The 71705-nt window shown below is 50.5% G+C and overlaps 2 protein-coding genes across 2 annotated transcripts; one reads left to right on the forward strand and one right to left on the reverse strand.

Moving 5' to 3' along the window:
• Positions 1 to 27282: 27282 nt before the first annotated feature.
• On the forward strand, positions 27283 to 28754 carry LOC123078753 (uncharacterized). Its single transcript, XM_044501358.1, has 3 exons — positions 27283 to 27640; positions 28119 to 28187; positions 28282 to 28754. The coding sequence occupies exons 1-3, from the start codon at positions 27463 to 27465 to the stop codon at positions 28590 to 28592; spliced, it is 558 nt and encodes a 185-aa protein (XP_044357293.1). The 5' UTR covers positions 27283 to 27462; the 3' UTR covers positions 28593 to 28754.
• Positions 28755 to 28809: 55 nt separating this feature from the next.
• Positions 28810 to 30754, reverse strand: LOC123078752 (cytochrome b561 domain-containing protein At4g18260). The gene is made up of 4 exons (XM_044501357.1): positions 30241 to 30754; positions 29883 to 30044; positions 29615 to 29763; positions 28810 to 29520 (listed from the first exon to the last, which is right to left on the reverse strand). Exons 1-4 carry the CDS (start codon positions 30382 to 30384, stop codon positions 29211 to 29213), a joined length of 765 nt encoding a protein of 254 aa, XP_044357292.1. The 5' UTR covers positions 30385 to 30754; the 3' UTR covers positions 28810 to 29210.
• Positions 30755 to 71705: the final 40951 nt, after the last annotated feature.

The raw sequence follows: 71705 nt of genomic DNA on the forward strand, positions 1-71705 counted from the left end.
AACCGTGTTTATCTTCACAAGCTTCTGAAGAAGACATCCTATGAACTCCTAACTGGTAAGAAGCCAAATGTCCGTTACTTCAGAGTATTTGGTGCTAGGTGCTGGATCAAGGATCCACATCACACTTCAAAATTTGCACCGAAAGCACATGAAGGTTTCATGCTTGGTTACAGAAAGGACTCGCACTCCTACAGAGTCTTCAAACTATTTCACTATAAAGTGGTTGAAACTGTAGATGTGCAGTTCAACGAAACTAACGGCTCACAAAGAGAGCACCTGCCAAATGTGATAGATGAAGTTCCACCTAGTGAATCCATCAAGCTTATGGGAACTGGAGAAATCATATCGTCTGAAGCTCAGGCTGAAGATCAACTTATCATTTCTGCACCTAATCAACCTGAAGACATTGCTCAGCTTGAAGACAATCCTCCTAATGATGACAATGATCAGCAAGAGAAAAATCTTCGTCCAGTTCATCCTCGTGTTGCAAATGAAGTACAGATTGAGAAGATAATTGATAGCACAATGCACCTGGTCCACTCACTCGTTCAAGAGCAACACAACTAGCAAATTTCTATGGGCACTTTGCATTTGTCTCAATATCAGAACCCAAGAAAGTTGCTGAAGCCTTCAGGGAACCTGAATGGATTCAAGCTATGCAAGAAGAGCTTCAACCGTTCAAGCTGAACAATGTGTGGGAACTTGTCAAGCGTCCTGATTCTCGTAAGCACAATACCATTGGCACCAAATGGATATATCGCAACAAGCAAGATGAGCATGGTCAAGTTGTCAGAAACAAGGCTCGTCTCGTTGCCCAAGGATACACTCAAGTTGAAGGGATTGACTTCGATGAAACATTTGCTCATGTGGCTAGGCTTGAAGCCATTCGCATACTGCTAGCCTACGCAAATCATCACAACATCCTTCTGTATCAAATGGATGTGAAGAGTGTGTTTCTCAATGGCAAGATTGAAGAAGAAGTGTATGTTGCACAACCACCTGGCTTTGAAGATCCAAAACATCCTGATATGGTATACAAGCTCAACAAGGCATTGTATGGACTCAAACAAGCCCCTCGCGCTTGGTATGACACACTCAAAGACTTCCTGAAGAGCAAAGGCTTCAAACCTGGTTCCCTGGATCCCACACTCTTCACGAAGACATATGATGGTGAACTGTTTGTGTGCCAAATATATGTGGATGACATTATCTTCGGCTGCACCAACCAGAAATACAGTGATGAGTTTGGACACATGATGCAAGAGCAATATAAGATGTCCATGATGGGTGAACTGAAGTTCTTCCTTGGTCTACAAATTCGTCAGCAAAGCAACGACATCTTCATATCTCAAGAGAAATACCTCAAAGATTGCCTGAAGAAGTTTGGAATGCAAGACTGCAAAGGTTACGCGACGCCAATGCCAACCAAAAGTCATCTGGGTCCTGACGCCAATGGTAAAGAGTTCGATCAAAAGGTATACCGCTCCATGATTGGTTCTTTACTTTATTTATGTGCATCTAGGTCAGATATAATGCTTAGTGTTTGCATGTGTGCCGGATTCCAAGCGGCACCGAAGGAATCACATCACTTAGCTGTGAAGCGAATTCTTCGATATTTGGCTTACACCCCAACACTAGGATTATGGTATCCCAAGGGCTCAGAGTTTGATCTAGTTGGGTTCTCGGATGCTGATTATGCTGGTGACAAGGTGGATCGCAAGTCTACATCAGGCACATGTCACTTTCTGGGACGGTCACTTGTTTGTTGGTCTTCAAAGAAGCAGAACTGTGTATCTCTCTCCACTTCTGAATCTGAATACATTGCTGCTGGATCTTGCTGCGCTCAGCTTCTATGGATGAAGCAAACACTCAAGGACTATGGCATCCATCTGAAACAAGTACCACTCTACTGCGACAACGAAAGCGCCATCAAGATTGCCAACAACCCAGTTCAGCACTCGAAGACAAAGCACATTGAGATTCGTCATCACTTTCTCAAAGATCATGTCATGAAGGAAGATATTGATATCATACACGTCAACACTGAAGAGCAATTGGCAGATATCTTCACAAAGCCCTTGGATGAGAAAAGGTTTTGCAAGTTGCGGTGTGAGCTAAATATCTTGGAATCCTCAAATGTCCTGTGATTAGGCACACATCCTAACACTTACGCATGTTGATGACTTAGATGTGCAACACACGAGGTAATGTATATCTTCAATCAATGAAGACTTACACTCTGAGTGTGAATACATTAATGCGAAATTTGACTTCGGAGCGCCACGATAATTATGCGCCGTGTCTGGGTCTAATACTTCCTATACGGTGGGTAATGCCACCACCAAATTCTTGTTTGAAGTGTTTTTCTCCTGGCGTTACATTTGCTAAGTCTTCGCATTTGATTTATCTTCAACAGTGATTTGTCTCCCTGATGATTTTCACCTTGTTGAGTTAGTTTTACTCAGATATATACATATACTTATGTTCTGTCCTCTACAGCATTCACTTATAGCTATGTCTTCTCATTTGAATCTTTTGGACTAAGTGAATGTGATCGGACCCTAACCTCTCTATGCTTCTTCCTCAAACTCTATCTATCCAAATCATATGCATTCTATTGAAACTGTCGAATGTCTTCTCTGTGTCCTTGTCAGCAGAAGATACAGAGACAAACATTAAATCTATTTTAAATGCTCAGTCCTTATTGCCTGAAACCCGGAGAAGCTGGAACGACCACCCGACAGTCCAGGCGTGCGTGGGAACATGGAACAACTTCCAATGTGTTGCATGTTCGCCACGTGTCCCCCAGATGTGATCCGCCAGGGGCACCTGCGTAATTGCGCTGTGTTGTCCCTCTCCCTATAAATGCACATCACAACGCGGTCAAAATCTTTCTTCCACCTCTCCACCTCAACAAATCCTAGCGCCACCGCTAGCTCTCGACGATGCCGGCGATGAAGCGCTTAGCTGCCGCAACCTCACCGATGCCGCCCTCACGCCGGCCGCGGACATCGTCTTCTCCGCCGCCGCCGTAGGTGTCCTCCGTCGCCAAGTTAGGGCACGGAAGATCGAACTGCTCGGCCTCCTCTCTACCTCGTCTAGAAGTTCTTCGTGTGGTAATTAAAACTCACTTTTACTGCCTTTTTGATCCGATTGATTCATCCTTTTTCACCAAAGTGGTTTCTCCGGCTACATCATTAGATCTATCATGTTCTGCATCTCATAATATGCCTAGTATATTCACTTATGCTTCACATATAGTTAGATTCCTCACTTGTACCTATTCTTGGATTCGTACAAATCTGGAACCAACTCCCAACATAAAGTGAATGTCTTCGCACTATGAGGTCAATGTCTTCTAAACGGATTTATCTTCAAAATCTTCTGAGAATGCATATGACCTCTTCCCTTTCCCTCACATCTCTAATGCTGTCACAGGTACATGTCCGTGGGAGAATCCCTTGGTTCTCATAGTCTGCATTCATTTGCAGAATTCTTACAGCATCACATCAATTCTCCCGAAGCTAGTTCCTGTCTGACCAGCAGACGGAAGCCTTTGCCAGTTTTGAAGCCTTTCAGTCCGAACTTCGTGGCAACAGAAAAATCCGCAAGAAAGGGCGGCAGGCATCGCCATGGGGGGACATCAAGGGATTTGCCACCAGATCTCTATGAGTTGTACAAGTCTGATCCAGAAGAGGATTACAATCAGCGCAAAACACGAATCCAATGGATTCGAAGATATTGGGCCGAGCAATGGTTCAAATACCGATTCGTGACCTAGGAGTATGCTGAGAAGAATGCCATCAAGAGTCCTTGGGGTGATATTCTCTTTCGAAATCTTCAACAAAAGAACAGAGCTGAAGCTATTGCTCAAGGTTTCTACCCCTATATGGTCCATGGACCACAGCCTGCCAATGCCGACCCATCATCAATGCTATGGTGTCGTGACGATAATCTTTTCAAGCGCAACTTTCAGCATGCAAAGGCATCGGCCAAAGAGAACAAGAAGAGTCTCGGATGCGATTTCAACCTAGGGCCTTCTGCTCTGTTGGCTGATGGCGCACGAGATGCCAATCCAAATGTCATCGGCCCCTTCGACAACTTTGATGGTCTCCTCTCCTACATCGCTGCTCAGAGGGCCACAGTGGATCAGTCTGGAGATGAAGCTGATTCTGATGAAGCTCCTGCTCCACCGAAGCCTCAAAAGCAGAAGAAATCCAAGGCTTCAAAGCCCTCCTCTGCACCAAGAGCTTCGCGTGCTAAGCCTCTGGCCACTACTCCTCCTGCACCAAGTGTGCATTCTGAAGATCTCTCTCGCATCTCCAAGTCTGAGAAGATGAAGAAGCCCATGCAGACTACTGGTCAAGCACTGACCCCAGCTGCCATTCTGAGGAATGAGAATGAAGCCATTGATCTGTCTAGTGACGATGATCTTGGCGATGATGCTCTTGAGCTGCTGATAAAGAGCAAGCAAGAGGCAGAAATCTTCAATGATCTTCCCCTTTTTGATGTGGACATCCTGAACAAGTTCATTGATGAGTGGTTTGATAGCCCAAACCTCAGTTTTGATGATCTTCAGCTTCCTGTTGGCCTAAGTGTCTCCTTCTGTCGGCGCTCTGGGAACGGGGGTCCCCAGACTTGCCTGCTTGCGGCCCACAGCGTGGCTAAGCCAGCAGGCCGTATGGCCCATCTTCATCAACAAGGCATCCAAGACCCTCGCGAGGGTCCAAGCCTCGCGAGGCGGACAACGCAAGACCTCCTCTGGAGTGGCCTAGCTAGGAAGGCTCACGAGGAGCGGAGATATCAAGGCGGGGCAAACCTCACGAGGCCCTCGTGACGTAAGCCATGACGAACGACACCAGGCAGGCGCCAGCGCGCGCAGCGTCCTTATTTACTCTTTGGTGCTAAGGAGGCCAGCGCAGGCGAAGAGTACCGAGGCATCAGGCAAAGGTTGCTATATTGGTGCAATGAGACCAAGACCAGGAGGACGGCAAGACGGAGGTCATCATGGAGCCCAAGACGGCGTCACCACCAGAGCTTTCCGCAGGCGAAGACCACTTTTGTCAGGATAGCTTGTACCAGCTGTCCCCCTTCAAATTTGCCCGCCGTTGTTGGCTCCCTTCCCGCTCAATATTTGGGAAGAGGACCAGGGCCTATATAAGTAGAGCTAGCCACCATAGTAGGGGCATCTCATCTTAGCTTGATCCAACCCGATCGAGAGCCTAGCCACAAGAACACCTCAACCTCAGGAGGCTGTTCTTCCCTTGTACTGTTCATCATCAGCCCAAGAGGCAATCCACCACCACCACACTGGAGTAGGGTATTACACCACAACGGTGGCCCGAACCAGTATAAACCTTGTGTCTTTCTGTGTTGCGAGTTCGTCGAGTTCGTCCGCGAGATCTTAGCGAGCTAGGGCGTAGATCGGTAGGAGGGAAAGACTTCGCGCGCACCCCAGTGTTCGAACCTTAAGGGTTTGCCGGAACCCCACATCCGACATTTGGCGCGCCAGGTAGGGGTGCGCCGGAGCTCCTCTCCACCAACCTGCGCCCCGTGCCGCCGCACTTTGCTCCCATGGCGGGTGCCCCGCCATCCACCTCTGCGACCTACGTCGACAGCGGGGCATCTGGGTACCGAGCCCTGGCCCCCGCCCTGCGCCGGGTGCGGTGGCCGACCAAGTTCAAGCCAGAGATGCCGCCACGTTACGACGGCGCGGCAGACCCGACGCCGTTCCTGCTGGCGTACGAGGAGGCTGTCCTCGAAGCCGGAGGCGACGACAAGATCATGGCCAACTGGTTCCCCATGGCCCTTGCCGGCGAGCCGCGCGCCTGGCTGCTCAACCTCCCGGGATCCACAGTGGCTTCCTGGGGGGAACTCCGTGACCTCTTCATCGATCCCTACGCGGTGCCAGCGCACCATGCGGTCGCGGCTCTGCTGGGCGGCTCTCAAGCACCGCCTTCAGATCGCCACGTCAAACCGTTCCTCCGTCAGATCGGGGCCGCCTCCAAGCGCCCGGGGGCTCCGCCAGGTTGGGCTGCCCCAGAGGCCGACCTCACCTTCGGCTCAGAAGACCACCCCGGCTCCACCGCCGGCTCCGGCATGCTCCCAATGCTCTGCACGCCCACCATCTGCAACATGGCCGTCACCAAGACCCTCATCGACGGCGGTGCCGGCCTCAACTTGCTCTCCGTAGAAGCCTTCAGCCTTCTCCACGTGCCGCTCGAGCGGCTCAACCTCAGCAAGCCCTTTTCGGGAGTGGGTGGTGGAGCTGCCCACTCTCTGGGGCAGATCCGCCTCCCTGTCACCTTCGGCATGCGTGACAACTACCGCACTGAGCTGGTGGACTTCGACATCGCCCGCATCGGTCTCCGATACAACGCCATCCTCGGGTACCCAGCTCTCGCTCAGTTCATGGCGGCAACCCATCCGGCCTACAACCTCATGAAGATGCCAGGAAGCAAGGGCGTCCTCACCATCAAGGGGGACACTAAGGAGGCCGTGACGGCGCTCAGGCTCGCCTTCAAGACCGCGGCGGCAGCACAGCCGGCCGGCGCCGGTACCCACGAGGCCAAGGAGGCCGCGCCTACAAAGAAGAAGCAGTTGTTCACCCAAGACAAGGCGGAAACCTAGCAGGTGCCGGTCAATGAGGACGGGTCTTTGGGGGCCACCTTCACCATAGGAGCCGGCCTTGACCCGGGACAAGAAGAAGCCTTGGTGAGGTTCTTGCACACGAACAAGGAGATATTCGCGTGGGAGCCAAATCAGCTGGTAGGGGTCCCGAGAGAGGTGATCCAGCATCATCTAAGGGTATGCCCCAACATACGCCCCGTGAAACAGCGAGCCAGATAGCAGTCCATTGAGAAGCAGGCCTTCATCGTCCAAGAGACACGCAAGCTGGAGGCGGCAGGCGCCATTCGGGAAGTTCGATATCCCGAATGGCTGGCAAAACCTTGTCGTAGTGCCAAAGAAAGGCGGGAAGGAGCGGATGTGCGTCGACTTCACCAACCTTAACAAAGCCTGCCCCCAAGATCCGTTCCCGCTCCCGTGCATCGACCAGATTGTCGACTCCACCGCCGAGTGCGACTTGCTGTGCTTCCTGGACGCGTTCTCAGGGTATCATCAGATCAAGATGGCGGTGGAAGATGTGGAGAAGACAGCTTTCCTAACACCATGTGGGGTGTACTGCTACACCTGCATGCCCTTCGGGCTGCGCAACGCAGGCGCCACCTTCCAGCGGTTGATGCACATCGCCCTGGGGCGACAGCTCGGGAGGAACACAGAGGCCTACGTCGACGACATAGTGGTAAAGTCTCGCGAGGCGAGGACATTGATTCAAGATTTGGAGGAAACCTTCGAGAGCCTGCGCCGGGTGAACTTGAGGCTTAACCCGGAGAAGTGCGTGTTCGGTGTCCCCTCCGGCAAGCTGCTGGGATTCCTCGTGTCCCACAGAGGGATAGATGCGAACCCTAAGAAGATCAAGGCCATCGAGGACATGAGCCCGCCACAGACCCTCAAAGAGATGCAAAAGCTAGCGGGGCGGGTGACCGCATTAGGGCGTTTCATCTCCAAGCTAGGAGAGCGCGCCTTACCCTTCTTCAAGCTCATGAAGAAGAAAGGCCCGTTCGAATGGACCCCGGAGGCCGATCAGGCCTTCCAAGACCTCAAGAAATACCTTACCAGCCCCCCGGTGATGGTGGCACCACGGCCTCTTGAGCCTCTGGTACTCTACCTTGCCGCCACCCCGTACTCCGCCAGCGCGGCGCTGGTGGCGGTCAGGGAGGAACGCCAAGCCAAGGGCGCGCCACGCCAAGCCGGAGCAGAAGTGGCGCAGGGTCAGGAGGATGCAGCAAAGGCATCAGCGGGGGAAGACAAAGCTCGGCAGGACAACGTCGCAGAAGCTCCTGAGGACAGCCAAGTCTCAGGAAACCCTCCACCTCAGGAGATGCACCAATCTTTGCAGGACCCCAGCCTCGATAGTGCGCCAGCCCTTGTCGAACACCCGGTGTACTTCATCAGCACCGTGCTGAGAGACGCAAGGGCACGCTACCCATGCCTCAGAAGCTCCTGATCGCACTTTTGGTGGCCTCGCGCAAGCTGCGACACTACTTCCAGGGGCACCCGATCAAGGTCGTCTCATCTTACCCATTGGAAAGGGTACTCAGGAGCCCAAATTCGGCTGGAAGGGTCGCTGAGTGGAATATCGAGCTGCAAGCATTCCAGTTAGAGTTCAGCACTACCTGGGTCATCAAGGGGGCTGCGCTCGCTGACTTTGTGGCAGAATGGACGGATGCCCCGACACTTGAGGAAGGGGAGGACCGGTCCACCCCCCCAGGGAGCAAGGCTCCGGACGGCTGGGTCATGTATTTCGATGGCGCTTTCGTGCACCAGGGCGCGGGAGCCGGAGCGGTGCTCATCTCGCCCACCCAGGACAAGCTCTACTACGCCGTGCAACTCTGCTTCCAGCACGGCGAGAAGGTCTCCAACAATATCGCAGAATACGAAGGCCTCATAGCTGGCCTGAAGGCTGCGGCAGCTCTGGGGTGAAGCGCCTTACCGTCAGAGGCGACTCGCAACTCCTCGTCAACTTCTCCAACAAGGTGTACGAGCCGAAGGACGAGCACATGGAGGCCTACCTCGCGGAGGTACGCAAGATGGAAAAGCAGTTCTCAGGTCTCGAGCTGCAACACGTGCCCCGGGGCACCAACAAAGAAGCCGACGACATCGCCAGGAGAGCATCCAAGCGGCAACCACAAGAGCCTGGTGCTTTGAGGAGCGGCTCTTCAAGCCGTCAGCTACGCCACCTCTTTCAAGCACTACTCAGCCTCGTGAGGAGCTCCCACAGCCTCCGGTCATGGGAGCCCCGGCCTGTGGCCCGACCTCAGGAGCTCGGCTGCTCTTGGCGCTCGAGCCCCAGGAGGAATGCTGGACCAAGGAATTCAAGGAGTACCTGACACACGGGGCGCTGCCGGAGAAGGAAGAGGATGCGGAGCGCGTGGTCCGGCAAGCCACGACATACTGCATCCAAGATGGCGAGTTATACAGGAAGTGGCCGAACGATGTCACGCTGCGCTGCATCTCCAGCGATCAAGGAAGGGAGCTGCTGATTGACATACACGGCGGGGACTACGGGCATCACTCATCGTCAAGGACCCTCGTCGGCAAGGTGTTTCGCAGTGGATTCTATTGGCCTACAGCACTCAACGACGCAGCCGAGCTGGTGAAGTCCTGCGAAGCTTGCCAATTCCACGCCAAGCAAATCCATCAGCCTGCTCAGGGCCTCCAAACCATCCCTCTCACATGGCCGTTCGCAGTCTGGGGGCTGGACATCTTAGGCCCGTTCCCTCGGGCGCCAGGGGGCTACCGCTATCTCTACGTCGCCATCGACAAGTTCACCAAGTGGGCGGAAGTGGAAGCCGTCCGTACCATCCCGTCCGGCTCTGCCGTCAAGTTCATCAAGGGCCTCGTGAGCCACTTCGGGGTCCCCAACCGCATCATCACAGATAACGGCTCGCAGTTTACTAGTAACCTCTTCAAAACCTACTGTGCTAACCTTGGAACGCAGATCTGCTACGCTTCGGTGGCCCACCCCAGGAGCAATGGTCAGGCTGAGCGCGCCAACGCAGAGGTCCTGAGGGGCCTCAAGACCAGGACCTTCAAGAAGAAGCTGGAGGCCTGCGGCAGGGGCTGGCACGGCGAGCTCCAGTCCGTGTTGTGGTCCATCCGCACCACCGCTACCAAGCCAACGGGCGAGACTCCATTCTTCCTCGTCTACGGAGCCGAAGCAGACCTCCCTCATGAGGTCAAGCATCGCTCCGCGCGGGTCCTGGCGTTCGACGAAATGTAGCAGGACGCCACGCGGGGGATGGATCTTGTGCTGGGGGAGGAACATCGTCGCGAAGCTGCATTAAGGGCGGCAAGGTACCAGCAAGCGCTGCGGCGTTACCACTGCCGCAACATTCGCTCCAGGACGCTCGAGACGGGTGACCTGGTCCTGAGGTGGGTCCTCTCCAGGGAAGAGTTGCACAAACTTTCACCCATGTGGGAGGGCCCGTTCAGGATCGTCCACATCTCCAGGCCTGGCGCCGTGCGCCTGTAGACGCAAGAAGGGACACCTATCCAAAACGCCTGGAACATCCAGTACCTCCGGAAGTTCTACCCATGAAGCAAGGCCCAGAGCCTGTGAAGAAAGGCCCAGAGCCTATGAAGAAGGCCCGGTGCCTGTGAAGAATCGCCGCCCGTGACACTCTCACGTAATAATGAGTTGGGGCTGTACACACCCCGGAGTCTCAGGAGCGCCGGCCTCAGGCCCTGGGGCTCCCGCCCACGCCTAGTGGCAGCACTTAGCTCCGCGCTGGTGAGAAGACTTGAAGATTAGATTAGGTGCCGGACGCGGCTTTTCATTTGCTTTCCGCAGTTGGCTCACTTTTCCTTAATCGAAGTCGCTCTTGGTGTTCATTGCTGATTTGATTCCCTAGCCTTTTACCGCATTTTTTGGCTCTGGTTTGCTCGTGTTCTATCTCTCGCATACCTTGCGAGGGGGCTACGCAGGTGCCCTTGCGAGCATTTTTCTTCTCTCTGCCTTCTCGCGAGCCACCCTCGTTCGAGCCTGAAAGCTGGCGCATCTCTCCTAATCCGTGCCCCTCGGGTACCGCGATACAAAGCACCAAGTCGAGGCTTGGGTGGACGGCAAATCCTCTAGCGCACCCCTAACGAATTTTTTGCAGTTTCTGAGCGAACGCAGACACCTCGTGAGGGAAAGGGCGTCCCAAACGCACCAGGTTAAGTCATCTTTGCGCAAAATAACAACACGGCATGGGAATAACACGCACAGTGCAATAACCAAAGGACCACAGTTCGATACACGCCCCTCTGGGCCCATACTGGTTTCGTTTTCTGATGCAGGAAAAAAGAGCTAAACAAAGCGGCGTTGCAGCAATCCGCGGAGGCAGGCCCTTAGCGACGCCCCGAGCCTAGCCAGACCACTCCTCGCGCTTCACGGAGGCGCGGCGACGAGATGACCCGCTGCCTCCTTCGAAGCGGGTGCGGTGGCGCGGCGGCTGGTCGTAGCCACCGCTGTTGGAGCTGTTGCCGGAGGAAGAGCCGCCGTAGTTGGAAGAGACGCGGTCACCGCCGAGGGCAGGCTCGCCCTCATCCTCGTCGCGACCGTCACCAAGGCCAAGCACCTCCTCACCGTCGTTCGTCTCGGGGCAGCACCCGGCACGGCGACCATCTTCCCCAAACACCCTCACATAGAGGGTCGATCCACCGTCATACGTGAAGTGGAGCGTGCACCGCCTGCTCAGGCCGCGCGCGCGGGTGAACGTCTGCCGACCGCGAGCCAGGGCTATGTTGCCCGCGGCGGAAGTCTCGACCGCGACCCAAGAGGCCTTGCTGCAGCAACCATCCGCCTGCAACCAGAGCCCGCCTGGACCAGGGGCCGGCAGTTCATCGACAAAGAAGCGCGGAAGCTTGAGCCAGTTACCGGCCGGGTTCTCCGACCAGACGACGAACTCCGGCGACACCTCCGCTGAATGGAAGCGCGGGCGGGGAGGCCGCGCCACCTTTGCGCCTCCCCTCGTTAGCTGGACCGCCATGGTTGGGACGATCCCCTCCGCGTGGCGCAGCGCCGCCTCGACGGTGGGCCACGGCGGGGGTCGTGGCGTGCTTGCGCGGACGGCCGCGACCGTGCTTGGGCGCCGGAGAACCGGGGCCCTCGCGAGGGGCCTTCCCCTTCTCGGCGGCAGAGAACTTCCTTCGTGGCGCCATCGGTGGCATTGCAAGCAATGGAACAAAGAAGAAGCAAGCAAGCGAGGAAGAGATGGGCGACGGGGGCTCCGCCCCCTCCCCATTTATAGCGGAAGAAGGCCAACCGCCGTCTCCCACGATCGCAGGTAATGATGGTTTTCCTTGCATGTCGCAGGGATTTGTCAAGTCGTGTAGTTGCCGAGGCAGCGTGGGGAAGCAGAGACGCCCACGTCCAATCAACCGACACGCATCAACCGAGGCCACACGCTTTTGGGGCCCGCGGTGCTCCGGACTTGACCCTTGGCTGCGCCGCGAACCCAAGCCCGAGCGCACCTTGGGCCCGGGGGCTACTGTCAGCGTTCTGGGAATGGGGGTCCCCAGACTTGCCTGCCTGCGGCCCACGGCATGGCTAAGCCAGCAGGCCCTACGGCCCATCTTCATCAACAAGGCATCCAAGACCCTCGCGAGGGTCCAAGCCTCGCGAGGCGGACAACGCAAGACCTCCTCTGGAGTGGCCTAGCCAGGCAGGCTCACGAGGAGCAGAGATATCAAGGCGGGGCAAACCTCATGAGGCCCTCGAGACGTAATCCGTGACGAATGACACCAGGCGGGCGCCAGCGCGTGCAGCGTCCTTATTTCCTCTTTGGTGCTAAGGAGGCCAGCGCAGGCGAAGAGTACCGAGGCATCAGGCAAAGGTTGCTATATTGGTGCAACGAGACCAAGACCAGGAGGACGGCAAGACGGAGGTCATCGTGGAGCCCAAGACGGCGTCACCACCAGAGCTTTCCGCAGGCGAAGACCACTTTTGTCAGGATAGCTTGTACCAGCTGTCCCCCTTCAAATTCGCCCGCTGTTGTTGGCTCCCTTCCCGCTCGATATTTGGGAAGAGGACCAGGGCCTATATAAGTAGAGCTAGCCACCATAGTAGAGGCAATCTCATCTTAGCTTGATCCAACCTGATCGACAGCCTGCCCACAAGAACACCTCAACCTCAGGAGGCAGTTCTTCCCTTGTACTATTCATCATCAGCCCAAGAGGCAATCCACCACCACCACACTGGAGTAGGGTATTACACCACAACGGTGGCCCAAACCAGTATAAACCTCGTGTCTTTCTGTGTTGTGAGTTCGACAAGTTCGTCCACGAGATCTTAGCGAGCTAGGGCGTAGATCGGTAGGAGGGAAAGACTTCGCGCGCACCCCAGTGTTCGAACCTTAAGGGTTTGCCGGAACCCCACATCCTACACCTTCCATGGGGCCATTGCTCCTAAGCTGGCTCTAGCTCAGAGGATTGTTGAGCTAAAGAACAAAATTGACTATGAAAAAGCTTAGTTCAAGAAGCATATGGCCAAGCTCAGTGTGACTGATGTCCAAAACTTCAAGCAAATGATGCATGAGCTCAAGGAGGCCTTTCACAAGAAACGTGACGAAGCTAAAGGTTCACGCGAGCGCATGAAACTCCTTGCTGCCAAATGTGTTCAAGCTTACAATGAAGCTGAGAAGCGCAAGGCACTTGGGCGTCCCGGCATCGACCCCAAGATGGCTGCCAAGAAGAAGAAGAAGCCTGTAGTGGACCAAGCTGAAGCATCCAGGAGGGAAGAACCTCACATTGTCTTCCCCGCTAGTATGACAGGCGTGAAGCCAAAGGTCCCCACAGTGGCTTCAGAACTCAAGAAAACAAGGATAGCCGAAGCCAAAGCCAGAAAGCGCAAGTCCAAGAACACCACTGATGAAGCTCCACCAACCAAGAAGAGAAAAACCAAGAAGAAAGATCGGGCTGCTCCCACAGAGCCCCTTGTCGTCGAGCCAATCTCAGTTGCTCGTCCTGCGTCTGCACACCAAGAGCGTCGTTTGATTGTTCACGAGCCTGCTACCACAGAGGCTCCTGAAGCTCAAGAAGAACCAGCTGTTGACCACACCGCAGCTGAAGACATTGGTCCCCAAGACAATGTAAAAGATGATGAAGTCCTTCCTCAGATCGAGCACAACATGGTATCATCGCCTGTTCTCACGAACAGCGAAATCATTAGCATTGGTCGTCCTTTGACGCCAATTGCTCAGGATGATTCATGGGCTGATCACCCTCAAGACTCCCCCGGTCAAGAAGAATCACCTCGTACTCCCCCAACTCAAGTCACCACTCCGGTGCTTGATGATGAAGACTTTGTGGCCCAGACAACTCCATCTCCACAAGCGTCGCCAGTGTTTCGCAGGCTTTGTAAAGGACCAAGGCCACAAGTCACTCTTTCGAGTGTTCCAGAAGGAGAAGAGCACCACTCAGTATCTCGCCAAGTATTTCCTGAAGCCTCTCCAACTGCGAACATCTCCGAGTCTGAAGCCAAAGCTGCTGAAGACATTCCGGCTGCATTAGCCGATGAACAAGAAGAACTCCGTCTAGAAGAAGAACGTGTTGCTACACCCCCGTCCAACCAAGAAGTTGTTCTCGAGGAGAACGTGTCCGCCCCTCCAGCTACTCAAGTGGAGGTTGATAACATTGAGGCGGGCACAAACGTCAATACTGAAGCCAATGACGTTGTCATGGCTGAAGCAAATGTGGCACCTGAAGTTAATGTGGTGCTAGAAGTAAATGCACCTGAAGCCCACCTGAAGCCAATGCTGCACCTGAAGCCAATGCTGCACCTGAAGCAAATCAGCAGCCTGAAGTTAATGCCAATGCCACTGCTCCTGTACCACCTCCAAGGCCACACACCATTGAGCAAGCATTTGATCGTGGTCAGCTGGTTACTGTCAGATGGCCCATACTGGTTCCTCCACCTGCTGCCGGTCCACAATTTGACTATCATGTAGAGCACATGCCTTAGGTCCAGAAGCCTAAGCCAAGGTTGCCAAGGTTTCCAGGTACTGCAACCTCCTCAGGATCTTTCAATACAAATGGCTTCATTGCACACAACACTTTCTTTGATAGTGCCAAGAACCCCTACTCCAAGCCAAGAATTTCATCTGATCGATTCTGGAGCTATCAGCAGCGCAGTTACTATTCATGTGTACTTTATGATCAAGGGAGCATCTTTCCACATATGCGTCTAGACTGTGAAGCTATTGCTGGACTGCCCTGCTTAGAAGAAGCCCTTGACTGTTTCCGGGATGCTGGTCTGCTAAAATTTGTGACTGACAAAGAGCACTGGAACGAAGAGCTACTGCTACAATTCTATGCCACCCTCCACATTCGCGGCTACAACAGGGATCCAAAGACATGGATCCTTGAGTGGATGACAGGAAATGTACATCACGAAGCCAAAGCTCTTGACATTATTGAGCTCACTGGTCTGCCCACTCCAGGTGAACTATATGAACCTGGTTGTCAGCTTCACCGCAATGCTTTGGAGAGCATCTTCCAGAAGCCTGAGCCCAACATGAGCCAAATGCTGAGCATGATGAAGCCACTGCCACGCGATGCTGAATATCCACGGGAATTCTTTGTTGAAGACCTAGAGTATCTGCCCCGCACTATTTATCATATCATCAGGCGAACTCTATGGCCTGTCAAGGGACATTCCTCTACAGCGAAGCTTGAAGGAGCAATGAAGACATTGGTCTTCTATATCTTCAATGGCATCAGCTTCAATGCTCAAGACTTCTTTATCAGGCAATTGGCTGCATCTGGCTCTGATCTTTTTGGATTGAAATTCTATGCTCCATGGGTTATGCGCCTTATCAAGCTTCACTCTGCGGTCAACTATCAGCCGTCTGCGCGCAACCATCTAATATTCTTGCCAGAGGTTGATATGTCTGTCGAAGCCATATACCCAGAGCCTGCCAAGGAGCCCATTTATCTTCACAATGCTGATCATCAAAGCTTCACTCAACCCATTGAAGGAGTTCTGGCTGCCACTCGTGTTTATCCTTTGGCTGGCAATACACGTGCACCTCATCGTGCCCATACTGAAGCCACTGAAAGCACAATAGCTCAAAGGCCTCGCAAGCATTCTCGTGTTCTTAATGACCGAGAGCTTCTCGTTGCCTTGCATCAAAAGCAAGATAAGCATCACTACTGGCTGAAGCATCAGATGCAAAGCCTCTTGGTGGACGTCAATCGCATTCGCAACCTTGCCACCAAGAATGCATTTGTCACTCACGAAACCTGTCGGAGGTCATGGAAGAGTCTGACATTGCTCAGTGCTGAAGCTGATCTTCAAGACGATGGCTTCACAGAGAGATTCAAGTTTGATTCCACTCCTCCCAGGAACGTTGTCTTGCTTCGGACTCCCTCTCTTGAAGACTCTGACTATTCATCCTCAGCTGCAACTGTTAATGCCAGAGTCATTGATGACGAAGATGATGCTACTTCACCACCTCCAACTTCGGCGCATATCGACACTGCACCAAGTTCTTCTGCACCACCGAACCTCAACGACGACCCTGCTGCTTCACCTACTCCTCATGGGAACGAGTAGAGGCTCTATGTTTTCAAACCTTTTGGTCCGTACTGACAAAAGGGGAGAAGCATATGAGTTGATAGCCTTCAAGCGGGTCCATATGGGTGGTTGCTTTATATTTTGCCAAGTGCTTACAACTCTCGCTTTTGATACATTTGGTTCTTTGAGTTGTAACACTTAAACTTGATGGTCGTCTGCTACTTTCTCTGCTATTCTATGATGCGATGATAAATTCCGCATGTGCGATGATAAATCCCGCACGAAGTCATATTGCAGACGTCCATTTTTCATTATGCATGTCATTATCTTCGTTATATCTAATCATGCATGATGAATTGCCTTCATAAGTTGAAGAGGATCTCCACAAGTACAACCTGCCATGTGCATTTGCATTCCAAAAGCAGAATACTTATATGCACATCTTCAGGGGGGAGCCTTTTGCCACTTATGAAGACAATATCTTAATCCTTTACAATTTCACATACTTTTATCCCCGTTGAAAACTTCAACCAGTTTGTCATCAATCACCAAAAAGGGGGAGATTGTAAGTGCATCTAGTGCCACCCCTAGTTGGTTTTGGAGTATTGACGACAAACCTGGTTGAGGGACTAACATGTTTGTGAGAATTGCAGGATAACACAGGTAGTAGTCCCTCATAGATTTGGTTTACCTACCGGAGATGACCCCTAAAAATGTGTGAAGACATTGAAGACAATGGTGGTCTGTGAAGATATTCACATTGAAGACTATGACATGAGAAGACATCGCATGAAGACTATGGAGCGCGAAGACTTATTTGTTTCACTGTTTCCTTTTCTTCTTTGTTGAGTCATAGGAACCACCGTACTGTTAAGTGGGGTCCAAGTGAACAAAGTCAGAGTGACTGAAGTGATGCTCAACCAAATCCTATGTCTTCAAGCGAAGACAATGAGAGCAAATCTTATCCAGAGTTGGATGAGTCAGCTTAACTTGTAGCCCAAGTCAAGCTGCCGCGTGTGTTTGAAATCTGACCGTTGGAACACGTGTCAGTTCCTTAGTGACCCAGGGTCATTTCGGACAAATCAGGTCGGTTGCCTAGTGGCTATAAATAGCCCACCCCCTACACCATAAATTGGTGGCTGCTCAGAGTTAGTGCACGGCTTTTGTCGTTTGAGACCAGCCCACCTCCGAAGCTTTTGAGAGAGAGAGATCCTTGCGAGGACAAAGCCCAAACACCTAGAGCCAAAGAGTGTTAGGCATCAGTGAAGTCTTTCTGTCCGCGTGACCTGAAGACTTGTTACACTTGAGGACTGTGAATCCTCCAGCCGGTTAGGCATCGCGTTCTGAGCATCCAAGAGTCATTGTGGATCGCCGGTGAACGAAGTTTGTGAAGGTTTGGAAGTCTACCTTGAAGACTTACCAGAGTGATTGGGTGAGGACTGTGTGTCCTTAGCTCAAGGGGAATAAGGTGAAGACGTGGTCTTCTGAGTTGAATCTCAGCCTCCCTAACTAGACGTACAGTTGTCACAGCAACTGGAACTGGTCCAACAAATCCTTGTCCTCTCCAAGAGACCGGTTCTATCTTCTCCCTCTCTTTACTTATAGTTTGTCTTCGTGAAGTCATTGCCTGTTTGCACTATCTATTTGACTTCACTGTGTACCTACTTGTTCTGATTGGCTTCATACTATCTTCCATCCTGATCATTACTACCTAGCTGCTATTAGTCTTCGTGCTTTCACTTCATTGAATACTTTACTATGGCTTGCCTAGTGTAGTCTACCTTCCGCTGCATGTCAATAGGTTCATTTCTATTGTTTGTCTTCGAAACTCCCATGTTTTGAAGACTTTCATAAAAATCGCCTATTCACCCCCCCTCTAGTCGATAACTAGCACTTTCATCTCCCCCTGAGGGGGAAGGAAGAAGAGGGCAGCCTCCACTAGTCTGGAGGCAGGAGCGTCCAAGAGGGGGAAGGGTTCCCTCGCTTATAACCCCGCGTGGGATGTTGACAGCAACCCAGAGCCGCGCCCTCGAAACAAGCCCCTGGCCGCATCATAAGTGCTAAAAACACTGATGCGCCCATATGTCCGGCCTCTCTACTTCACAGTTTTAATATGTTGAATTATGCAATTGCAGTCCGGCTCGCGACAACTCCCTGCGATCCTCATCGGGGGATTCGCTGGATTCGAAGGCGATGGCCAGCGAGTCACCACCGACGGCTCACTCTCCCCAGGCCAAGGGCGACGCCGAGGTGCTGTCCCGAAGGACCTTCCCCGGTCAGGGAGAGGTTCAGGAGGTCGTCAAGGTGGCGCCAGAGGATGACTCCTCGGCCGCCGGACACACGGGGGAGAAAGCCCCCATGGAGATTGGCGATGGGGGCCATATCCAATTCGGCCCCCATCCGAATACATTTCCGGAGTCCTATACGGCTCCGGAATTCGGCGAGCGGCCTCCTTCGGGAGGAGGAGGTGTGCCTATTCCGCCGGTGACCTCTGTCCAACCAGAGGCACCGGATAATCTGTTGGAAGCACTACGAGGCGCTTCCATTGTGGAGGAACACCGTGTCCTTATGGGTACGGTGGTTGAGAGGGTTCAGTCCGTCAAGAGCGGACTGATCGAAGCCTGCACCAGTCTGTTGATAGGCTTTGAGGTAAGCGTCACAAAAGAAAAAGTCATGGTATAGACAGTAGCCCCTGAGACACTTTCCGGTGTTCGGAAAGAAAAGACGGACAGAGGATCAAATAATTTTCGCAGGGAACTAACTAAATATGTCTTGTGTGAATGTGCAGGCATCGTTGCTGGCTGCAACCTCTCATGTTGCTGAGGTCTCCAGACTAAAGCAGAGTCTGGAGCAGGCTGAAGAAGAGCTCGGCCTTGTGAAAAGGCAGCTGGAGGACAAACAAGGTATGTGGTGACTTGCTGTATATTCGGAAAGAATAAATGATGTGTGCTGACCATAGTGCTATGATATTTGTAGGAGCAGCTACTGAGGTTGAAACCCTCAAGAAAGCGCTGGCCGAGGGTGAGGAGAGGGCGGTGAAGGAACAAGCCGCCCGCAAAAAGCATGAGGCCAGGGTTGGGGAGGTCCAACAGGAGCTCCAGGACGCCTTGAAGAAATACGAGTCCTTGGAGCGCCAGCATGCGGACCAAGAGTCCGAACTCGCGAAGGCCCGCCAAAGCGCACAAGAGGCCCGGGCCGAAGCCCAAGGTGCCCTCCAGGAAATCCAAGAGGCCAAGAAGATCGCGGCGGGTAAGGCTTTTATTATGCAAAGAAAGTATGTGGAGAAGAGGTATCTCTTACTGACCCGGATTTGGAGTTCTCCAGGGGCGTTTGCGGATCTGCCGCGCAGCGTTTCTGACGTTGCCAAATTCTTTCGAGACGAAGAGGGGAGCTCAATGGAGAAGCTGTTTTGGTTGCAATACCTTGCGCCAGAACATCCGGTGCCCTTTAGCGATCAGCTAAAACAGCTGGTCGAGCTGCATAGGGTGGCCGAACTGGCCATGAAGGACTTAATAATCCGGCTGTGGCCTGCCGAAGCCATACCCAGCAGCTACTTTGGTCTCGTGAAGTGGCTAGTCAATGCCTGCCCTCGGCTTGACGGCATCAAGCGGTCGGTCTGTATTGAAGGTGCGCGGATGGCCTTCGCCCGTGTCAAGATGCAGTGGGCGAAGATGAACGCCGTCACGGTCGCAACCGAGGGACTGCCCGCGGGCAAGGAGCACCGCACGCTGGAGCGATATTTTAACGATGTCCTGGAGGGATCCTGCATTGTGGCGGAGCAATGTGCGAAGGATGTAATCTTTGAATGAATATATTCATATTGTCTCGCCCTGTATTATGAAACAAGTTCGGCTATGTAATATAATGCCTGTTTAATATTTTACCTCCTGTGCGGCCATGTTTATGAAATTTTGAGAGTTGGCCAGTCGTCGGCTCCAGCCCCCATGTAGGTAGTACGGGGGTGTTCGGGATGTAATCTAAACACTCTTGATCCAATTGTTTGGTCCTTGAAGGAGGTGTTTAGCGCAATGAACCAGGCAATCGGACTATGTGGCTTTAACACCCTCACTTAGCCATAGGAGTTTGACAATGAAAATTTAGGCGCAGCCCCTAGTATCCGAACTAGGGTACTGTAAACACCTGATCGGGTAAAAGCTGATTCATCGCATAATGCGGAAAAAATCGCTAAAGATTTGAAACCTCTAAAGAGCTGACCGGCTCTCGCCGTATCATGACAGTCAGTTTTCGGCTTTCTCTACTGAGGTGCTCATCCGGATAAACCAGGACACAATCGCAGTAGTTCTCCCTTTACTACCCTAGCCGATATAGCGGAATGTAAGGTAGTAAGCACAGGAGCCGGGCAACCCAACTATTGACCAAAGACATGATCCGGAGCCAATGCATATAATGCTAAATTCGGGGTGCCGAACTGTACTGTAAAGAGTGTTCGGACTTTGTTGCCGTATTATGGGTCGCAATGAAGCCCCTGGCAGATTTAAGCGTACCAAAGTGTACGGGTGCAACTTGAGAAGATTATCAAGAAAGGAAAAAGGAGGTAGTAAGCTAATGCCGCAGAAGTTGGGCCGCCAACTGTTTCCATTATAGTTTGATTAATACATCAAAGCGTATTTGTACAAGTGGTGCGATAAGCAACCGGGCTATATAACATGCCACGACCAAGGGAGAGCTGCGTGCGGGTCCTAAAGACATGTAGGGTGATTGTTAAAGAGACCACCTAGAGGTTCCCTTGTATGCCAGTGCTTCTTGCCATCTTGATGTGTCCATCCTATTGAGAGGACCGATGATCAGGTCGTCCGAAGAAGCCTGCAGAAAAGAAACCTGAAAAGGATAAAAAAAAGAAAAAATTGAAAGTATGTGTGTCCAGGAGCGGTCGAGCCGTATTATGGATCACAAGCTAGTTATTCCTCCGTCTATGCCCATGGTATTTTGAGTGCGTAGTTATGTACGCGCGGTACGAATGCCGCCACTTGTCTGGGATTGGGACGGAGCCAAATTGCTATTCGAGCTCCTGACGAGCTGGGCTGTCCTGCAGCAGAGTAGTCCGGACTCGTTTGACAGTGTCCGGGAGTTCGGCCGACGAATTAAGGTTCTGCTTGAGAAGGCCGCTCGGTACTTCTGCTGCTAACGCAACGGTGTGCTCCTTTGTACGGAGGGAGCGTTGTATGTTTCCATTGACTGTTATGACGCCGCGTGGTCTGGGCATCTTGAGCTTGAGATAAGCGTAGTGTGGCACCGTGTTGAATCGAGCAAACGCGGTTCGTCCCAGCAGTGCGTGATAGCCACTGCGAAAGGGGACGATATCGAGATTAACTCTTCGCTTCGGAAGTTTTTCGGAGATCCGAAGACAACCTGTAGGGTGATTGAGCCCGTACAGCGGGCCTCTACACCTGGTATTACTCCTTTAAAGGTAGTCTTTGTGGGCTTAATTCTTGAGGGATTAATGCCCATTTTGCACGCTGTATCCTGATAGAGCAGGTTCAGGCTGCTACCACCGTCCATGAGGACTCGCGTGAGGTGGAATCCATCAATGATTGGGTCGAGGACTAGTGCGGCTGAACCACCATGACGGATACTGGTCGGATGGTCCCTGCGATCAAAAGTGATCGGACAGGAAGACCATGGGTTGAACTTTGGGGCGACTGGCTCCATCGCATAGACATCCCTGAGCGCGTGCTTGCGTTCCCTCTTGGGGATATGGGTAGCGTATATCATGTTCACCGTTTTAACTTGGGGAGGGAACTTCTTCTGTCCTCCTGTGTTCGATGGCCGGGGCTCCTCGTCATCGTCCTCGCTTTGCGATCCGTTCTCCTTGTTTTCGGCATTTAACTTGCCGGCCTGTTTGAAAACCCAACAGTCTCTGTTGGTATGATTGGCTGGTTTATCAGGAGTGTCGTGGATTTGGCATGGACGATTGAGTATGCAGTCCAGGCTGGATGGGCCCGAGTTGTTCCTATTGTATGGCTTCTTCCGCTGACCGGACTTGGAGCCACTGAATCCGGCGTTGACCACCGTGTCATCGGTATTGTTCCCATTGTTTCGACGCTTATGTCTGTTGCGTCGGGGCTTGCCATTGCTGTCCTTAGCTTCGGAGGTGCCAGGTTCGCTTGCATTATTATTGCCACAGGCTAGCCAACTATCTTCACCCGCACAGAAGCGGGTCATAAGTGCCATAAGGGCTGCCATGGACTTCGGCTTTTCCTGCCCGAGATGTCGGGCGAGCCATTCGTCGCGGATGCTATGCTTAAAGGCTGCTAGGGCTTCGGCATCCGGACAGTCGACGATCTAGTTCTTTTTAGTTAAGAACCTAGTCCAGAATTTCCTGGCTGGATCTCCGGGCTGTTGGACTATATGACTTAAGTCATCTGCATCCGGAGGTCGGACATATGTTCCTTGGATGTTGTCGAGGAAGGCTTCTTCCAAGTCTTCCCAGCTGCCAATGGAGTTTTCGGGCAGACTGTTCAACCAGTACCGAGCTGGTCCTTTGAATTTTAGTGGGAGGTATTTGATGGCGTGGAGATCATCGCCGTGGGCCATATGAATATGGAGAAGAAAATCCTCGATCCATACCGCGGGGTCTGTTGTCCCATCATATGATTCGATGTTTACGGGTTTGAACCCTTCTGGGAATTCGTGATCCATCACCTCGTCAGTGAAGCAAAGGGGGTGTGCGGCGCCTCTGTATCGGGCCACGTCGCGACGTAGCTCGGATGGAGTCCGTCTGCGGTTCTCGGCCCGGGCGTGAGTATGATTGTTGCGTCCGGCTAGATAGCCGTTGTCGCGTGTCGGGGCGCGTCCCCGTGATCCATAGATCGATCTGTTCTGACCTGCTCTACTGTCCAAGCCCTGCCGCAGGTCGTAGGTATGTCCCCGAGCTGTTTTATCTCTGCCTTTACGGTGAGGTGGGGCGGGCTGGTGTTCGGCTTGAGTTGCCGCTTTGTCCCGACCACGTGGTGGTCGGTCAGCCGCATTGCGCGATGATGGTACGGGCTCCAGCGCCTCATCATCGAACTGAGGTAGCAATTTACGCTTCGGGTAACTTTTGGCTGGGCGCTTGAGGCCGTATTCCTCGGCTGCCAGGACATCAGTCCATCTATCGTTGAGCAGATCTTGATCAGCTTGAAGCTGCTGCTGCTTCTTTTTCAGGCTCCTTGCAGTGGCTATTAGACGGCGCTTAAAGCACTCCTGCTCGAGAGGTTCCTCAGGCACGATAAAATCTTCGTTGCCGAGGCTCACCTCCTCCTCGGAGAGCGGAAGATAGTTACTGTCCTCTGAGTCTTCGTGTATGGCCTGTTCATCAGGGCTAACTTGCTCGTTTTCCCGTTCGTCTTGTTCGGAAGTTGCCTCAACGGGGTCTTCATTGTCTTCGGCACCGTCTGGAGTGTTATCTTCTCCTGTGCCGGTGTTGCTGTCTTTGTTGCGGCGTGATTTAGAGCGGCGCCACTGACGCCGGCGCTTTGGTTGTATCTCAGGAGGTTTATCCTCAACTGGATCTTCCTTGTCATCGCCGCTATTCTCTTTTGGTGCATCCACCATGTATACGTCATACGAGGAAGTGGCCGTCCAACGTCCGGTAAACGGTGGATTTTGGGCCTCTTCTTCTCCGACATCGTCGTCCATACCGTCGATGTCTTCGGAGCCGTAATCGAGCGTGTCGGTTAAGTCCTCGACAGTGGCTATGAAGTGGGCGGTGGGTGGGAAACGAAATTCTCCGTCATCAGCCTCCAGTTTGAACCGGATATAATTCGGCTGTGAGTCCCCTACTAAGGAGAGTGTTTTTAATGAGTTTAGCACGTGGCCTAAAGGTGAGTGCCGGAAGACGTCCGCGGAGCTGAATTCGACGATCGACGCCCGATCAAGCTCGTCATGCGCGGACGCACATGCTTCAGAACCTGTAACCGGAAACGTGCCCGAGATTCCGGTTACATAGATCCCACTTGAGGTTGGGTTTGTGTGCGGCTCCAGCGCCGCTAAGTCTGCGGCCTCCGTGGCGGGGTTGATCCTACCGTCCTTGGATGGCGTGATCTGCTCCGGATCTAGGGCCAAAGCAGTTGCAGGCGCTATCTCCTGTATATGGTCCGATGACAGATTTAAGTCGTGTTCATCATGGTGACAGGGAGCGGCTACCGTGGTCTCGAATCCGTCGAAGATCAAGTCTCCGCGGATATCCGCGACGTAGTTCAAGCTTCCAAATCCGACCTGATGGCCAGGGGCGTAGTTTTCGATCTGCTCCAGATGGCCAAGCGAGTTGGCCCGCAGTGCGAAGCCGCCGAATACAAAGATCTGTCCGGGGAGAAAGATTTCCCCTTGGTCAGCATCGTTGTAGATGATCGAAGGGGCCATCAAGCCTTTTGACGACGGCACAGTGGAACTCTCAATGAAAGCACCAATGTCGGTGTCAAAACCGGCGGATCTCGGGTAGGGGGTCCCGAACTGTGCGTCTAAGGTCGATGGTAACAGGAGACAGGGGACACGATGTTTACCCAGGTTCAGGCCCTCTCTATGGAGGTAATACCCTACTTCCTACTTGATTGATCTTGATGAATATGAGTATTACAAGAGTTGATCTACCACGAGATCGTAATGGCTAAAACCCTAGAAGTCTAGCCTGTATGACTATGATTATGATGATCCTTCTACGGACTAAGCCCTCCGGTTTATTTAGACACCGGAGGGGACTAGGGTTGTACAAAGTCGGTTACAGAGAAAGGAATCTTCATATTTGGACGTCAAGCTTGCCTTCCACGCCAAGGAGAGTCCCGTCCGGATACGGGAGAGAGTCTTTGGTCTTCATATCTTCACAGCCCATCAGTCCGGCCCACGTCTAGCAGGTCGGACGCCCGAGGACCCCTTAGTCCAGGACTCCCTCACCCATCCGTTAGATTAGCATTAATGATCGTTTAGTTTTATTGCTATTGCTTTCTTCATGACTTATACATGTTCCTCTGACTATGAGATTATGCAACTCCCGAATACCGGAGGAACACCTTGTGTGCTATCAAACATCACAACGTAACTGGGTGATTATAAAGATGCTCTACAGGTGTCTCCGATGGTGTTTGTTGAGTTGGCATAAATCGATATTAGGATTTGTCACTCCGTGTATCGGACATGTATCTCTGGGCCCTCTCGGTAATGCACATCATTATAAGCCTTGCAAGCAATGTGACTAATGAGTTAGTTGCGGGATGATGCATTACGGAACGAGTAAAGAGACTTGCCGATAACGAGATTGAACTAGGTATGATGATACCGACAATCGAATCTCGGGCAAGTAACATACCGATGACAAAGGGAACAACATATGTTGTTATGCGTTTTGACCGATAAAGATCTTTGTAGAATATGTAGGAGCCAATATGAGCATCCAGGTTCCGCTATTGGTTATTGACCCGAGATGTGTCTCGGTCATGTCTACATAGTTCTCGGACCGTAGGGTCCGCACGCTTAACGTTCGATGATGATTTGTATTATGAGTTATGTGATTTGATGACCGAAGTTTGTTCGGAGTCCCAGATGAGATCACGGACATGACGAGGAGTCTCGAAATGGTCGAGAGGTAAAGATTCATATATTGGAAGGTTACATTCGGACACCGGAATGGTTCGGGTTGTTTCGGAGTGCCGGGGGTTACCGGAACCCCCGGGAGGTTAATGGGCCACCATGGGCCTTAGTGGAGAAGAGAGAGGGCCGGCCAGGAGGTGGCGCGCCCCCCCCTTGCCAATCTGAATTGGACAAGGGGTGGGGGCGTCGCCCCCCTTTCCCTCTCCTACTCCTCTCTTTCCCCCTTTGCTACTCCGGAAAAGGAAAAATGAGAGGGGAATCCTACTAGGACTCGGACTAGGGAGTCCTAGTAGGAATCCCCACACTTGGCGCGCCCCTAGGGGGCCGGCCTCCTCTTCTCCCCCCTTTATATACGGAGGCGGGGGGCACCCCAAAGACGCACCAAGTTTTCTCTTAGCCGCGTGCGGTGCCCTCCTCCACAGTTACACACCTCGGTCATATCGTCGTAGTGCTTAGGCGAAGCCCTGCGCCGGTAACATCATCATCACCGTCGCCACGCCGTCGTGCCTACGGAACTCTCCCTCGTCCTCAACTGGATCAAGAGCTCGAGGGACGTCACCGTGCTGAACGTGTGCTGGACACGGAGGTGCCGTACGTTCGGTACTTGGATCGGTTGGATCGCGAAGATGTTCGACTACATCAACCGCGTTACTAAACGCTTCCGCTTTTGGTCTACAAGGGTACGTGGACACACTCTCCCCACTCGTTGCTATGCTTCTCCTAGATAGATCTTGCGTGATCTAGGAATTTTTTTAGAATACTACGTTACCCAACAAATGATGCACCTGAATCCGAATGTAATCACCATGTGAATTATCTGACAATCCACTTCCAGAACCTTGCCCGCCTTCTCTTTATCGGCTTCTTGACAATGTCTTCGTAGCCATATGGGAGCTTGTGGATTTGCAACCAAAATTTCATATACATGAATTGCGCATCTTCCGCATGACTCGGACAATCATACGGAAGGAGCAACATTTCCCAAAAGCGAAAGTTCCATGGACCATGATGCATGATCCGTTCCCAGTCACCCAAACAAGAAGCCCTCATCACGAAGAGGTTGGCGCCGACCAATAGGAATCGCACCTCCTATGCGGGGTTCCAGATAGCCCTCATCTCGCGAAAAAACGCCCCCCGACCGACATATTTCTCCATGTGCACGTGCGCCAGGGCAAGCCAACAGACTCGCTCGTTGATCTCCGGGTCCTCCTTGTCGATCACCAGATCGCCGAACCCCTCTTCAGCAAGATCCTATTTTGTGAAAAAAATCATCTATGTCATCCGGGCCGCAAGCCCCCGCACCACCACTTGTAGCCGACTGCGCAGCCGAGGGGGATGCCATAGCGCTAGCAAGAGGATCTTGTCGTCGAGTTTCAGGGGAATCGATTAAGGACTCGCCGGCAAGGAGTCACCGAGAGGACTTTCAAATCCTAGCCACCGCTTATTGGAGCCTCAGTTAACTGTGAGGCCTTTAAAATTCGGGTGGACAGTGAGTTAGAAAACTAGGCACGCCCAACCGATCCCTCTCCAAAGGCTTCCAACTCGAAGTGAGCAGATTCCAGAATGTTGTTCTGTGGGCCCGCCGACCATGAAGGCTCGAACGTGTGGTGCGCCGTGCGTCGCTTCCTCTGTGGTGGAACGCGAAGCGGAAAATTCACACCACAGCCCACGCCGAATAACGAGACGAACCCTTCTTCCACCCCTCTCTCTCTCCACTCGTCCAACTGGACAAGAGCCACGAAACCTGCGTCGGTCGGTTCATGGCGTGCAGCTTCTCCCCTTCCTCCGCCACGCGGCTCCAGGCGGTGGACGCGGCGGCCGTGAAGAACGCAAGGGTTCCCCTCAAGGCGTCCGTCTCGCCCGCGCCGAGATCGCTGGGCGGCTGCAGGGCTGCCCGCCAGGAATTCGAGGGCGCGACACAGGATCCAAGCGTCTCAGGTACTGCCTGTCAGCTCCCTAACTAACCCTCCCATCAAGGTTTCGTCGCTGACTCGATTTCTGTACCATCGTTGCTGTTACCCGTGTAACCGTGTGAGGAAATCAGAGTCGCGCAACGATACGGTCACTCTGCCCGACGATGGCAGGAAGCTGGGTAGGATTGAAATGAAGAGAGTACATATCTCTTTGAACTATATGTTCATGTTCAAATGTTGCACGCCCTGTGACTTAAGAAACCCAGTAGTTTGTAATGATATCTAATTGAAACAGGTGGGCACAATGCTCTGATTCTGTCGATTTATGCTCGATTGCAGAGGCTTTAAATTCATCTTAGCAATCCGTGGCAAAATTCAGAAGTAATCACCACCTTCCCCATGTATAGCAGTATAGGCATAGCTAGGATCCTTGTTCTGAACTTCCCACGGTACCAGTTGTTGTTATCAGCAGTTTACTGACGCTGCCATCTCGTCTTCTGAAGTTTCTTCGGCACGCACCCAGTTGGATCTCCTGGAGCAACTGACGTCGTCCTCCACACCTAATGGCACCGGTACCTTCCATACTACAAAATCACCATACTTCCTTCACGTTCCTGACCCCCTCTCTCATTGATAACTAACAGCATTACATCCCCTTATGCTCAGAGAATGACACCGCTACGGAAACCCGTGTGCTCACTACCATCCGTGAGCAGCTGGTAGAGCTGTACGGTGACAGGGGAGGCGAATTCACATTCACCCTCCCGTTGGGCAAGAGGCTCAGGGAAGGCCTCAAGACCCTCAACACCCTCACCGTCTCACAGAGAAGGAACATCAAGAGGCAAGCCATGCTCACCAAGGTTAGCGGGAGGAACGACTCGGTCTTCTTCGCGACTGTCGGTGCATTCGTCCTCGTGCCGCCTATCGCCATTTTAGCCATAGCTGTCTTAACTGGTTATGTCCAGCTCTTGCCATGAATCAAGAGGTTTTTAGTGGTCATCTTCAGACCTTTTCATACACATGAAGGCACTTTGGCTCCGCCAGAGAATTGTATGTCTGTATATATAGTTAGAATTTGTATATGGAGCATGTAGGTTTTTATCCATTAAGCAGCAGATATGGCATAAGTATGTTTTATCCATTAGGCACAAGGAACATCAATACAATATTAAACTCAACAAGGAGGGTCAAAAATAAGATTAGCACCGTACGCTTTGATATTGACAATCTGAAGAAATGTTGCACAAAGAACATGAAGACTAAAGGTGCATTTCAACCACGGTTCTGAAACTTCTGATAATTTCTTCTTCCCTGATGATCAGAAATGTAATGATGCATCTGACTGCTTCCCACAAGCTGTTCAAATGGTGTCTTGAAACAAGATCTAAAATCATTTCTCAAGCTACAACACCAGAGGTCCCAATCCTCTGCAATCTCAACACAAGTATACAAGCTGTACAATCTTGTTCAAACGCACACTTCTCAAACCAAGCAAGTTACCAGAGGATTTAGTAGCATTTACCATCTCCCCTTGACCAACCTCACAACATCCATCAATCTTCACACTGACTTCTGCCTTCTCTTATTCGAAGACTTCACTCTTGCACCATGCCCAGCTCTTTCCGAAGAGTTGTAGGATAGGTCCTGTGATTATCGTTCGGTCTTAGCTGCTCGACCGGGAGGCGTCCTTGCTTGATCATGTAGCTCCACCTATCTATCAAGAGGTAGAAAAAAGCTAGGAAGGAGATCTCAACTGTAAGGAGGCCGGTCCAAAGGCTCACGCTCCTGGCGGTTCTCTCGTGGTACGTGCGGAGGCCAGAGTAGACGTTTACGATGCCAGTGGCGCAAACTGCGATGCCGAGAAGCCAGTGGAAGAAGAACCACAGGCTTCTTCCCTTGACACCTCTGTAGAGATGGAAAGGGGATTCAGGTTCAGGTATGAACTTTGTATGAAACATGAAAAGGATGCAAGGTGCTATATGAAAGTAGTTTTTCTCACCTTTCTGGTCTGAAGAAACCGATGATTGGCTGAAGCCACATGAATCCGTACAATGCCAATCCTACTCTCTGGTGACTGTTACTGAAGGAGTTCTCGAAGTTCATCAAGGACAGAGCCGCGCCGCCAGTAGCAAGAAGTACGGCTGCGATCTGCACATTCAGATTCAGTAGAGCACAAAAAATAAACATGTTGCTCCATGAAACATGAAAGAAAAAACAGAAACATCTCTCGTCAAAATACCACTCCAGGTTGTAGAGAAGATACAAACCTGAGAAATGACATGGCAATAGAAGAGCACTCTGCTGCATCTGCCGCTTTTCGACTTGCTCGACATTCTGACCAGCAGTATCCCTACAGGCATCAAGAGACCGAAAGAAGACCAGTGGAACAATGCGTGCAGCTTGAGCTGAAATGCTGTTCTAGGCGTCAACTGCGAGAGAGAGAGAGAGAGAGAGAGAGAGAGAGAGAGAGAGAGAGAGAGATTTGTTGCTGTTAGCAGTGTATTAAATAATAGGAAAACAACCAAGAAAGACCTGTTCTCCAATGAATGTAATCCAGAACCAAGTATCCCAGAGCGTGATGATCAGAACACCGCAAACCCCATGCAAGAAAACCGCTGTGATTACCTCGAGAGGATGCCCGGTCTTGTTGCGGCCTTGATTGAGATCCTCCGTGGAATTTGACGAGCCATCGGACGGCAGCGTGAGAAGCGAAAGAACCACAAAAGAAGTGCACAGAACGAGCAGTCGTCTTCTCCCGGGCACCAGCATTTGTGCTAGGCTAGCCAATTCAACCCCTCCTCCGAAGAAACAAACCGACGAGAATGGGGGCAAGATTCTATGCCAGCGACGAAGAATGACCGAAGAAGAGGAGGGAGAAAATCCCGTGAACTGAAAGGCGAAATTCTGAAGTGGAGGTTGGTCAGCAGAGCCGGGCGGACGCCTTCTAGTCCTCTCTGCACATTACAATGCAGGGGTATTTTGATGTTAGCAACGGTAGGCTCCCCTTTTGATTGGTGGCCTGCAAAATATATTATGCCGGGAGGAGATGAGAGGGGGGAAAGAGATGCTTTTGAGGCGCATTTCGGCCGAGCTTTTACATCTCTACTCGTGGTGGTGTGATGATGGTGTGGGGTTAGGGACGGTAGGGAGAGTCGAGGAGAGGCTTTTGCCGTGCGGTGGCTGGTGGTGGTGCGGCAGGAACTGCTTGCTCTCCTTGGTTGGTGCGTCTCTAGCTGAAACGCAAAAGCAGGCTCCAAATCTTTGGTGCTCCAGTGATGAGTGCCGTCCTACTGAATGCAGTACAGTTTCTCTACTAAACTCGCGGGGCCATGTTTGTTTCTTTATTTTTCTTATAAATTGATCCAAACATGGATTTGGCCTAACGTTTCAGGATATGTCTTAACAAAGATTTTACCCACCTAATAAGAAAATCCAGCAAAACAAAGCAAAAGTGGTTCCCATAAAAAAGTACATTTTGTTTTTTTATTAACTTATAATATAATGTAGCATCCAGTGCTTACAAACACATTAAACACACACCCGACCTCTTCCAGTGTCATCCTGAAGCAGCTAGAAGGACAGAGGAAGAGGAGATTTTTGGGGGCGGTAGCGGCTAGGGTTTCCGCCCCGTGCCGCCCACATGTGGATGACACTCTCTTGACCTGTGGCTTGTAGCAAATTCACTGAAGTTTTCCGTCATTTGACCCGCAAAAATGAAATCGGTTTCGTAAACCTGCGGGGTTTTCTCGAAATCTTTTTTACTGTTTTTCCTTACAATCTTTTTCTGAGAGAACTTTATTTCCTCTGTCTTAGCACGGCTGGTTTCCAGTGTTAGAAGAGAGAGAGAGGGATTGTTGCGTAATATCATGGATGTATTATTGAGCATCGAGGGCGAGTATATATATTGAGTACAAGACTTGGAGGGCAAGACGCCTCTCCTGGAGATAAGGTAGGAGACAGATTACAAATCCTAGACTACCAAATATATGTATCCCAAATATATCTCTAACATCCCCCCGCAGTCGTAGCGGTAGTGTTGCGAACAACAGGAGGCGGACGGTCAGACTGGAGAGAATAACAGCCGATAAGCTGACATCCCCCCGCAGTCGTAGCAGGAGCGTCGTGGACGGTGTCGCGTCGCAGAGACGTTGACTGTAGAGGAAGCCGACGAGTTGCTCAAGTAGATGATAACCCTTTGTGCCGATGTCGATGTAGCCGAGAGCGTAGGGTGGTGTAGCCGTAGTCGAGGTAGCCGTGCGAAGAACGCCGTGGTCGATGTCGAGTCGGGGTAGCCGGTGTCGAGGGAGTCGCCGTGGAGCCATGGGCGTAAGGAGGTGCCGAATTAGTCATGGGCGCAGTGGTGTCGAAGAAGTGGTGCGCCAGGAAGGAGAATGGTGTTGACGACGCGTCGTGCCGGGTTTGCCAAGCCCGGGAACACATCATGGACGAAGGCACGCATCGGTGTTGCCAGCACCGGGCATGCGTAGACAGACGAAGTCGAAGTTGGCGAAGCGCCGCACCAGGCTTGCCAGGCCAGGGGACACGTCGTGTACGAAGGCACACATCGGTGTTGCCAGCACCGGGCATGCATAGAGGAGGGACCTGCACGAGCTGTACGCCATGTCAGAGAAGTCGGAGGGGCCAGCAAAGAAGGACTCGATGACAGTTGCGGCGCCAATTGATGCGGTGCCGATGTCGCCTGCGGTTGTCGGAGTAGACGGAGTGGTCGGTGTAGATGACGGCGACACCGGCGACGGGCTGGTACTTGGACGAAGACGAAGGGGGTGGACGGGCGACGGTGGCGGCTACGGGGGTAGCGGCGGCGGCGGCGGCGGCCTGACGGTGGCGGCGGCGGCTAGGTTAGGAGCCGGTGGCGGTGCTCGAAGTAGGCGAGGAACCCAATAGCGCGACGAAGACCGGCGCGGACGGTGGCGTTCCCGAGCCAAGGGAGGCGGCGCGGCGCATACCACAGGAAGTCGACGCGCGCGGACGGCGGAGTGGACCGCAGGCCGCGACGCTACGACCCAAAGGGGCGACGCAGTGGCGGCTGGCAGGTCGGGGCGACGACAGGAAGACCTCGGGGCGGCGGCGGGGACCGCGTTCCGCAGCGCTACAGCCCGAAGAGGCGGTAGCGGCGGCTCGCAGGTCCGTGCAACCGCGGGGGCGGCCTCGGGCGGCGGTGGTGACTGCATGCCGCGACGCTACAACCGGAAGAGGTGGAGTAGCGGCGGCTCGCAGGTCGGGGCAGGCGCGTGGAGAACCACTAGGCGGGAGCGATGGCCCGACGGGAGGCGCCGTGGACCACATGCCGCGGCGCGATAGCCCTAAGGGGCAACGCAGAGGCGGCGACGGCTACAGGGGTAGCCGGCGGGAGGATCTCGGGGCGACGACGTGGACAACGGGCCGCGACGCGACAGCCCGAAGGGGCGTCGGCGGGAGCGGCGCGCGGGTCGGGGCAGCCGACGGGAAGACTTCGGGCGGCGACGCAACGGTCCGAAGGGACGACGCCACGGCAACCTGTGGCTCGATCGGCGGTAGGCGCGTGCTTGGGGACGGGCTTGGCGAAAACAGGCGCGTGATCGGTTGATCAGACCGACGCCGACGCTGTACGCGCCATGGCGGGGACGACGCACAGATCGGAGTCGATGGCGACATTGTCGGTGATGTCCCGGGCGATGACGACGAAGACCGGCAATGGAGACTGCGCGGGCGCGTGGCCGAAAGCGACGCACGACTGCGTCCCTTGGGCAGCGCGTCCAGCCTTGCCGCGTGGTTGATGATGAAGCGGCCGGTGTAGTCGACGCCGATGTCGGAGTAGAGGCGCGGGGGTCGACGGCGGCGGTGGACGACACGAACCGATCAAGCATAGATCGGAAAACCAAAAAGAAAACACGGATCAAAATGAGCGGCGAGAGAGCGAAAAAAACCCGGAGCAAGGGCTCAGGAAAAAGACTTTTCAGGGCAGCCAATCAACATGACCGGCGGACGAACTCTAGGTACGGGCTGTGCGGCCCCCGGTGACGGTCATGAAGGCCGACCATCCCGGGGCGGCGCGGAGCTGAAGCAGCGGGCGGCGGCTAGGGTTGGATCGATTAGGCTGATACCATGCTAGAAGGTGGAGAGAGGAATTGTTGCGGAATATGATGGTTGTATTATTGAGCCTCGAGGGAGAGTATATATTGAGGACAAGACTTGGAGGGCAAGACGCCTCTCCCGAAGATAAGGTAGGAGACAGATTACAAATTCTAGACTATCAAATATATGTATCCCAAATATATCTCTTGGCATATGTATTGTTATGGCGGCTGTGGTGGTGCACGGGCAATCTGATCTCGCCTGTTTGATACTGATGTGGACGCACATGATGTCGGCACGGATCAGGACTGATCTGATGCTTGATGGCAGCTTTTCGACTTTCAGTGGTTGTCGATACGGCGGTGGTTGGCTGAGTGCTGCTCTGATCCGCTCGACGGCCTTCTGAAGGCATGCCACCGTTGGTGGATGGTTGGGCGGCTACAGACGGCGATTTGACGCAGAGGGTATGGTTGCGCAGTGGCGTGGTGGATTCTAGTCCAGTGCATGTAGCTGCTAGGATCGTGGAAAGTGATGGGGATAACACATGATTGACTTTGATTTGGTGGTGCTTCTAGTACCTGGTCTCAAGCTCCGAGATGGAAATCCTAGGTCTAACCCAAGTTGGTTTTACCTGGCAATGTCGATGTTTTTTGCATCGTTACTTTGTTGAAGGCATTGCATGGATATGCTCGGACTTGCTTCTTCAGGGTGAAAACCTAGATTCTGATCGTTGGTGGTCGGATCCGGTGACGGTGGTGTTTGAGCATTGTTGCCTTGTTGAAGGCGTTGCTGTTGAAGAACTTTTTCATTGTCCTTGTGGTGTCAAGAGATGATTGGTGCGGATATGGTCGTCGATGTAGTTTGTCGGTCGTTGTTTTGATCATAGGTTTTTTTTACTCGCTTAGGCATAACTTTGGTCTTATATGACTTTGCTTTTTGCCGGCGTATTTTTTAGTGTGAGGGTGTTGATGTTGGCTGTGTGCATCCTAGCTATGCAGAGACCGGGTGTGTGCTCTTTATGTATGTATAGTATCTTCTTAATGCTTCATTTTGAGTCAATAAAATCTATCCTTTATAAAAAATCTCTAACATCCCGAAGCATGCAAAAAAACGTGCCTACCGATGGTCTCCAACCCCATGCCTTAAGGCCAACTCCACTCCGCGACCCCATCCTGTCCGCGCGCGTTCGTTTGGGGTAAAACGTACGAACCAGACGGCCCAGCGCGCGGGCGCAAACGGATTTTTGTCCGTTTTGTGTCCGCTTTCGACCCATCCCGGCCCAAGTTTACGCCGCTTTTGTGGTGAAACGGACAGCACGCGGACGCGCGGGCCGTCTGCGCGTGTTCTCCCCTGGCCCGCCCGTCGGTGGCACAGGGGCGCCTTTTTCTATCCGCCCCCTCCCTCCCTCCGGCTGCACGCCCTCCATTCTTCTCCACCCTTCCCCACTGTTCCCTCGCCGCCGCCGCCGCTGCTGCTGCCATTGTAGCTGTGCAGCTCGGACGCGCGCTCGCCCCGCCCCTTCCCCTCGGCGCCCCCGAGCTACCCAACCACGGCCACCTATTTTGCGCACCCGCCGGCCGGATTTGGACCGGATCCGGTCGGTCTTGAGCTCGCCCGGCTGTGGGAGGCCGCGCCACGCCATGGACTGACCGGACACCGGGCCGGAAGGCCATGGCAGGGCCGCAAGGCCACATGCAGGCAGTGGCTCCTCCTCTAGCCGCTCGGATCTACACCATCGGTGGTCCGCCGACAGATACACGAATGGCGGTCGGCCGGGCTCGGTGCTAGCCCAAAAGCTCATCGGCGCACCGTTGCCGCTCATTAAGTGCGACCATTGCGTAAAGAAGGTCGTGCGCCGCGTGTCTACAGCGCCGGAACATCCTGGATGGGTATTCATCAAGTGCTTAAACAATGGGGTATGTGCTTTTTTTAGCTTCGGTTTGTGCTCTAGATTTGACAAGTTGTGCTAACTTCAAATTTTGTTGTTTAGAATGGATGCAAGTTTTGGTATTGGGAAGAAGAGTACATCGATATATTGATAGAGCGCAATTTAGTAGATGTTCGTGCACTTTTAGCTAGCATAGAGGTTGTAGATGAGACAAGTGCACTTGTTGCTAGATTAGAGGCTAGACACGAGACTAGATGCGAGGAAGCAACCTCTACTTCTTTAGGCTCGAAGAAGAAGAAAGAAACACGCAAGATGGAGGCGGCTCCTTCGCAGATCAACAATGAATGCATCGAGAAGGCACTAATCCAACTTACAGAAGCAGTTATGGAAGTTGGATATCTTTTAAAATGTATTTTTATGGTTCTTGTTTTCTTTGGTCTTACTTTTCTAGTCAAAATTTGGTGATGTATTCTCATGTATCAAGAATGATTGATGAAAAAATTTTAAGGACTTGCATACAAAAAGTACGTGGACAGGATGCGGCCGGGATGCGTCCGCGCGTTGGGCGCACGGCCACCGCATCCCAAGACAAGCCCGGACACGACTCCATTGCCCTACCCAAACCGATAGAAATCGAACAAAACGGACGTCCGTTTGGGGTCACGCGGTGGAGTTGACCTAAAGCGTAGAGCAGGTCCGATGCTCCGATCAAGCAGTCAGTCCATGCATGAGCTCGTGGGTCGCCACCAGTTTGATCACGACAGGAGTAGCTCGATTCATGTGGTTTTGGCTGCAAAGAGGAGGGTGCGACGAGGCTGTGTGGAGAACATTGACAGGTCTTGAGGTCTGCATGGCGTAAGAGGCCGCAAAGCTAGTGCTCGTTGGTTGCTAATGGGAAGACCGGTTGAGGAGTCCCTGTCAAGCTCCGTCAGTGCCTCTGCCTGGAGAATTTTCCGTATCTATCTTCTGTCGCGCTAGGCTCTTCCTTTGCATGATCATTAGATACATACGGCGATGCGGAGGGTCAGTCGGTTACGTTTCTTGATGGAGCTATGAGTGAGCATTATGATGATCGGCTCTACTGAGGGAAGTGGTATAACTGTTTTTTTCCTTTTCTTTTTGTGTTCTCGAGATGGCGTGTATGTGGATGACAGAATTTTTTTTAGTTGGAGGATGACAGATGTTATCGTGCCTTGGCGTTAAGGTTGATCATTTTGCATATTCTTTTTTTTTTCAGGGTGAAAAGGAGTTTCATTACTCAAGATGGAGGAAGATCCTCCAAACAGAGTTGAGGTACATTAGCAGGGCCCGAACGAAGCCAAACTGCTGTCCGACAGCTTCTACACGACCAAATGAAGCTAATCTATGCCCGACAACATTTTGATGCCTGCTTACATGAGTAATCGAACACTCCCTTTCGCCAAGAAGCTCTTTGACTTCAGTGATCACCATCGCGTTCAGCGATCTGTCCTCCGTCTACGCACGGATAGACTCCACTGCAAGGAGGCAGTCTAGCTCCACATCGACCGGAAGCTGGGACCATTGCATGGTTCAGCCTGGAGCGGGCTCGAGCAGTTCTGCAGACTCCTACAGGCCGAGAAGATGATGTCCCCCTTGTCGTCCCGTAGCACCATGCCTGCCCCCGCTTCTCCCGATTCTTGACAGAAAGATCCATCCACATTCAGCTTCACTCTACCTTGGATGGGCGGCTGCCACCGAGGCCTTGGGGTCTGGTCACCATCAGCATGCGATAACGGCCTCTTTGGGCCTCCGACCAGCGGCATCTTCCCCTTAACGAGGTCGTCATTGGGGTGTGTTTTGATGGCCAGAATTGATCCCTCGTAGCTGAGGAGGAAGCGCGTCGAGGCATCGGTCGGGGGGGGGGGGGGGGGTTGTCATGCACAATCTCGTTCCTCACATGCCACGCATGTCGGATGTGGGGTTCCGGTAAACCCTTAAGGTTCGAACACTGGGGTGCGCGCGAAGTCTTTCCCTCCTACCGATCTACGCCCTAACTCACTAAGATCTCGCGGACGAACTCGACGAACTCGCAACACAGAAAGACACGAGATTTATACTGGTTCGGGCCACCGTTGTGGTGTAATACCCTACTCCAGTGTGGTGGTGGATGGATTGCCTCTTGGGCTAATGATGAACAGTACAGAGGGAAGAACAGCCTCCTGAGGTTGAGGTGTTCTTGCGCTTGGTGACTTAGCGGGTGAGAGCTGGATGAACTACTCCATCCCCCTACTGTGGTGGCTAGCTCTACTTATATAGACCCTGGTCCTATTCCCAAATATTGAGCGGGAAGGGAGCCAACAACGGCGGGCAAATTTGAAGGGGGACAGCTAGTACAAGCTATCCTGACAAAAGTGATCTTCGCCTGCGAAAGGCTCTGGTGGTGACGCCGTCTTGGGCTCCACGATGACCTCCGTCTTGCCGTCCTCCTGGTCTTGGTCTCGTTGCACCGACATAGCAACCTTTGCCTGATGCCTCGGTACTCTTCGCCTGCGCTAGCCTCCTTAGCACCAAAGAGGAAACAAAGGACGCTGCGCGCGCTGGCGTCCGCCTGGCGCCGATCGTCATGGCTCACATCACGAGAGCCTCGTGAGGTTTGCCCTGCCTTGATATCTCCGCTCCTCGTGAGCCTGCCTGACTAGGCCACTCCTGAGGAGGTCTTGCGTCGTCCGCCTCGCGAGGCTTGGCCCCTCGCGAGGGTCTTGGATGCCTTGTTGATGAAGATGGGCTGTACGGCCTGCTGACTTAGCCACGCCGTGGGCCGCAGGCAGGCAAGTCTGGGGACCCCCGTTCCCAGAACGCCGACAGTAGCGCCCGGGCTCAAGGTGCGCTCGGGCTTGGCTTCGTGGCGAAGCCAAGGGTCAAGTTCGGAGCGCCGCGGGCCCCAAAAGTCTGCGGCCTTGGTCGACGCGTGGCGGTTGATTGGACGTGGGCGTCTCCGCTTCCCCACGCTGCCTTGGCAACTGCTTGACCTGACAAAAGGCTGGCGCAGGCAGCACTTGCCTTCATTGCTTCCTCCTCGCCTCGCTCCTGATCCCCTTTCTTGCTCTCCGCCACCGCTACCTCCAGATCCGCTCCAATCTTATCCTGCATCCGCGATCTATGGCGCCGCGCAAGGTCAAGACTTCCACAGCACCGGCTTGGTATGAGCCGGCCCTTGAGGCGCCCACCGTCACGGAGAAGAGCCTCGCCTCCGTGCGCCTGCTGACGGCGGGCGAGAGCAATGAGTGGGGGGAGACCGAGCTCCGGCTTGCCTCCGACGTGCCGGAGCCCGAGGAAAGCACCTTCTTCCCCTTCTTCTCGAGCAGTGTCACCGTCGGGTTGGTTCCTCCCTTCTCTGATTTCTTCTATGAAGTTCTCGACCACTACGGGCTGCAGGCGTTGCATCTTCATCCAAACTCTGTCCTCCTCCTATCCATCTTCGCCTACTACTGTGAGGCGTACCTGGGCGTGATGCCGCCCGTGGCGCTACTGCGCCATTTCTTCTTCCTTCGTGTCAGCGAGGGTCACATCTCCGGATGCGCTAACTTCGTCACATCCGGCAAGGCCAACTCGATCTTGAGCACCGGGAAGAGGGCCGACAACATTCAATCCAAATGGGTCATGATGGACGCCAAGCGCGCCGACCCGCGTCTAGTGTTGCCTACAGCGGCGCCCTCTTCCAACGGGGGATGGCCCAAGGCGGAGCTCGCCGATGAGCGGGCATCGCTGGTGTTGGGCAGATGGTGACTGACTTGAAGCCGGGCAACGCGAGGGCGGCCAAGGTGACGGGGGTCATGCTCCTGAGGGAGTTCTTGACGCTGCGAGTAGCCCCGCTCCAGGCGCGTGCACGCCCCTTGTGGGAGCTTGAAGAGGAGGGAAACAAGACCCGCCTGAGGCAGGGGGCCCTGCCTGATGATGAATTGGCCGCTGTTCTGCGCCTCATAGTTGGGGACAACCAGGAGTACCCACCAAGCGCCTTCGCCCCCTTGTTCCAACGCAGGGACCGGGAGGAATTCGTCGCCTCCAGGCCGACTTTTGACGCGCGTGGGCTGGTGCCGCCGGCGCTCCTGGGAGCCCCTGCGGCACAGAAACTGGTGGAGGTGTCCTTCGACGAGTCCCGCGGGGAGGAGGAAGAGGAGGTGGACTCGGAGAAGACTCTCGAAGAGGTGGGGGAGACTTCCCCTTTGAGCAAGGCCGAGATCCTCCGCGCCCTTCCTGACGATGCCGAGGCCGACGCCCACCAGGAGGAGAGGGAGCAGCCCCTCATCCCGACGAGGGGTAGGTCGTCGCTGGTGGCTCGCGATGCTGCCTCCATCCTGACACCTCCTGGGGCTGGCTCCGGCTCTGCCTCCGCACCGCCTGGCGCCGCCGGAGCCCGAACGCTTGCTCCTCAGGTTCCGATGCTATCAGGCTTCAAGCTCCCCAAGCGGAAGTATGTTGCGGTGGATCAGTAAGTGCCTCGAGCTTCGCCTTGTCCCTGTTTGTACTCATCATTTCCTGATGCTCACCCTTGGTTGATCAGGCCGACATCTTCAGCGAAGAAGAGGAAGGAGGACACGGCTGCCGTGCCTCCCTCCGCAGAGAAAGGAGGCAGCAGCGTCCGCATCTCCCCAGCCCAGTCGCCCTCGCAGGGCCAAGAGGAACGTCGCCGCGTGGAATTAGCCCCCATGGCCCCACTGGCTCCGGAAGTGCCGGCGCCTGGCGCGGCTGATGAGGTCCCAGTTGCTCCGGAACCCGTGATCTCCCAAGCCCTGGTGACGATATCGCTTCCTCCCACTGCTGCACCTCTGCTCCCTGGTTCCTCCGCTCCCGCTGCTGTTCTGGAACGTGCTCTTTCGGAGATGACCCAGTTGCAGGCAGATCTCCTAGGCGCGGACCCACGCCTGGTGGCCGGGTGACTGGAGCTGGCCTCTGGCTGGCTTCACTCCGACCTGGCGGTTCGCGCGGCGCTGGGCCAGGCCGCTGCGGCCTCCGAGAAGGAGAAGCAGAGTACCGCCAACGCCGCGGCCGATCGTGAGATGGTGCTGAAAGACGCCAAGGCCGCCCGTGACCGCTGCCAAGTGCTGGAGGACGAGTTGCAGAGCCTGCGCGACAAGCACGCCGAAGAAACACGCTGCCACCAAGCAAAGGAGGAGGAGGTGAAGGCCTGGGAGGACGCCGTCAAGAACCGTGATGCTGAGCTGGCGGAGTTGGGGAAGGCGCAGGCCGCCGAGCGCAACTGGTTAGAAGAGTTGGAGCGGAAGATGGGGGCGAGGGAAGCCGATCTTGATGCCAAGGCATGAGTCCTGGCCGAAGACCGCGTGGCCTTCGCCGATCTCGAGAAAAGATCTCGCCAGGCGCTGAAGACGCTCTACGAGCATGCCCTGAAGAAGTCGCTGGCCACTGATGAGGACGGCCCCGCCCGGCTGCTTCCTCTCTTGGTGAAGGCGCTCGAGGAAGTCGTTGATGGCGTTGGTCCCATGGCGGAGGCGGAAGCTCGCGTCCTGTCTTTAGCTGCATTGACCCGCGTCTTCAGCCACCTGCACCTTCGCGACCCCAACGTTTGCCTTGACGAGCTGCTGGAGCCTGTAGCTGAAGATCAATGCGAGGCCGCCACCACAGCTGTGCAAGGTCAGGTGGAGGCCTTGATGAAGAAGTTCCGCGGCTTTGTCTCCGCTCCTCTGTCCGGCGATGTCGCCGATCCTGCAGCTGGTGGTGAAGGTGAAGACAAAATCGCTCGCGAAGCAGCACCTTCCGCAGGTGATGGCGGCGTCCGGGGGTGACCTGCGGCTATTCTCCTGTTTCGTTCCTGCAACATGCATTAGGCCTCGTGGAGGCGTTTAGACTTTTCATTTGATATCGTGAGGACAATGTGTTTGTAATATTTGCTTCGAGATTTTGCGATTTCCTTCCTATTTACTTTGCGTTCTGCATCGGAAGAGCCCGGCCCCGCGCATACCTCAACCGCCGTTGGGCCGACCGGAGACCAGGACGGACCAAGGAGTGAGGGCCTACGTGACCAGTTAGGCTCCTGAGTCACGATGCTCAGGAGTCCCCCTTGACGCGCAAACAGCTTATAGGGAGAGTTCGCGAGGATAGATTAATGTTCTACGTCGGCAGAGCCCGGCCCCGCGCATACCTCAACCGCCATTGGGCCGACCAGAGACCAGGACGGACCAAGGAGTGAGGGGCTACGTGACCAGTTAGGCTCCTGAGTCGCGATGCTCAGGAGTCCCCCTTAACGTGCAAACAATTTCCATACCTGCCCTCGCCGAGGCCTCGGGAGGGGCGCCCGACGCCCAGGTCCGGGAGACCTGGTTGGGTGGCGTGCGCTTGGGTGTGACCCGAGCGCAGCCCCCGTGCCCAGCCCCCTCGCGCGGCTCCCCCGAGGAGGCGTTGCGGTGAGGCTGGACGCTGAGCTCTAGGCTCCCTGAGGTTGGTACGATCGTGGGGCCGCCCTCAGTTCTTTATCACCAGCGTGGAGCATAGTGCTTCCGCTTGTGCACAGGCATAGCCGCTCCTCGGCAGTGTCCACGGCCAGCGCGGAGCATGGTGCTTCCACTTGTGCGTGGGATGGGGGCCCCCCTCCGGGAGGAGCCCCCGGGGCGTGTACAGCCCCGCCCTGACACGTGGCTTGCACGGCAGGGCTGCGAGGTGTATCTGGGCACTCGTGAGCCAGCGCGGGACTCACGAGGCCCTACCTCAAGGCGGGTTGCGCCTGGTCTTGAGTCTTGGTGACCGTGTGTTCCTACAAGGCGGTTAGGTGCAAGCACTCTACGTCCTCAGGTCCCAGCCCTCGAGCGAGCTCAGCCGGCGCTGGTATGCCAGGTCGCGATGCCGTGGTCAAGGCCAGGGGGTGAGGGCTGGAGAGCCAGTAAGAGCTCCTGAGTCGCGATGCTCAGGAGCCCCCCTTTTAACGCGCAAGCGAATTGCACGGGGTGAATGGACCCGTGGCAGGTGGCGGTCGAGTAGGCGATAACCGTAGGCAGGTTAAGCATGGAAAGCAGATCAACTTGGGTAAATGCAGAAAGATACATGCCACTGGGTCCGGCCCGAGCGGCTTGGGGATGATGTAGCCCGAGGGGCGCCCCCGGCAAGGTAAGCTAAAGACATAAGCAAAAGGGATACATGCTGCAGGGACGGACCCACGTGGCCTGGGAATAATGCAGCCCGTGGGGCGCTCCCAGCTAAACGGGCTTGGAAGATGTCACCTAGTTCTGTAGACGAAGTAGAGTTGGGGTAGCGGAAGGCATGCGTCGAAGAAATGACTCCTTATGAGCCACCGGAGCCCTGAGCCTTGGGAGGCTCTGGGGGCTCGGGAGGTTCCCTGAAGACCGTCTCCATCTCTTCCAGGACGGCATGGTACCTGGCCTCCTAAGCCGCCAGGACACGCCGCACGTTGCGCTGATAGGCTGGCGCCACGCTCGGCAAGCCGAAGGGCATGCGAACGTAGTTGTGTGGCGGGCCTTCCCAGCGGCCCACACGCGAAGGCCAGAAGCGCTCCTGAGATGCGGCCCTGTTGAGCCCTGGGACGTCGATGCAGACACGCAGCCCAGCATCCTCGCCATGATGGGGAGCTGCGCCTCGCGAGCGGCTGTCGCCGCGCATGGCCCTTGCGTCTTGCAGTTCCTGGGTGGTCTTGTCGATGAACTCCTGAGTGGCGGGCACTCCTTGCCCTGTGTTCTCCTGAGGGAAACGTGCCGAGAAACACGCCTCCAAGTGGTGCCCAAGCGACTCCCTCGTGAGGTTGGCAAGGTCTGAGGCCTTCCAGAAGAGAGCCCCCGAGCCCTGCCCGAGGAGGGCGCCGGGCGCGCCTTCCTATGCGATGGAGGGAGGCGTCCCTGGGACGGACGCTGATCCTGATGAGGCTCCTGCCGCGACGCCATCCTCCTGAGGTCCTGCGCGGCGCGGCTTCTTCTTCTTGGGGATGGTCTCCGAAGGGCCCTCGCTTCTGCTGTCGGGGTCGTTGATTGCTGCAGCTTGGAAGGCGCGCTCGAGGGAGCACACTGCGTCTCTTTCTTCACATGGGACCGTGATGATCCCACCGCTTCCTGGCATCTTGAGGATGTTGTAGCCGTGGTGCGTGACCGCCATGAACTTGGCCAGGGCCGGATACCCAAGGATGGCGTTGTACGGCAGGCGGATGTGCGCGACGTCGAAGTCGATGAGCTCGGTGCGGTAGTTCTTGCGTTCTCCGAAGGTGACAGGCAGGTGATAACCCAAAAGTATAGGGGATTAATTGTAGCCTCTTTCTATAAGTAAGAGTGTCGAACCCAACGAGGAGCTAAAGGTAGAACAAATATTCCCTCAAGTTCTATCGACCACCGATACAACTCTACGCATGCTTGACGTTCGCTTCACCTAGAACAAGTATGAAACTAGAAGTACTTTGTAGGTGTTTTTGGATAGGTTTGCACGAATATAAAGATTACGAGAATAAAAACTAGGGGCTGTTGTAAGTAAAGAAGCAATAAAGTAAATATAGCGAGTGTGGAAAAGTGGTGGTAGGAGTTGCGAAATTGTCCCTTAAGCAATTGACTACTTTACTAGACCGATAGCAAGTTTCATGTAGGAAAGGCCACTGCTAGCATGTCATCCCTTACTTGGAATTCTATGCACTTATGATTGGAACTATTAGCAAGCATCCGCAACTACTAACGTTCATTAAGGTAAAACCCAACCATAGCATTAAGATATATTGGTCCCCCTTCAATCCAGTATGCATCAATTTCTATGCTAGGCTGAAGCTTCTGTCACTCTTGCCCTCCAATACATAGTCCTATCAACATACAACTAACCCTATGGTGTGATCCACACGCGCGCTCATATGATGGGCACCAAAGGACAGCAACATAACCACAAGCAAATTAAATCAATCATAGCAATTCATCAAACGCCGATAGGACAACGAAAATCTACTCAGACATCATAGGATGGCAACACATCATTGGATAATAATATGAAGCATAAAGAACCATGTTCAAGTAGAGGGTACAGCAGGTTGCGGGAGAGTGGACTGCTGTAGATAGAGGGGGGAAGGTGATGGAGATGTTGGTGAAGATGGCGGCGGTGTTGGTGAAGATCGCGGTGATGATGATGATGGCCACGACAGCGTTCCGGCGCTACCGGAGGAGAGGGGGAGAGGGGCCCCCTTCTTCCTCTTCTTCCTTGACCTCCTCCCTAGATGGGAGAAGGGTTTCCCCTCTGGTTCTTGGCCTCCATGGCATGGGAGGGGCAAGAGCCCCTCCGAGATTGGATCTGTCTCTCTGTCTCTCTCTGTTTATGTGTTCTGGTCTGCTTCCCTTTCACCGTTTCGTGTATATATGGAGATCCGTAACTCCGATTGGATTGAAACCTTCGCCCAGATCTTTTTTCAAAAATTAGCTTTCTTGCGGCCGAAGAAGGGCATCAACCGCCTTACGGGTGGCCCACGAGGGTCAGGGGCGCGCCTGCCTGGAGTGGGCGTGGGACCCTCCCTCGTGGCCACCTCGGGCACCGTCTCGCGTTGATTTTACTTCCCAAAAATCACAAATATTGCAAAATAATTCTCCGTTCATTTTTATCCCGTTTGTACTCCGTTTGATATGGGGTTTCTGCGAAACATAAAACGTGCAACAAACAGGAACTGGCACTGGGCACTGGATCAATATGTTAGTCCCAAAAATAGTATAAAAAGTTGCCAAAAGTATATGAAAGTTGTAGAATATTGGCATGGAACAATCAAAAATTATAGATACGACGGAGACGTATCAGCATCCCCAAGCTTAATTCCTGCTCGTCCTCGAGTAGGTAAATGATAAAAAAGATAATTTTTGATGTGGAATGCTACCTAGCATAATCTTGATCATGTATCTAATCATGGCATGAATATTAAGACACGGGTGATTCAAAGCAATAGTCTATCATTTGACATAAAAACAATAATACTTCAAGCATATCAACCAAGCAATTATGTCTTATCGATATAACATAGCCAAAGAAAGCTCATCCCTACAAAATCATATAGTCTGGCTATGCTCCATCTTCACCACACAAAGCATTCAAATCATGCACAACCCCGTTGACAAGCCGAGCAATTGGTTCATACTTTTTAACGCGCTTCAGCCTTTTCAACCCTCACGCAATACATGAGCGCAAGTCATGGATATAGCACTATAGGTGGAATAGCATATGATGATGGAGATTGTGTGGAGAAGACAGAAAAGGAGAAAGTCTCACATCGACACGGCTAATCAACGGGCTATGGAGATGCCCATCAATTGATGTCAATGCAAGGAGTAGGGATTGCCATGCAACGGATGCACTAAGAGCTATAAGTATATGAAAGCTCAAACTGGAAACTAAGTGGGTGTGCATCCAACCTGCTTGCTCATGAAGACCTCGGGCATTTGAGGAATCCCATCATCGGAATATACAAGCCAAGTTCTATAATGAAAATTCCCACTAGTATATGAAAGTGATAACTCAAGAGACTCTCTATATGAAGAACATGGTGCTACTCTGAAGCACAAGTGTGGTAAAAGGATAGTAACATTGCCCCTTCTCTCTTTTTCTCTCATTTTTTTGTTTCTTTTTTGGTGGGCTTCTTTGGCCTCTTTTTTTATTTGGGGTTCTTTGGCCTCTTTTATTTTGATAACCTCACATGGGACAATGTTCTAATAATGATGATCATCACACTTTTATTTACTTACAACTCAATATTACAACTCGATGTCTAGAACAAAGTATGACTCTATATGAATGCCTCCGGCGGTGTACCGGGATGTGCAATGATCTAGCGTAGCAAAGATATCAAAAAACGGACAAGCCATGAAAGTATCATGCTTGATGGAAGGTGCATGGCAATATATCTCGGAATGGCTATGGAAATGCCATGATAGGTAGGTATGGTGGCTGTTTTGAGGAAGATATAAGGAGGTTTATGTGTGATAGAGCGTATCGTATCACGGGGTTTGGATGCACCGGCGAAGTTTGCACCAACTCTCGAGGTGAGAAAGGGCAATGCACGGTACCGAAGAGGCTAGCAATGATGGAAGGGTGAGAGTGCGTATAATCCATGGACTCACATTAGTCATAAAGAACTCATATACTTATTGCAAAAGTTTATTAGCCCTCGAAGCAAAGTACTACTATGCATGCCCCTAGGGGGATAGATTGGTAGGAAAAGACCATCGCTCGTCCCAGACCGCCACTCATAAGGAAAGCAATGAAAGAACACCTCATGCTCCGACTTCGTTACATAACGGTTCACCATACGTGCATGCTACGGGACTTGCAAACCTTAACACAAGTATTTCTCAATTTCACAATTACTCAACTAGCACGACTCTAATATCACCACCTTTATATCGCAAAACTATTGCAAGGAATCAAACATATCATATTCAGTGATCTATAAGTTTTATGTAGGATTTTATGACTAACCATGTGACTGACCAATTCCTGTCATCTCTCTAAATAGATATAAGTGAAGCAAGAGAGTTTAATTCTTTCTACAAAAGATATGCCCACGCTCTAACAAATATAAGTGAAGCAAAAGAGCATTCTACAAATGCCGGTTTTCTATGTGAAGAGAAACAGGCAATCCAAACTTCAAATGATATAAGCGAAGCACATGAAGCATTCTATAAAGCCATACTCAAAAGATATAAGTGAAGTGCAAAGAGCATTCTATAAATCAACCAAGGACTATCTCATACCAGCATGGTGCATAAAAGAAAAGTGAAAACTAAATGCAAAAGACGCTCCAAGATCTGCACATATCACATGAATGAAACGAATCCGAAAACATACCGATACTTGTTGAAGAAAGAGGGGATGCCTTCCAGGGCATCCCCAAGCTTTAGCTCTTGCCTCTCTTCCTTCTTCTCATATCGAGACCTTCTCGATCATCGAACACTTCATCCACACAAAACTTCAACAGAAAACTCGGTAAGATCCGTTAGTATAATAAAGCAAATCACTACTCTAAGTACTGTTGCAAACCAATTCATATTTTGTTTTTGCATTGTGTCTACTGTAGTATAACTTTTTCATGACTTAATCCACTGATATAAATTGATAGTTTCATCAAAACAAGCAAACTATGCATCAAAAACAGAATTTGTCTAAAACAGAACAGTCTGTAATAATCTCAACATTCACCATACTTCTGATACATGAAAAATTCTGCAAAAATTAGGAAACATAAACAATTTGTATAGAAATACATTGCAAAACGAATCAGAACCATTTGACATTCCAGTAAAAAATGTAAAATCGCGCACTACAGCCAAAGTTTCTGTCCTGCACCGTACAAGCATTGTAAACGTCCTAAAGGCAAACCTTGGCTCATTATTTTTATAATACATTGGAATTGTACAAGGGGATAATTATTTTTGTTAAAAAGTTTCTGTAATCAAGATTCACAAAGTTTCCGTGAGCATGAACAAAGTTCAAGGAGCTCTCCCACTTCAACAATGCTTGTCTTTCTCACTTACGCTTTTCTTTTTTGAATAAGTTTTGGGTTCCCCTCTTTATTTTTTTGTTTTTAAACTATATAAAAGCACACAACAGAAATAAATGACTCTCTAAAACTTCCAGGTTGTCTCCCTGGCAACACTTTCTTTAAAGCCATTAAGCTAGGCATATAGTGCTCAAGTAGTGAATCCACCCGGATCCCAAGGTATATCAAAGCCAATTTTAATTAGCAATGAGCACAAGGCAACATATATCATGCAACAACGAAGTCTAACTCTCTTCCTATGCATCAGCATGTCATAAAAGAACAATTCATGCACACAAAGTAAAGGCCACTGCATAGTATAAACAGTTTCTTGCAATTTTATCGTGTTGGAAACATAGAGAGGTGGAGATATAGTTCCTCTCTCATAATAATTGCAAGTAGGAGCAGCAAACACATGCATATTATATTCATCAAAATCATCATGTGCAACGGTAGAAGGCAACCCATCAATATAATCCTTGATAAAAGCAAACTTCTCCAACATAGTGTAGTTTGGAGAATTCAAAAAGATAATAGGACTATCATGCGTGGGTGCAATAGCAATAATTTCATGTTTAACATAAGGAACTATAGCAAGTTCATCTCCATAAGCATAATTCATATTGGCATCTTGGCCACAAGCATAGCAAGCATCATCAAAAAGGGATATTTCAAAAGAATCGGATCATAACAGTCATCATAGCAATCATCCTTCGGTAAGCACGAAGGGAAATTAAAAAATGTATGAGTTGAAGAGTTACTCTCATTAGAAGGTGGGCACGGGTGATCAATCCGCTCTTCCTCCTTTTGTTCTTCGCTCTCCTCCTCATCTTTTTCATCCAATGAGCTCACAGTTTCATCAACTTCTTCTTCCATAGATTCCTGGAAAATATTAGTCTCTTCTTGGACAGTGGAGACTTTCTCAATAAGTGCATTAATAACGGAATTGTATTCATAACTCTCATAACAATATTTAAGGATAACTAAATTTTCAGGTCTATAAACCGAATCATCAAAATGTTCAAACTCTTTAAACATAGATTCAATTTCATAAGCACCCATAAAAGTAACAAATTCTTCTATTTGTTTCACATCATAGTAATCATATATATACCATTAGCATAAGAAGCTAAGGTTTTATTATCATTAAATTCGCATAAAAAGGGAAGGTGTGGAGCCTTCATCCTAGAGCAACAAGTACAATCATATCTCAAGCATAGTTGCCTAGCATACCACTTCAATATATGAATTTGATCCCATACTAGTTTCCCTTTTTGTGTCAAGCGGTAATCCCTAAAGTATTCACGTTGATCCACCGTTACTCCCATTACATAATTGAATGGGGTTTTCTTAGGATTATTAAAGTAGTACATAATATCTTTCACATAACCAGCATCGAGGGTTTTAGGAGGTTCCCCATCTCCATGAGCAGAAAGTACACCTAATTTTTTTGGTATTTTGTGTTCCATATCCATAACTAAAGATAAAGAACAACTAAGAACAACAAATAAAAATTACTTAGTGATAAAGCAAACAAGCACACACGAGAATATTCACCCCACGCTATTGCTCCCCGGCAACGGCGCCAGAAAAAGGTCTTGATAACCCACAAGTATAGGGGATCAATTGTAGCCTCTTTCGATAAGTAAGAGTGTCGAACCCAACGAGGAGCTAAAGGTAGAACAAATATTCCCTCAAGTTCTATCGACCACTGATACAACTCTACGCACGCTCGACGTTCGCTTCACCTAGAACAAGTATGAAACTAGAAGTACTTTGTAGGTGTTTTTGGATAGGTTTGCATGAATATAAAGAGCACGAGAATAAAAACTAGGGGCTGTTGTAAGTAAAGAAGCAATAAAGTAAATATAGCGAGTGTGGAAAAGTGGTGCTAGGAGTTGCAAAATTGTCCCTTAAGCAATTGACTACTTTACTAGACCGATAGCAAGTTTCATGTGGGAGAGGCCACTACTAGCATGTCATCCCTTACTTGGAATTCTATGCACTTATGATTGGAACTATTAGCAAGCATCCGCAACTACTAACGTTCATTAAGGTAAAACCCAACCATAGCATTAAGATATATTGGTCCCCCTTCAATCCCGTATGCATCAATTTCTATGCTAGGCTGAAGCTTCTGTCACTCTTGCCCTCCAATACATAGTCCTATCAACATACAACTAACCCTATGGTGTGATCCACGCGCGCGCTCATATGATGGGCACCAAAGGACAACAACATAACCACAAGCAAATTAAATCAATCATAGCAATTCATCAACCACCGATAGGACAACGAAAATCTACTCAGACATCATAGGATGGCAACACATCATTGGATAATAATATGAAGCATAAAGCACCATGTTCAAGTAGAGGGTACATCGGGTTGCGGGAGAGTGGACCACTGTAGATAGAGGGGGAAGGTGATGGAGATGTTGGTGAAGATGGCGGAGGTGTTGGTGAAGATCGCGGTGATGATGATGGTGGCCACGGCAGCGTCCCGGCTCCACCGGAGGAGAGGGGGAGAGGGGCCCCCTTCTTCCTCTTCTTCCTTGACCTCCTCCCTAGATGGGAGAAGGGTTTCCCCTCTGGTCCTTGGCCTCCATGGCATGGGAGGGGCGAGAGCCCCTCCGAGATTGGATCTGTCTCTCTGTCTCTCTCTGTTTCTGCGTTCTGGTCTGCTGCCCTTTCACCGTTTCGTGTATATATGGAGATCCGTAACTCCGATTGGATTGAAACCTTCGCCCAGATCTTTTTCCAAAAATTAGCTTTCTTGCGGCCGAAGAAGGGCATCAACCGCCTTACGGGTGGCCCACGAGGGTCAGGGGCGTGCCTGCCTGGAGTGGGCATGGGCCCCACCCTCGTGGCCACCTCGGGCACCGTCTCGCATTGATTTTACTTCCCAAAAATCGCAAATATTCCAAAATAATTCTCTGTCCGTTTTTATCCCGTTTGGACTCCGTTTGATATGGGGTTTCTGTGAAACATAAAACATGCAACAAACAGGAACTGTCACTGGGCACTGGATCAATATGTTAGTCCCAAAAATAGTATAAAAAGTTGCCAAAAGTATATGAAAGTTGTAGAATATTGGCATGGAACAATCAAAAATTATAGATACGACGGAGATGTATCAACAGGCGGACTTGCCCTATCGTTGTGGTGGAACCGTCGGTCACTCCTGAGAAAGGTTTGGTAGGCTGGAGCTGCTCGTATGGCACTTGGAGGTTGTCGAACGTGTCGACGGACAGGATGTTGAGCCCCGCGCCGCCGTCGATGAGGGTCTTGGTAACCTGCAGATTGCTGATGACTGGGGAACACAACATCGGGAGGGCGCCGGTGGTGGCCGCGCACTTGAGCTGATCTGCCGAGTTGAAAGTGATGGCGCACTGGGACCACTTGAGCGGGCGCGTGGCCTCAAGCTTGGGGACCACCGCGTTCACCTCGCGAGCGAACTGTTTGAAGATGCGTTGAGAGGCTGGGGCCTGGGCGCCGCCCAAGATGCAGGCGATTGTGCGCGGCTCCTGGAAGCCCCCAACCCCCTCGTCCTGATGGTGGTCGTCGTTCCTCCTCGGTGGCGGCAGTGGGGGAAGACCGGCGTTGCTTTGCGGGCGATCCTCACGAGGCTGGTCTCTCCAGGCCCCCTCGCGAGGATGGTCCTGCCAGCGGTCCTCGCGAGGCCTGTCGCGCCATTCCTGGCATGGGCCACGGTCGTCCCAGCGTCCGCCTCCACGTCCTCCTCCTCGGCCGTAGCCCCGGTCGCTGCGCTCGGGGCGTCGACCGAAGCGTCCTTCTTGTATGGCTCTGAGCTCTTGACAGTCACTGGTGTTGTGGGTGTTCAGGTTGTGGAAGGCGCAGAACGGCCTGCTGTTCTTGGATGACTCGGGCTGATCTCTGCCCCGCTTGGTGTCGGGCTCCGCTGCTAGTACTGCTGCTTCCTTGCGCTTCACGTCCTTGGCCTTGGCTTTCTTCTCCTCTGTGCCCGCGGCTGGCAGCTCAAGGAGGGAGAGGCGCCCCTCCTCAGCTCTTGCGCACTTGGTCGCCAGGTTGAACAGCTCCTGAGATGTGCAGAGCTCCTCGTGGATAGCGAGCTCTTCCTTCATCTTGATGTCACAGACGCCGTCTGAGAACGCGGAGATGATGGCCTCGTCCGTGACCTTGGGGATCTTGAGGCGGGTGTTGTTGAAGTGCTGGATGTACTTCTGGAGGGTCTCTCCTGATTGTTGCTTGATGCGGTGCAGGTCACCCGCGGCCGGCGGCCGGTCGCGAGTGCCCTGGAAGTTGGTGACGAAGCGGTCGCGCATCTCGTCCTAGGAAGAGATCGAGCCGTGCTGCAGGTTCAGGAGCCAGGAGCGGGCTCCATCCTTGAGAGCCATGGGAAACCAGTTCGCCATGACTTTCTCATCGCCGTTGGACGCATCGATGCTCAGCTCATAGAGCTGCAGGAACTCCGCGGGGTCGGCGGTGCCGTCGTAGCGAGGAGGCAGATCCGGCTTGAACTTGCCTGGCCAGGCGACGCTACGCAGCTCGGGGGTGAAGGCGCGGCAGCTGGCCGTGGCTGCTGGGGCCCGCTTCGGAGGTGGAGCTTGGTCTTGATGAGGTCCGCGCGGCGCCGCCGCGGGCGGTGCGCGGTCTTGACGAGGTGGTGCGGGAAGCGCGGGTGCAGCTTCTCGCGGCCGAGGGATTTCCTGGCACCTTCTTTCTTCGCGCGCGGGCACCGGGCGTGGCGGATCACGCCGCGGGGCCGCGCGCCTTTGGTGCCAAGGCACCGTTTTGTTGGGAATCGTAGCATAATTTTAAAATTTTCCTACGCTCACCAAGATGCATCTATGGAGTCTACTAGCAACGAGGGGAAAGGAGTGCATCTACATACCCTTGTAGATCGCGAGCGGAAGCGTTCCAATGAACGTGGATGACGGAGTCATACTCGCCGTGATCCAAATCACCGATGACCGAGTGCCGAACGGACGGCACCTCCGCGTTCAACACACGTACGGTGCAGCGACGTCTCCTCCTTCTTGATCCAGCAAGGGGGGAGGAGAGGTTGATGGAGATCCAGCAGCACGACAGCATGGTGGTGGATGTAGCGGGTCTCCGGCAGGGCTTCGCCAAGCTTCTACGAGAGAGAGAGAGAGAGAGGTGTTGCAGGGGAGGAGGAAGGCGCCCAAGGCTGTAGGTTGCTGCCCTCCCTCCCCCCTTTATATAGGCCCCCTGGGGGGGCGCCGGCCTAGGGAGATGGGATCTCCAAGGGGGGGCGGCGGCCAAGGGGGGGGGGAAGGGTTGCCTTGCCCCCCAAGGCAAGGGGGAAGCTCCCCCTAGGGTTCCCAACCCTAGGCGCATGGGGGGGCCCAAGGGGGGCGCCCCAGCCCACTAAGGGCTGGTTCCCTTCCACTTTCAGCCCACGGGGCCCTCCGGGATAGGTGGCCCCACCCGGTGGACCCCCGGGACCCTTCCGGTGGTCCCGGTACAATACCGGTAACCCCCGAAACTTTCCCGGTGGCCGAAACATGACTTCCTATATATAATTCTTCACCTCCGGACCATTCCGGAACCTCTCGTGACGTCCGGGATCTCATCCGGGACTCCGAACAACTTTCGGGTTTCCGCATACATATATCTCTACAACCCTAGCGTCACCGGACCTTAAGTGTGTAGACCCTACGGGTTCGGGAGACATGCAGACATGACCGAGACGCCTCTCCGGTCAATAACCAACAGCGGGATCTGGATACCCATGTTGGCTCCCACATGTTCCACGATGATCTCATCGGATGAACCACGGTGTCGAGGATTCAATCAATCCGTATGCAATTCCCTTTGTCAATCGGTATGTTACTTGCCCGAGATTCGATCGTCGGTATCCCAATACCTTGTTCAATCTCGTTACCGGCAAGTCTCTTTACTCGTACCGCAATGCATGATCCCGTGACTAACGCCTTAGTCACATAGAGCTCATTATGATGATGCATTACCGAGTGGGCCCAGAGATACCTCTCCGTCACACGGAGTGACAAATCCCAGTCTCGATCCGTGCCAACCCAACAGACACTTTCGGAGATACCCGTAGTGCACCTTTATAGTCACCCAGTTACGTTGTGATGTTTGGCACACCCAAAGCACTCCTACGGTATCCGGGAGTTGCACGATCTCATGGTCTAAGGAAAAGATACTTGACATTGGAAAAGCTCTAGCAAACGAAACTACACGATCTTTTATGCTATGCTTAGGATTGGGTCTTGTCCATCACATCATTCTCCTAATGATGTGATCCCGTTATCAATGACATCCAATGTCCATAGTCAGGAAACCATGACTATCTGTTGATCAACGAGCTAGTCAACTAGAGGCTTACTAGGGACAGGTTGTGGTCTATGTATTCACACATGTATTACGATTTCCGGACAAATACAATTATAGCATGAATAATAGACAATTACCATGAACAAAGAAATATAATAATAACCATTTATTATTGCTTCTAGGGCATATTTCCAACAGTCTCCCACTTGCACTAGAGTCAATAATCTAGTTCACATCACCATGTGATTAACACTCACTGGTCACATCACCATGTGACCAACATCTAAAGAGTTTACTAGAGTCAAGAATCTAGTTCACATCACTATGTGATTATCACTCAATGTGTTCTGGTTTGGTCATGTTATGCTTGTGAGAGAGGTTATTAGTCAACGGGTCTGAACCTTTCAGAACCGTGTGCTTTACGAATATCTATGTCATCTTTGTGGATGCTACCACGCGCTATTTGGAGCCATTTCAAATAATTGCTCTACTATACGAATCCGGTTTACTACTCAATGTCATCCGGATTAGTGTCAAAGTTCGCATCGACGTAACCCTTTAGGACGAACTCCTTTCCACCTCCATAATTGAGAAAATTCCTTAATCCACTAGGTACTAAGGATAAGTTCGACCGCTGTCATGAGATCCTTTCCCGGATCACCATTGTACCCTCTTGACCAACTCATGGCAAGGCACACTACATGTGCGGTACACAGCATAGTATACTATAGAGCCTACGTCTAAAGCATAGGGGATGACCTTCGTCCTTTCTCTATCTTCTGCTGTGGTCAGGTCTTGAGTCTCACTCAATACTCACACCTTGTAACACAGCCAAGAACTCCTTCTTTGCTGATCTATTTTGAACTCTTTCAAAATCATGTCAAGGTGTGCTGTCTTTTGAAAGTATCATCAGGCGTCTTGATCTATCTCTATGGATCTTGATGCCCAATATGTAAGCAGCTTTATCCAGGTCTTCCTTTGAAAAACTCCTTTCAAACAACCCTTTATGCTTTCCAGAAATTTTACATCATTTCGGATCAACAATATGTCATTCACATATACTTATCAGAAATGTTGTAGCGCTCCCACTCACTTTATTGTAAATACAAGCTTCTAACAAACTTTGTATAAACCCAAAAACTTTGATCACTCCATCAAAGCGTATATTCTGACTCCGAGATGCTTGCTCTAATCCATGGAAGGATTGCTGGAGCTAGCATACCTTTTAGCATCCTTAGGATCGACAAAACCTTTCTGATTGTATCACATACAACCTTTCCTTACGAAAACTGGTAAGGAAACTTGTTTTGACATCCATCTGCCAGATTTCATAAATGCAGCTAATGCTAACATGATTCCGACGGACCTAAGCATCGCTACGGATGAGAAAAACTCATCGTAGTCAACTCCTTCAACTTGTGAAAATACACTTTGCCACAAGTCGAGCTTCATAGACGGTAACATTACCGTCCATGTCCGTCTTCTTCTTAAAGATCCATTTATCTCAATGGCTTGCCGATCATCGGGCAAGTTCACCAAAGTCCATGCTTTGTTCTGATACATGGATTCTATCTCGGATTTCATGGCCTCGAGCCATTCGTCGGAATATGGGCCCACCATCGCTTCTCCATAGCTCGTAGGTTCATTGTTGTCTAGCAACATGACTTCCAAGACAGGATCACGCATTACTCTGAAGTAGTGCGCATCCTCGTCGTCCTACGCGGTTTGGTAGTGACTTGATCCGAAGTTTCATGATCACTATCATAAGCTTCCACTTCAATTGGTGTAGGTGCTACAGGAACAACTTCCTGTGCCCTGCTACACACTAGTTGAAGCGACGGTTCAATAACCTTATCAAGTCTCCACCATCCTCCCACTCAATTCTTTCGAGAGAAACTTTTCCTCGAGAAAGGACTCGTTTCTAGAAGCAATTACTTTTGCTTCCATATCTGAAATAGGAGGTATACCCAACTGTTTTGGGTATTCCATGAAGATGTATTTATCCGCTTTGGGTTCGAGCTTATCAGCCTGAAACTTTTTCACATAAGCATCGCAGCCCCAAACTTTTAAGAAACGACAACTTAGGTTTCTATAAACGGTGTCGTCTCAATGGAATTGCGTGGTGCCCCTTTTAAAGTGAATGCGGTTGTCTCTAATGCCTAACCCATAAACGATAGTGGTAATTTGATAAGAAACATCATGGTATGCACCATATCCAATAGGGTGCAGTTATGATGTTCGGACACACCATCACACTATGGTGTTCCAGGCGGTATTAATTGTGAAATACTTTCCACAATGTCTCAATTGTGTGCCAAACTCGTATCTCAGATACTCATCTCTATGATCATATCACAGACATTTTATCCTCTTGTCACGACGATCTTCAACTTCACTCTGAAATTACTTGAACCTTTCAATAATTCAGACTAGTGTTTCATCAAGTAAATACACTCAGCATCTACTCAAATCATCTGTGAAGCAAGAACATAATGATATCCACTGCCTGCCTCAGCACTCATTGGACTGTGTAGATCAAAATGTATTACTTCCAATAAGTTGCTCTCTTGTTCCATCTCACTGAAAACGAGGACTTTCAGTCATTTTGCCCATGTGGTATGATTTGCATGTCTCAAGTGATTCATAATCAAGTGTTTTATTCACCATCAACACTTGATGTTCCTTTTTGATCTCCACCTCCGCTGATTTCAGCATTGAATATACCTCGGGAATGGTCTTTTCCATCCCCTGCATATTGAAGTTCATCACAAAGCTCTTGTAGCTAGGTGGGAGCGATTGAAGGATTCTGTCAACGACCGCATCATCCGGGAGATTAACTCCTAGCTGAGATAAGCGGTTGTGCAACCCAGACATTTTGAGTATGTGCTCGCTGACAGAACTATTCTCCTCCATCTTACAACTGTAGAACTTCTCGGAGACTTCATATCTCTCGACCCGGGCATGAGCTTGGAAAACCATTTTCAGCTCTTGGAACATCTCATATGCACCGTGCTGCTCAAAACGCTTTTGGAGCCCTGGTTCTAAGCTGTAAAGCATGCCGCACTGAACCAGGGAGTAATCATCACTACGCGACTGCCAGGCGTTCATAACGTCTTGAGTTGCTGGGAAAACAGGTGCTTCACCTAGCGGTGCATCAAGGACATATGCTTTCTTGGAAGCTATGAGGATAATCCTCAGGTTACGGACCCAGTCCGTGTAGTTGCTACCATCGTCTTTCAGCTTGGTTTTCTCTAAGAACGCGTTGAAGTTGAGGGTAACATTAGCGTGGGCCATTTGATCTACAAGACATATTGCAAAGTTTTAGACTATGTTCATGATAATTAAGTTCATCTAATCAAATTATTTAATGAACTCCCACTCACATAGACATCCCTTTAGTCATCTAAGTGATACATGATCCGAGTCAACTAGGTCGTGTTCGATCATCACGTGAGACGGACTAGTCATCATCGGTGAACATCTTCATGTTGATCGTATCTTCTATACGACTCATGTTCGACCTTTCGGTCTTCCATGTTCCGAGTGTAGGAAATCGTAGCATAATTTTAAAAAAATTCTACGCTCACCAAGATGCATCTATGGAGTCTACTAGCAACGAGGGGAAAGGAGTGCATCTACATACCCTTGTAGATCGCGAGCGGAAGCGTTCCAATGAACGTGGATGACGGAGTCGTATTCGCCGTGATCCAAATCACCGATGACCGAGTGCCGAACGGACGGCACCTCCGCGTTCAACACACGTACGGTGCAGTGACGTCTCCTCCTTCTTGATCCAGCAAGGGGGAAGGAGAGGTTGATGGAGATCCAGCAGCACGACGGCGTGGTGGTGGATGTAGTGGGTCTCCGGCAGGGCTTCGCAAGCTTCTGCGAGAGAGAGAGAGAGGTGTTGCAGGGGAGGAGGGAGGCGCCCAAGGCTGTGTGTTGCTGCCCTCCCTCCCCCCCTTTATATAGGCCCCCTGGGGGGCGCCGGCCCTGGAGATCAGATCCAAAGGGGGGGGCGGCGGCCAAGTGGGGGGAAGGGGTGCCTTGCCCCCCAAGGCAAGGGGGAAGCTCCCCCCTAGGGTTCCCAACCCTAGGCGCATGGGGGGAGGCCCAAGGGGGGCGCCCCAGCCCACTAAGGGCTGGTTCCCTTCCACTTTCAGCCCACGGGGCCCTCCGGGATAGGTGGCCCCACCCGGTGGACCCCCGGGACCCTTCCGGTGGTCCCGGTACAATACCGGTAACCCCCGAAACTTTCCCGGTGGCCGAAACTTGACTTCCTATATATAATTCTTCACCTCCGGACCATTCCAGAACCTCTCGTGACGTCCGGGATCTCATCCGGGACTCCGAACAACTTTCGGGTTTCCGCATACATATATCTCTACAACCCTAGCGTCACCGGACCTTAAGTGTGTAGACCCTACGGGTTCGGGAGACATGCAGACATGACCGAGACGCCTCTCCGGTCAATAACCAACAGCGGGATCTGGATACCCATGTTGGCTCCCACATGTTCCACGATGATCTCATCGGATGAACCACGGTGTCGAGGATTCAATCAATCCGTATGCAATTCCCTTTGTCAATCGGTATGTTACTTGCCCGAGATTCGATCGTCGGTATCCCAATACCTTGTTCAATCTCGTTACCGGCAAGTCTCTTTACTCGTACCGCAATGCATGATCCCGTGACTAACGCCTTAGTCACATTGAGCTCATTATGATGATGCATTACCGAGTGGGCCCAGAGATACCTCTCCGTCACACGGAGTGACAAATCCCAGTCTCGATCCGTGCCAACCCAACAGACACTTTCGGAGATACCCGTAGTGCACCTTTATAGTCACCCAGTTACGTTGTGACGTTTGGCACACCCAAAGCACTCCTACGGTATCCGGGAGTTGCACGATCTCATGGTCTAAGGAAAAGATACTTGACATTGGAAAAGCTCTAGCAAACGAAACTACACGATCTTTTATGCTATGCTTAGGATTGGGTCTTGTCCATCACATCATTCTCCTAATGATGTGATCCCGTTATCAACGACATCCAATGTCCATGGTCAGGAAACCGTAACCATCTATTGATCAACGAGCTAGTCAACTAGAGGCTTACTAGGGACATGGTGTTGTCTATGTATCCACACATGTATCTGAGTTTCCGATCAATACAATTCTAGCATGGATAATAAACGATTATCATGAACAAGGAAATATAATAATAACCATTTATTATTGCCTCTAGGGCATATTTCCAACAGTCTCCCACTTGCACTAGAGTCAATAATCTAGTTCACATCACCATGTGATTAACACTCACTGGTCACATCACCATGTGACCAACATCTAAAGAGTTTACTAGAGTCAACAATCTAGTTCACATCACTATGTGATTATCACTCAATGTGTTCTGGTTTGGTCATGTTATGCTTGTGAGAGAGGTTATTAGTCAACGGGTCTGAACCTTTCAGAACCGTGTGCTTTACGAATATCTATGTCATCTTTGTGGATGCTACCACGCGCTATTTGGAGCCATTTCAAATAATTGCTCTACTATACGAATCCGGTTTACTACTCAGTGTCATCCGGATTAGTGTCAAAGTTCGCATCGACGTAACCCTTTACGACGAACTCCTTTCCACCTCCATAATCGAGAAAATTCCTTAATCCACTAGGTACTAAGGATAAGTTCGACCGCTGTCATGAGATCCTTTCCCGGATCACCATTGTACCCTCTTGACCAACTCATGGCAAGGCACACTACATGTGCGGTACACAGCATAGCATACTATAGAGCCTACGTCTAAAGCATAGGGGACGACCTTCGTCCTTTCTCTATCTTCTGCTGTGGTCAGGTCTTGAGTCTCACTCAATACTCACACCTTGTAACACAGCCAAGAACTCCTTCTTTGCTGATCTATTTTGAACTCTTTCAAAATCATGTCAAGGTGTGCTGTCTTTTGAAAGTATCATCAGGCGTCTTGATCTATCTCTATGGATCTTGATGCCCAATATGTAAGCAGCTTTATCCAGGTCTTCCTTTGAAAAACTCCTTTCAAACAACCCTTTATGCTTTCCAGAAATTTTACATCATTTCGGATCAACAATATGTCATTCACATATACTTATCAGAAATGTTGTAGCGCTCCCACTCACTTTATTGTAAATACAAGTTTCTAACAAACTTTGTATAAACCCAAAAACTTTGATCACTCCATCAAAGCGTATATTCTGACTCCGAGATGCTTGCTCTAATCCATGGAAGGATCGCTGGAGCTAGCATACCTTTTAGCATCCTTAGGATCGACAAAACCTTTCTGATTGTATCACATACAACCTTTCCTTACGAAAACTGGTAAGGAAACTTGTTTTGACATCCATCTGCCAGATTTCATAAATGTAGCTAATGCTAACATGATTCCGACGGACCTAAGCATCGCTACGGATGAGAAAAAACTCATCGTAGTCAACTCCTTGAACTTGTGAAAATACTCTTTGCCACAAGTCGAGCTTCATAGACGGTAACATTACCGTCCATGTCCGTCTTCTTCTTAAAGATCCATTTATCTCAATGGCTTGCCGATCATCGGGCAAGTTCACCAAAGTCCATGCTTTGTTCTGATACATGGATTCTATCTCGGATTTCATGGCCTCGAGCCATTCGTCGGAATATGGGCCCACCATCGCTTCTCCATAGCTCGTAGGTTCATAGTTGTCTAGCAACATGACTTCCAAGACAGGATCACGCATTACTCTGAAGTAGTGCGCATCCTCGTCGTCCTACGAGGTTTGGTAGTGACTTGATCCGAAGTTTCATGATCACTATCATAAGCTTCCACTTCAATTGGTGTAGGTGCCACAGGAACAACTTCCTGTGCCCTGCTACATACTAGTTGAAGCGACGGTTCAATAACCTTATCAAGTCTCCACCATCCTCCCACTCAATTCTTTCGAGAGAAACTTTTCCTCGAGAAAGGACTCGTTTCTAGAAGCAATTACTTTTGCTTCCAGATCTGAAATAGGAGGTATACCCAACTGTTTTTGGGTATTCTATGAAGATGCATTTATCCGCTTTGGGTTCGAGCTTATCAGCCTGAAACTTTTTCACATAAGCATCGCAGCCCCAAACTTTTAAGAAACGACAACTTAGGTTTCTATAAACGGTGTCGTCTCAACGGAATTGCGTGGTGCCCCTTTTAAAGTGAATGCGGTTGTCTCTAATGCCTAACCCATAAATGATAGTGGTAATTTGATAAGAAACATCATGGTATGCACCATATCCAATAGGGTGCAGTTATGATGTTCGGACACACCATCACACTATGGTGTTCCAGGCGGTATTAATTGTGAAACACTTTCCACAATGTCTCAATTGTGTGCCAAACTCGTATCTCAGATACTCATCTCTATGATCATATCACAGACATTTTATCCTCTTGTCACGACGATCTTCAACTTCACTCTGAAATTACTTGAACCTTTCAATAATTCAGACTAGTGTTTCATCAAGTAAATACACTCAGCATCTACTCAAATCATCTGTGAAGTAAGAACATAACGATGTCCACTGCATGCCTCAGCACTCATTGGACTGCGTACATCAAAATGTATTACTTCCAATAAGTTGCTCTCTTGTTCCATCTCACTGAAAACGAGGACTTTCAGTCATTTTGCCCATGTGGTATGATTTGCATGTCTCAAGTGATTCATAATCAAGTGAGTCCAAACGATCCATCTGTATGGAGTTTCTTCATGCATATATACCAATAGACATGGTTCGCATGTCTCAATCTTTTCAAAAATGAGTGAGTCCAAAGATCCACCTACATGGAGCTTCTTCATGCGTTCTACACCAATATGACTCAAGTGGCAGTGCCACAAGTATGTGGTACTATCATTACTATCTTATATCTTTTTGGCATGAACATGTGTATCACTACGATCGAGATTCATTTTAGGTGCAAGACCATTGAAGGTATTATTCAAATAAACAGAGTAACCATTATTCTCCTTAAATGAATAACCGTTTTGCGGTAAACATAATCCAATCATGTTCAACGCAAACACCAAATCTCGATGGTAGAGGGAGCATGCGATGCTTGATCACATCAACCTTGGAAACACTTCCAACACATATCGTCATCTCACCTTTAGCTAGTCTCCATTTATTCCGCAGCTTTTATTTCGAGTTACTAACACTTAGCAACCGAACCAGTATCTAATACCCTGGTGCTGCTAGGAGTACTAGTAAAGTACACATTCATATAACGTATATCCAATATACTTCTGTCGACCTTGCCTGCCTTCTCATCTACCAAGTATCTAGGGTAGTACTGCTTCAGTGACCGTTCCTCTCATTACAGAAGCACTTAGTCTCGGGTTTGGGTTCAACCTTGGGATTCTTCACTAGAGCAGCAAACGACTTGCTGTTTCATGAAGTATCCCTTTTGCCCTTGCCCTTCTTAAACTAGTGGTTTTACTAACCATCAACAATTGATGCTCCTTCTTGATTTCTACTCTCGCGGTGTCAAACATCGCGAATAGCTCAAGGATCATCATAACTATCCTTGATATGTTATAGTTCATCACGAAGCTCTACTAGCTTGGTGGCAGTGACTATGGAGAACTATCACTATCTCATCTGGGAGATTAACTCCCACTCGATTCAAGCGATTGTGGCACTCAGACAATCTGAGCACACGCTCAACGATTGAGCTTTTCTCCCTTAGTTTGCAGGCTTAAGAAACTTGTCAGAGGTCTCATACCTCTTGACGTGGGCACTAGTCTGAAATCCCAATTTCAGTCTTCGGAACATCTCACATGTTCTGCGACGTTTCAAAAACGTCTTTGGTGCCACAATTCTAAACCGCACTGAACTATCACGTAGTCATCAAAACGTGTATGTCAGATGTTTCGTAACATCTACAGACGACGCTGAGGTTCAGCACACCGAGCGGTGCATTAAGGACATAAGCCTTCTGTGCAGCAATGAGGACAATCCTCAGTTTACGGACCCAGTCCGCATAATTGCTACTACCAACTTTCAACTAAATTTTCTCTAGGAACATATCTTAACCAGTAGAACTAAAGCGCAAGCTATGACATAATTTGCAAATACCTTTTTGACTATGTTCATGATAATGAAGTTCATCTGATTATGAACTCCCACTCAGATAGACATCCCTCTAGTCATCTAAGTGAAACATGATCCGAGTTTAACTAGGCCGTGTCCGATCATCACGTGAGACGGACTAGTCAAGATCGGTGAACATCTCCATGTTGATCGTATCTTCTATACGACTCATGCTCGACCTTTCGGTCCTCCGTGTTCCGAGGCCATGTCTGTACATGCTAGGCTCGTCAAGTCAACCTAAGTGTATTGCGTGTGTTCCGAGGCCATGTCTGTACATGCTAGGCTCGTCAACACCCGTTGTATTCGAACGTTAGAATCTATCACACCCGATCATCACGTGGTGCTTCGAAACAACGAACCTTCGCAACGGTGCACAGTTAGGGTGAACACTTTCTTGAAATTATTATAAGGGATCATCTTACTTACTACCGTCGTTCTAAGCAAATAAGATGCAAAAACATGATAAACATCACATGCAATCAAATAGTGACATGATATGGCCAATATCATCATGCTCCTTTGATCTCCATCTTCGGGGCACCATGATCATCTTCGTCACCGGCATGACACCATGATCTCCATCATCATGATCTCCATCATTGTGTCTTCATGAAGTCGTCACGCCAACGATTACTTCTACTTCTATGGCTAACGCGTTTAGCAACAAAGTAAAGTAATTTACATGGCGTTATTCAATGACACGCAGGTCATGCAAAATAATAAAGACAACTCCTATGGCTCCTGCCGGTTGTCATACTCATCGACATGCAAGTCGTGATTCCTATTACAAGAATATGATCAATCTCATACATCACATATATCATTCATCACATCTTCTGGCCATATCACATCACATAGCACTTGCTGCAAAAACAAGTTAGACGTCCTCTAATTGTTGTTGCAAGTTTTTACGTGGTTTGTAGGTTTCTAGCAAGAACGTTTCTTACCTACGTATGACCACAACGTGATTTGCCAATTTCTATTTACCCTTCATAAGGACCCTTTTCATCGAATCCGTTCCGACTAAAGTAGGAGAGACAGACACCCGCTAGCCACCTTATGCAACTTGTGCATGTCAGTCGGTGGAACCTGTCTCACGTAAGTGTACGTGTAAGGTCGGTCCGGGCCGCTTCATCCTACAATGCCGCCGAAACAAGAAAAGACTAGTAGCGGCAAGAAGAATTGGCAAACTCAACGCCCACAACTGCTTTGTGTTCTACTCGTGCATAGTAACTACGCATAGACCTGGCTCATGATGCCACTGTTGGGAATCGTAGCATAATTTTAAAATTTTCCTACGCTCACCAAGATGCATCTATGGAGTCTACTAGCAACGAGGGGAAAGGAGTGCATCTACATACCCTTGTAGATCGCGAGCGGAAGCGTTCCAATGAACGTGGATGACGGAGTCGTACTCGCCGTGATCCAAATCACCGATGACCGAGTGCCGAACGGACGGCACCTCCGCGTTCAACACACGTACGGTGCAGCGACGTCTCCTCCTTCTTGATCCAGTAAGGGGGAAGGAGAGGTTGATGGAGATCCAGCAGCACGACGGCATGGTGGTGGATGTAGCGGGTCTCCGGCAGGGCTTCGCCAAGCTTCTGCGAGAGAGAGAGAGAGAGAGAGAGAGAGAGAGAGAGAGAGAGAGAGAGGTGTTGCAGGGGAGGAGGAAGGCGCCCAAGGCTGTAGGTTGCTGCCCTCCCTCCCCCCCTTTATATAGGCCCCCTGGGGGGGCGCCGGCCCAGGGAGATGGGATCTCCAAGGGGGGGCGGCGGCCAAGGGGGGGAAGGGTTGCCTTGCCCCCCAAGGCAAGGGGGAAGCTCCCCCTAGGGTTCCCAACCCTAGGCGCATGGGGGGAGGCCCAAGGGGGGCGCCCCAGCCCACTAAGGACTGGTTCCCTTCCACTTTCAGCCCACGGGCCCCTCCGGGATAGGTGGCCCCACCCGGTGAACCCCCGGGACCCTTCCGGTGGTCCCGGTACAATACCGGTAACCCCCGAAACTTTCCTGGTGGCCGAAACTTGACTTCCTATATATAATTCTTCACCTCCGGACCATTCCGGAACCTCTCGTGACGTCCGGGATCTCATCCGGGACTCCGAACAACTTTCGGGTTTCCGCATACATATATCTCTACAACCCTAGCGTCACCGGACCTTAAGTGTGTAGACCCTACGGGTTCGGGAGACATGCAGACATGAACGAGACGCCTCTCCGGTCAATAACCAACAGCGGGATCTGGATACCCATGTTGGCTCCCACATGTTCCACGATGATCTCATCGGATGAACCACGGTGTCGAGGATTCAATCAATCCGTATGCAATTCCCTTTGTCAATCGGTATGTTACTTGCCCGAGATTCGATCGTCGGTATCCCAATACCTTGTTCAATCTCGTTACCGGCAAGTCTCTTTACTCGTACCGCAATGCATGATCCCGTGACTAACGCCTTAGTCACATTGAGCTCATTATGATGATGCATTACCGAGTGGGCCCAGAGATACCTCTCCGTCACACGGAGTGACAAATCCCAGTCTCGGTCCGTGCCAACCCAACAGACACTTTCGGAGATACCCGTAGTGCACCTTTATAGTCACCCAGTTACGTTGTGACGTTTGGCACACCCAAAGCACTCCTACGGTATCCGGGAGTTGCACGATCTCATGGTCTAAGGAAAAGATACTTGACATTGGAAAAGCTCTAGCAAACGAAACTACACGATCTTTTATGCTATGCTTAGGATTGGGTCTTGTCCATCACATCATTCTCCTAATGATGTGATCCCGTTATCAATGACATCCAATGTCCATAGTCAGGAAACCATGACTATCTGTTGATCAACGAGCTAGTCAACTAGAGGCTTACTAGGGACAGGTTGTGGTCTATGTATTCACACATGTATTACGATTTCCGGACAATACAATTATAGCATGAATAATAGACAATTACCATGAACAAAGAAATATAATAATAACTATTTATTATTGCCTCTAGGGCATATTTCCAACACGTTTTGGGGCAGAGATGGCGGAGGCGCGCCACGAGCCTCATCGCCCGTGGCTGGCTGAGGGTGAGGTAGAGAGAGGGACGGCGCCGGAGAGCCCACTGCGGCGCGGACGAGCTCGGCGACGCGGTCGAGCCATTCCTCGTAGAGGTCATCGACCGGGCGGTAGCGCAGGAGTTCGTTTGCGGCGAGGAGTGCGGCCCGCGCCTCCACGGGAGCTCGGCGTGCGTGAGACGAAGAACCGTCCGAGGTCAGCGATGGAGTGGCGGTGCGGCCGTCCTGCCGCACCGAAGGATGCAGCGAGGACGCCTGCTGCTCGTTCCCCGCCGGGCCGGTGGCAGCATTGGCGGCGGGAGACGGAGAACGACGAGGTGGCCCGCCGACGGGAGCCGTCTGAGCAACGCGGGCGGTGAGGGCTGATACGTCTCCGTCGTATCTATAATTTTTGATTGTTCCATGCCAATATTCTACAACTTTCATATACTTTTGGCAACTTTTTATACTATTTTTGGGACTAACATATTGATCCAGTGCCCAATGCCAGTTCCTGTTTGTTGCATGTTTTATGTTTCGCAGAAACCCAATATCAAACGGAGTCCAAACGGGATAAAAACGGACGGATAATTATTTTGGAATATTTATGATTTTTGGGAAGTAAACTCAACGCGAGATGGTGCCCGAGGGGGCCACGAGGCAGGGGGCGCGCCCTAGGGGGGCATGCGCGCCCTGGACCCTCGTGGGTACCCCTTAAGGCGGCTGACACTCTTCTTTTGCTGCAAGAAAGCTAATTTTATGAGAAAGATCTGGGCGAAAGATTCAACCCAATCGGAGTTACGAATCTCCGGATATAAAAGAAACGGTGAAAGGGCAGCAGACGAGAACGCAGAAACAGAGAGAGACAGAGAGACAGATCCAATCTCACAGGGGCTCTCACCCCTCCCACGCCATGGAGGCCAAGGACCAGAGGGGAAACCCTTCTCCCATCTAAGGAGGAGGTCAAGGAAGAAGAAGACGAAGGGGCCCCCTCTCCCCTTCTCTTCCGGTGGCGCCGGAACGCTGACGTGGCCATCATCATCACCGCAATCTTCACCAACAACTTCACCGCCATCATCACCAACTCTTCCCCCCTCTATGCAGCGGTGTAACCTCTCTTACCCGCTGTAATCTCTACTTAAACATGGTGCTCAACGCTATATATTATTTCCCAATGATGTATGGCTATCCTATGATGTTTGAGTAGATCCGTTTTGTCCTATGGGTTATTTGATGATCGTGATTGGTTTGTGGTGCATGTTTTATTATTAGTGTTGTCCTATGGTGCTCTCCGTGTCACGCAAGCGTGAGGGATTCCCGCTGTAGGGTGTCGCAATACGTTCATGATTCGCTTATAGTGGGTTGCGTGAGTGACTGAAACACAAACCCGAGTAAGGGGGTTGTTGCGTATGGGATAAAGGGGACTTGATGCTTTAATGCTATGGTTGGGTTTTACCTTAATGATCTTTAGTAGTTGCGGATGCTTGCTAGATTTCCAATCATAAGTGCATATGATCCAAGTAGAGAAAGTATGTTAGTTTATGCCTCTCCCTCAAATAAAACTGTAATAATGATTACCAGTCTAGTTATCGATTGCCTAGGGACAAATAACTTTCTCGTGACAACAAGCTCTTTACTAAAACTAATTTAGTTGTGTCTTTATCTAAACAGCCCCTAGCTTTTATTTACGCTCTCTTTATTATCTTGCAAACCTATCCAAAAACACCTACAAAGTACTTCTAGTTTCATACTTGTTTCCGGTAAAGCAAACGCTAAGCGTGCGTAGAGTTGTATCGGTGGTCGATAGAACTTGAGGGAATATTTGTTCTACCTTTAGCTCCTCGTTGGGTTCGACACTCTTACTTATCGAAAGAGGCTACAATTGATCCCCTATACTTGTGGGTTATCAAGACCTTTTTCTGGCGCCGTTGCCGGGGAGCAATAGCGTGGGGTGAATATTCTCGTGTGTGCTTGTTTGCTTTATCACTAAGTAATTTTTATTTGCTGTTCTTAGTTGTTTCCTATCTTTAGTTATGGGTAGGAAACGCAAAATACCAAAAAAATTAGTTGTACCTACTGAACCAATGGTTGAAGAACCACTCAAAATCTATCACACTCCCGAAGCTTATAAATTGGATCATCTTCGATCCCTATGTGCTCGTGCCGAAACCCGAACTAGCTTAGTTGAGGGCAAATCTTTAGATGAGCATGCTTGTTATGTGCGACACCGAATATCTGAAAAAGGGAAAATTCTATTGGGTCAAATTCATCGTTTGCAATGCTATGCTTGGAATTTATGTGAAATATATGATGTTACTTGTGTTCTGAAACCCTAAGAAACACCTTCCCTACCAATGTTAGTTTAGTGATAATGGAATCATATCTTCTTATGCTAAAGGTGTTTATAATTACTATGATATTCAACAAATTGAAGAATTTGTTGCTTTTAAGGGTGCTTATGAAATTGCTTCTTTGATTGAAACGTATGATGCTACTCTTTACAAATCTGAAAATTTTGCCATACTTAAATATTGCTATGATAATTATGCTTCTAATGCCTATGTTGAACCATATATTAAGGATTACCCTACTGTCCACGAAGAGACTAATATTTTGCAGGAATCTATGGAAGAAGAAATTGATGAAACTGTGAGCTCATTGGATGAAAAAGATGAGGAGGAGAGTGAAGAACAAAAGGAGGAAGAGCGGATTAGATACCCGTGCCCACCTTCTAATGAGAGTAACTCTTCAACTCATACATTGTTTAATTTCCCTTCGTGCTTACCGAAGGATGATTGCTATGATGACTATTATGATCGCGTTGATTCTCTTGAAATATCCCTTTTTGATGATGCTTGCTATGCTTGTGGCCAAGACGCCAATATGAATTATGCTTATGGAGATGAACTTGCTATAGTTCATTATGTTAAACATGAAATTGTTGCTATTGCACCCACGCATGATAGTCCTATTATCTTTTTGGATTCTCCCAACTACACTATATCAGAGAAGATTGCACTTATTATGGATTATATTGATGGGTTGCCTTTTACCATTGCACATGATGATTTTGACGAATATAATATGCATGTGCTTGCTGCTCCTACTTGCAATTATTATGAGAGAGGAACTATATCTCCACCTCTCTATGTTTCCAATATGATAAAATTGCAAGAAACTGTTTATACTATGCAGTGGCCTTTACTATGTGTGCATGAATTGTTATTTTATGACATGCCGATGCATAGGAAGAGAGTTAGACTTCGTCATTACATGATATATGTTGCTTTGTGCTCACTACTAAATGCCAAATCATTGCTAATTAAAATTGGCCTTGATATACCTTGGGATCCGGGTGGATTCACTACTTGAGCATTATATGCCTAGCTTAATGGCTTTAAAGAAAGCGCTGCCAGGGAGACAACCCGGAAGTTTTAGAGAGTCATTTATTTCTTTTGAGTGCTTTCATATAGTTTAAAAACAACAAAAATAAAGAGGGGAACCCAAAACTTTTTCAAAAAAGGAAAGTGAAAGTGAGAGAGACAAGCATTGTTGAAGTGGGAGCTAGCCTTGAACTTTGTTCACGCTCACGGAAACTTTGTGAATCTTGATTACAGAAACTTTTCAAAAAAAAATAATTATCCCCTTGTACAATTCCATTGTATTATAAAAATAATGTGCCAAGCTTTGCCTTTAGGATGTTTACAATGCTTGTTGGTTTGTATGGTGCAGGACAGAAACTTTGGCTGTAGTGCGCGATTTTTAATTGTTTACTGGAACGTCAAATGGTTCTGATTCTTTTTGCACTGTCTTTATATACAAAGTTTTTATTTTTCCTAATTTTGGAAGAATTGTTAAAGTACCATAAGTATGGTGAATGTTGATATTATTACAGACTGTTCTGTTTTAGACAGATTCTATTTTTGATGCATAGTTTGCTTGTTTTGATGAATCTATCAATTTATATCAATGGATTAAGCCATGGAAAATTTATACTACAGTAGAAACAGTGCCAAAACAAAATATGAATTGGTTTGCAACAGTACTTAGAGTAGTGATTTGCTTTATTATACTAACGGATCTTACCGAGTTTTCTGTTGAAGTTTTGTGTGGATGAAGTGTTCGATGATCGAGAGGGTTTCGATATGAGAATAAGGAAGAGAGGCAAGAGCTCAAGCTTGGGGATGTCCAAGGCACCCCAAGTAAATATTCAAGGAGACTCAAGCGTCTAAGCTTGGGGATGCCCCGGAAGGCATCCCCTCTTTCTTCAACAAGTATCGGTATGTTTTCGGATTCGTTTCATTCATGTGATATGTGCAAATTTTGGAGCGTCTTTTGCTTTAGTTTTCATTTTTCTTTTATGCACCATGCTGTTATGAGATGGTCCTTGGTTGGTTTATAGAATGCTCTTTGCACTTCACTTATATCTTTTGAGTATGGCTTTATAGAATGCTTCATGTGCTTCACTTATATCATTTGAAGTTTGGATTGCCTGTTTCTCTTTACATAGACAACCGCCATTTGTGGAATGCTCTTTTGCTTCACTTATATTTGTTAGAGCTTGGTAATATCTTTTGTAGAAATAATTAAACTCTCTTGCTTCACTTATATCTATTTAGAGAGATGACATGAACTGGTCATTCACATGGTTAGTCATAAAATCCTACATAAAACTTGTAGATCACTGAATATGAGATGTTTGATTCCTTGCAATAGTTTTGCGATATAAAGATGGTAATATTAGAGTCATGCTAGTGGGTAGTTGTGGATTGTAGAAATACTTGTATTGAAGTTTGTGATTCCCGTAGCATGCACGTATGGTGAACCGTTAGGTGATGAAGTCGGAGCATGATTTATTTATTGATTGTCTTCCTTATGAGTGGCGGTCAGGGACGAGCGATGGTCTTTTCCTACCAATCTATCCCCCTAGGAGCATGCGCGTAGTACTTTGTTTCGATGACTAATAGATTTTTGCAATAAGTATGTGAGTTCTTTATGACTAATGTTGAGTCCATGGATTTTACGCACTCTCACCCTTCCATCATTGCTAGCCTCTTCGGTACCGTGCATTGCCCTTTCTCACCTCGAGAGTTGGTGCAAACTTCGCCGGTGCATCCAAAACCCGTGATATGATACGCTCTGTCACACATAAGCCTCATTATATCTACCTCAAAACAGCCACCATACC

The sequence above is a fragment of the Triticum aestivum genome, chromosome 3D (genome assembly GCF_018294505.1).
Source record: "Triticum aestivum cultivar Chinese Spring chromosome 3D, IWGSC CS RefSeq v2.1, whole genome shotgun sequence".
Classification (NCBI taxonomy): domain Eukaryota; kingdom Viridiplantae; phylum Streptophyta; class Magnoliopsida; order Poales; family Poaceae; genus Triticum; species Triticum aestivum.

Excerpts from the sequence above, each read along its gene's own strand:
- LOC123078753 (XM_044501358.1), top strand. The coding sequence starts at position 27,463 with ATGGCGTGCAGCTTCTCCCCTTCCTCCGCCACGCGGCTCCAGGCGGTG. Across the intron at positions 27,641-28,118 it reads ACAGGATCCAAGCGTCTCAG|TTTCTTCGGCACGCACCCAG; the intron begins GTACTGCCTGTC and ends CGTCTTCTGAAG. Across the intron at positions 28,188-28,281 it reads CTCCACACCTAATGGCACCG|AGAATGACACCGCTACGGAA; the intron begins GTACCTTCCATA and ends CCTTATGCTCAG.
- LOC123078752 (XM_044501357.1), bottom strand. The coding sequence starts at position 30,384 with ATGCTGGTGCCCGGGAGAAGACGACTGCTCGTTCTGTGCACTTCTTTT. Across the intron at positions 30,045-30,240 it reads AGACCGGGCATCCTCTCGAG|TTGACGCCTAGAACAGCATT; the intron begins GTAATCACAGCG and ends TCTCTCTCGCAG. Across the intron at positions 29,764-29,882 it reads ATTGCCATGTCATTTCTCAG|ATCGCAGCCGTACTTCTTGC; the intron begins GTTTGTATCTTC and ends CTGAATGTGCAG.